At 48.2% G+C, this 72,089-nt stretch overlaps 2 long non-coding RNA genes across 2 annotated transcripts; both read left to right on the top strand.

Moving 5' to 3' along the window:
• Positions 1-3,098: 3,098 nt before the first annotated feature.
• LOC144726507 (uncharacterized) lies at positions 3,099-20,666 on the top strand. Its single transcript, XR_013587277.1, has 3 exons — positions 3,099-3,514; positions 5,399-5,489; positions 20,058-20,666. It is a non-coding gene; the product is annotated as an uncharacterized LOC144726507 (long non-coding RNA).
• An 11,882-nt stretch (positions 20,667-32,548) lies between these two features.
• LOC144726198 (uncharacterized) lies at positions 32,549-42,354 on the top strand. Its single transcript, XR_013587246.1, has 3 exons — positions 32,549-32,856; positions 34,633-34,723; positions 40,216-42,354. It is a non-coding gene; the product is annotated as an uncharacterized LOC144726198 (long non-coding RNA).
• Positions 42,355-72,089: the final 29,735 nt, after the last annotated feature.

The raw sequence follows: 72,089 nt of genomic DNA, 5'->3' as shown, positions 1-72,089 counted from the left end.
GTCATCTCCATGATCATCTCCATAATCATCTCAATGGTAATCTCCATGATCATCTCGATGGTTATCTCCATGATTATCTCGATGGTCATCTCCATGTCAATCTCCATAATCATCTCCATGATCATCTCGATGGTCATCTCCATGATCATCTTGAAGGTCATCTCCATGATCATCTCGATGGTAATCTCGATGGTCATCTCCATGATCATTTCGATGGTCATCTCCATGATCATCTTGAAGGTCATCTCCATAATCATCTCGATGGTCATCTCCATGATGATATCGATGATCATCTCCATGGTCATCTCCATGGTCATTTCCATGATTATCTCTATGGTCATCTTGATGGGCATCTCATTGGTCATCTTGATGGTCATCTCCATAATAATCTCCATAATCATCTCGATGGTCATCTCCATGATCATCTCTATGATCAGCTCGATGGTCAGCTCGATGGTCATCTCGATGGTCATCTCGATAGTCATCTCCATGATCATCTCGATGGTCATCTCCATGATCATCTCGATGGTCATCTCGATGGTAATTTCCATTGTCATCTCTATGATCATCTCGATGGTCATCTCCATGGTCATCTCGATGGTCATCTCCATGATCATCTCCATAATCATCTCGATGGTCATCTCGATGCTCATCTCCATAATCATCTCGATGATCATCTCCATGATCATCTTGAAGGTCATCGTCATGATCATCTCCATGACCATCTCGATGGTCATCTCGATGGTCATCTCCATGCTCATCTCCATGAACATCTCGATGGTTATCTCCATAATCATCTCCATTATCATCTCCATGATTATCTTGGTGGTCACGATCGTCATCTCCATGGTCATCTCCATGATGACATCGATGATGATCATCTCCATGGCCATCTCGTTGGTCATCTCCATGATCATCTCCATGACCAGCTCGATGGTCATCTCAATGGCCATCTCGATGGTCATCTCCATGGTCATCTTCATGGTCATCTCCATGGTCATTTCCATGATTATCTCTATGGTCATCTTGATGGGCATCTCGTTGGTCATCTTGATGGTCATCTCCATAATAATCTCCATAATCATCTCGATGGTCATCTCCATGATCATCTCTATGATCAGCTCGATGGTCATCTCAATGGTCATCTCGATAGTCATCTCCATGATCATCTCGATGGTCATCTCCATGATCATCTCGATGGTCATCTCCATGGTCTTCTCGATGGTCATCTCCATGATCATCTCCATAATCATCTCAATGGTAATCTCCATGATCATCTCGATGGTTATCTCCATGATTATCTCGATGGTCATCTCCATGTCAATCTCCATAATCATCTCCATGATCATCTCGATGGTCATCTCCATGATCATCTCTATGATCATCTCGATGGTCATCTCCATGATCATCTCCATAATCATCTCGATGGTCATCTCCATGATCATCTCTATGATCAGCTCGATGGTCATATCGATGGTCATCTCGATGGTCATCTCCATGGTCATCTCCATGGTCATCTTCATGATAATCTCCATAATCATCTCGATGGTCATCTCCATGGTCATCTCCCTAATCATCTTGATGGTCATCTCCATGATCATCTCGATGGTCATCTCCATGGTCATATCCCTAATAATCTCGATGGTTATCTCCATGATCATCTCGATGGTCATCTCCATGGTCATCTCCCTAATCATCTTGATGGTCATCTCCATGATCATCTCGATGGTCATCTCCATGGTCATCTCCCTAATAATCTCGATGGTATCTCGATAGTCATCTCCATGATCATCTCGATGGTCATCTCCATGGCCATTTCCATGATCATCTCGATGGTGATCTCCATGATCATCTCGATGGTGATCTCCATGATCATCTCGATGGTGATCTCCATGATCATCTCAATGATGATCTCCATGATCTCAGAATGGAATCGTAGTCACGTGCGTCTTCAAAATTTGCAGCCGGTGTACATTCCTTATGTTTTTTCTTCCAATAACTGAAAAATAAAGAGATTGTATAAATCATCATCATCATCAAAGTTACACCTTGTCTAATATACATGAGCATCCGAGCGTAATTGTGTTAAAGAGTACAAGCTTTTAAATACACGGTGCGCAGTCGAGTTGACCCCGACACTGAAGCAAAGTTGTGAACATCTAGCGGAGGCCGCGCGGCCCCTTTTAAGGACACGCACGAGTTTTGTGAACTTTAACCACAACCACAACCACCCCACCCATTCCCCGCTCCCCATGTCCCATCAAACGAACACAAAAAACCGCGTCAAAACACCCCCGAATGAACGAACGGACGGTGAAAAATCCCGCGTGTTAAGATATGTTTGTGCGCCATCGCTAAGAAAGCACTGCAGGTGAGTGTACAAGTGAGAGTGTAGGAAATTGTACATGTGAGTGAGCGTGGAGGTGAGTGTACAGGTGAGAGTGCAGTTCAGTGTACAGGTGAGCGTGCAGGTGAATGTCACATGTACACTCACCTGTACACTTGCCTGCACTCTCGCCTGTACTCACCTGCACGCTCATGCACATGCACACTCGCCTCCTCGCTCACTCACATGTATACTCACCTGCATGCTCGCCTGTACACTCACCTGCACGTTAACTGTGCGGGTGAGTACATGTGAGTGAGCGTGGAGGCGAGTCTACAGGCGGGAGTGCAGTTGAGTGTTCATGTGAGAATGCAGGTGAGTGTACATGCGTGAGTGCAGGTGAATGTACAGGCGTGAGTGCAGGTGAATGTACATGTGAGCGTGCAGACGAGTCAACGCACAGGTGAGTATACAGGTGAGTGTGCGTGCAGCTGAGTACAGGTGAGAGTGCGGGCGAGTGTACAGGTGGCAGGGCAGGATGACCACGGGCTTGGAAGACTTCTCCAGGCAGAGGGGGCACAGCAGCTGGCGCGCTGCAGCAGCCAACCACAGGCGGACAGCCTCGTCACTGCAGCTGTCACGTGCCCGGCCTCCCTCTTCTCCCCATGTCACGTGGAGAGAGAGAGAGGGAGGGGCATTCACACCACGAGGTCACGTGGCCCAGGGAATAACAAATCCCCCCCCCCCTACACCAACTGCCAACATGGACTCGTCCATCGCTGGTCCCACCTCCCCCACGGAAAATCATCGAAGTCAACGTACAGTAGGACAGTCCACACAAGCGGCATCAACAACAACAACAGCAGCAGCCGTCACCATTCGCCACTAAGTGGCGGTGACGTCCCCGCGGCGTTGGTGCCAGGCTAGGTGCACTCTTAGGCCACGGGGAGTGTCGAAGGCTCGCTGACAGGAGGTCACGGGACAGAACCCTGCAGGTGCCATGGGGTTGACCGACTCGAGATGGCTGCAGACGCCACCAGCTGTGCCAATTCGCCGCGTTTTAGCCGCCCGCCTCTCCGCTCGTTGTTGTGAGCGTCCCTCACGAGCCTCTTCCTCCACAGAGGCCGATCTTGACACTGCCGGTACCGCTCATCGGCAAGTCCACTCAGCTCCACATCCTCCAACCAGGTACCTTTGTAGGCCCGCAGTGATGCCCCATGCCGTGTTGGCAGTCCACTGCTGGATGAAGGCTTCGAGTCGCCACGGTGGCTTGGAGATGTTAACTACCTCGCCCGGTGTGCAGGAGGTCGTGGGTTCGACCCCGACGCCTGCTGCTGCTGTAGATTTGGAGTCTGCGGTGTCTCTCTCCACGTGGTCGCGTGGATTTTTCTCCCGGTGCTGCGGTGTTCCCATCCACATTTAGAATCGATGTGGTGAGAATATTTGGCTGCTCTAAATGTCCACACGAGAAGCCACTTTGTTGAGCTATCATCTGTGGCTAGGTAGCTTCTCATATAAGCGCTTTGTAGCTCAGTGGGACTTACGTGGTTAAAATGAAATGACAGTAAAAATAACAGCACCACCACTCCACGTACACAGAACATCTGCCGTGATCCTGACTGCAGTGCTCAGCTCAATATGGTCGATGAAAGTGAATTACGTGACGGCCGCTACGTTAAAAGGTTTCGTCACCTTTGGGTGGCATCAGTTGCTGCTCTGGCCCATCGGGAAATACAACAATGCCTTGATGGAGGCTCCATTGAAGATGCGTGCGACCCTCTCGACTGGCCGTCTGACCCGAATGTTCGGTCCAACCCGAGCTGAATATCGAGTGGAACTGGGTGACCCTGGGGCTATTTTCTACAACGTAACAATTTCGATTTAAAGCATTCGTGACTGCAGGGATTTATATTCTTGGTTCTTTCGGTAAAGTCACGTAGAAGGGAAATAATAAAGTAATAAAAATAAAACAATACAATTCTCACGACGTTTCGATTGCAACACAAGCAATCATCATCAGGTGTGAAAACCACAGCAAGAAAATTGTGGTGTTCACACCTGATGATGATGCTTGTGTTGCAATCAAAACGTGAGAATTTCATTGTTTTAAAATTTTCCTATTTTATTATTTCCCTTCTATGTGACTTTCCCGAAAGAAAACAAGAATATGAATGTTGGGGTCGTTGAGTAAACAGCCAAAGTGGGTGACGAGAAGTGGCACAGGTGGGTAGCGCGCCACGCTACAAACCGGCTCCACCCGAGTTCAATTCCTGTCCATGGCTAACAACGACACCACTGGGGAGCGATGTCAGGGCTGGTTGCCCGCTGCCTTCACCGACCTGCATCGACCAACCGTGGTGGGATATGGTCAAAGAACCACAATGGTGGGGAGGCCTTCATCCAGCAGTGGATTGACCATGGGCTGTAAAAACAAAGTGTTGCAATTTATTATTGGTTCTTTCGGTAAAGTCACATAGAAGGGAAATAATAAAATAATAAAAATTAAACAATACAATTCTCACGACGTTTCGATTGCAACACAAGCAATCATCATCAGGTGTGAAAACCACAGCAAGAAAATTAGAAAAAAGTGGCGGGATTTTTTTAAAGAAATTTTTTGAAATAAGTGGAGCTTTTTTTTTTACCGCCACTTTTAAAAAAAAATCTTGCTGTCGTTTTCACACCTGAAAATGATTGTGTTGCAATCGAAACGTCGTGAGAATTCTAATGTTTTATTTTTATTAGTTTATTATTTCCCTTCTTCGTGACTTCACCAAAAGAACCAAGAATATGAATCCCTGCAGTCACGAAGGCTTTAAATCTTAAAAAACCCCAACATTCGTCAATGATGACCGATTCCATTCATAAAGTGCGCTCTTGCCGCCGTGTGCGCTGAGTAGTGCTCAGTATTAAACACGCGTTGACTGCTCTATACAGGGTGGGTTTCTGACAGCAGCAGCATTGCCACGAAGCTCTCATTGGCGCTTGGTGAATATCCGTTGGGGGATTCCTTTTCGTTTTTTGTTCATTGAATGATCACCTGGCCACCCATTTGTGTGTGTGAGCCTTCAGGTGTCACAGCAGAGCTATTGCAGAGGGATGCTGCGATTGTACTGCCGTGGGCTAAGCATCGACGGCGGCCCTCTGTCAATCCACAGCGGAGGTAAGAGCCCCCCACTTTGTGTCAGTAAATGGGGGGGTGTTTGGTCATACTTCACCACGCTGGTCAATGCGAGTTAGTGTGAAGGTGAGGCAGCCCAAAGATCTGTTCAGATGTCACTCAGCACCGACGTTAGCTGTGGCCGGGAATCTAACTTTGATGGCAGCTAACGGCCGGGCCACCGCTTCACGGGTGAACGGGTTGATTAGATGAGACGATGGCGTTGCGTTTCATAGCAGTGGCTACTCCTCCACCTGGCTGGGCGATTGAGAAACCACACCCACAGCAGTGTCCCAGTGTACCGGCACCCCCCCAGTGCTGGAGTCAACATTCTCTGGGCCCCATTTTTCTTCACACGCTGCCCTGGATTTGGGCCCGGCAAGAAGCGCGTCGCCACCAAACACGTTACGGTCAAATGTTGTAAGCGGCAGGTTTATCTAATTTATATTTGACGACTTCCTCTTCCAAGACGTCCTGGCCCTTGTGGAGGAGTAGGCCAATTACCCTCACAGGGGCTCTCTGCAGCTCCCTCTCGTGGAGGCCCCATTTGCCGGCAGTGGCGTGAACAACCGCAGGGGCTGTACCTTTACCTTTTATCCACTTTTCATATTCAACATTTAATTAGGTCAGCAACGTGGTCTTGACCTCTTACCCACAAACATTTCTGACAAGTACAGCAAGTGCACGTGTACACAAGTGTACTCCTGTGCTAGTTGCACGCCACTTCTGCTTTTTGTGTTTAGTTTGTTGTCGTTCCCCCATACCTCAGATTAGCACGGTTGGCTGTATGCGGTGCTAAAGAAGTACAACATACACACACACGCATCCACACACACAAACACGTACACATCCATCAACACACAGAGATACAAAGACAAAGACTCCCCATATAGACAAACAGTCTGTTGGGGCAAGTGCTGTTAGCGAGCACACGCACATACATACACACATAAACACATACACACACACATAAACAAACACATACACACACATCCACACCCATACACACACATACACCCACACACAAAGACACATACACACACACACTGCGATGGCAAAGTAAAAAATGGAAGTGAGACCAGTGTTTGTCACGACAAGTATATATTGATGTCAAGTGCAAATACAAAACGAGGTCGACAAAATCTCTGGAAAACATTAATCTCGCTTTCCCTTCCCACACTTTGAGCTGCTTTTGTACAAACGATAAAAACCCCAAGGAGACCGAAGTGTCACCGATCTACATTCACGAGTTCAGAAACCGCTGTTTCTTGAGTCATCATGGTCCATGGAAATAAAGTGCTTGACAAAGTTAATCATTTATCCGTACATTTCACGTGTTAACGTTTTGGTGCTACGGTTTAGCGTGTCCATTGAAATGTGCACGCCCCGTACATTAAAAAACAAAGTAAGAGATATGTCTTCTTTGAGTCTTTCGGTAAAGCCACCTAGATAGAAACAATTATAAAAATAATAACAACATCACGTTTCGATCGCAACACAAGCAATCGTCTTGAGGTGAAAAAAGAGGGGGAAATCTATAAAGGTTTAGAGATATTGTTATTATTTTGATTATTTTTTCTATCTACGTGGCTTTACCGAAAGACCCAAAGAATATGAATTACTGCAGTTACGAAAGCTTTAAGTCAAGATTTAACAGATATGTAGTATAAAAAATTCCGACGTATTCACAGTTCAATAAATAAATACTTTGCAACAGTGGTGACTTTTTAAATCCCTGACACAACGCAAAATAAAGTCCCGCATTTTAAATAAACAGAGACAAGAACCGTAGGGAATACCTTGCACGACCTCACTGAGACCGCACTCCGGCCTCGCGTTGCGGAGGACACAACCTCTGTCTTCATTTGTTATGGGACAGTTCATTTTGCGGTCACCATCACAATAACGTTCCTGGGGCCAACTCTCTTGACGATTGACCTCGTAATAAACAGAAACTCCAATCCGTAATGGGTTCGTGTCGGCTGCATGGATCTTGGCTCTTGTTTCCCAGAATGCTGGCATGATTTTAAGCGCTTTCATGCTGGGTTTTTCAAGTCGTTGTGGATTGTGAGTTTAGAGTTGCTTTAAATGTTTTCCATGTCAGCATTGGACAGGTGTGCCATAAGGCCCTGAGTTAGTGATTGCAGCTCTTTATTGTTTAGAGAATGTGGTCGTCGAGTGAGAATGTAGAGTCCAAGGTGATTCCAATGATGTTCAAGTGATTTCAGGCGCTGATGGTGGAGCTGGCGATGAGTACATTTTGGGGCGCCGGCGACGCCATGGTGAGCCGCTTCCTGGTGCCTTCCTAAAATGTCTCTCAAAATTAGTTTGAATTTGAGAGGAAGCAAAGGGTGAGCCACTTGATCGTGTGGAATTCAGGCACCAACCACTATCGGTGGGGCGAGTGCCAGTTGTTACACCGGTGGTGGCTGCTGTGAGACCAGAGTGGCGGTGGCTGCTGTTGGACTGGCGTTGGAAGTGGCTGCTGTGGGACAGGCGGTGGCGGCAGCTGCTGTGGTACTGACTGCGGCTTCTTCCAGACAGGCGGGGGCTGTTGTAGATTCGGCGATGGTAGTGGTTTCTGTTGGACCGGCGACAACTGCTATGAGATTGGGGGGTGGTGGCGGCTGTTGTTAGAATGGCAGCGGCTGCTAGGAGACGGCTTCTTCAAAACAAGCTGTAGTGGTGGTGGCTGCTGCAGGACTGGCGGTGGCAGTAGCTGCTGTGGTGCTGATGGCAGCTTCTCCAAGACTGGCGACGGCTGCTGTGAGGTCAGGGTGGTTGCGGCTGCTGCGGGACTGGCGATGGCTGCTGTGGCGCTGACTTCTTCGAGACATGTAGTGGTGGTGGTATTGGCTGCTGTGGGACTGGCGATGGCTGCTGCGGAACTGGCGGTGGCGGTGGTTGCTGTAGGACTGGCACTGGCTGCTTGGAGATCGGGGTGGTGGTGGTGGTGGTGGATGCTCTGGGACTAGCGGCGGCGGCCGCGGCTGTTGCGTGCCTGGCGTTGCCGGTAGCAGCTGCTGCTGCCGCTGTTTTTGCCGTCGCCCTTGCAGTTGTTCCCGTTGGGGTGGTTCGCCATCTTGAGTTTCTGGAGATAAACAAGATGAGGGCGCTCAAGTCCAAACCGCTCGACATTGAGTGAATGAAACAAAACTGGTCTAAAGTAGACACAAGAACATTGCTGTACTTCACCATTCCTGTAATGTAAAATTATGCACTGCCAGGGTGTACATTCTCCCCGGGCAGTTCCACGCACGCGGGGTAACGTTTCAAAACCATCCTTTACCTTGCGCGCCGGTGAAGAGAGCTGCTGTTCAGTGACGAGGTCCTGGGTCTCCATCGACGAGTGGGAACGTTTCATGCACAACTTAGACGTCGCCTTGACGTGCTCCAGCGGGCGGTAGCTGTCCGCTGGTGGCGCATTCAATTCTGGGGACCTGAATGCCCGCACCACACATCGCAAACTGCGGTTAACACCACCGCTCGCTCCACCGCTTAGCTGTCTGGCCGGACACTCATCGAGCCGCTAAGCTCCAAATTAGTCGGAACAACTCAACTGCCTAGAAAGGAGACACTGCTGCTGATGCCCGCGTAAGACAATATCTGTGCAGTGAGCTTGTCTGGGGGACGGTTGTAAGTGGAGGTCAAAGTGGAGGGGAGAGAAGGCGACTTACCGAATATAGAAGAGCATGTAGGCCTGCTCACTCATCGCAGCCTTGGTGTCGACGAGCCGCATGATGGAGTCGTTCATACGGCACCATTTTCCATCGCTGATCTGTGCACAGTTAATACACAGCTACACTTGGTTACAATGTTTACAAAACCGCACCCAGTATTCTCCGTTCATGTAATAACAACACACGATACCCTCTAGGCAACAAGTTCCTCAAGAGCATCACCCCAACGTCAGAGCTGCAGAGCGTGCTACGGTTGCTATGATGGTTTTGAATTTACGGTACGGTCTGCCTGAACATATCACTGCATCAATAACCTTGGACCAATTTAATCAAAATCTAAATTTTTATTTAGACTGGAAGAATCTGATGAGCTACGAAGCTCTTTTTCACAAATGTCCAGTAGGGGCGGGTCAGAAAGTTACAACAAACAATACATAAACCGATAGGAGTTAAAAGTGTAGGAAAGCTAAGCAAATCACTAAATACAAATAAATAAACTAAATACTGTAAGTAAAAATTGCATAAATACATCAAAACGCAAGAACAGTTGCAGGACTGTTTTTATTATTATTTATTTTTTATAATTTTTCTATCTACGTGACTTTACCAGTAGCTGCTGTGGTGCTGATGGCAGCTTCTCCAAGACAAGCGGCGGCTGCTGTGGGACTGGCGATGGCTGCTGCGGAACTGGCAGTGGCGGTGGTTGCTGTAGGACTGGCACTGGCTGCTTGGAGATCGGGGTGGTGGTGGTGGATGCTCTGGGACTAGCGGCGGCGGCCGCGGCTGTTGCGTGCCTGGCGTTGCCGGTAGCAGCTGCTGCTGCCGCTGTTTCTGCCGTCGCCCTTGCAGTTGCTCCGGCAGTTGTTCCCGTTGGGGTGGCTCGCCATCTTGAGTTTCTGCAGATTAACAAGATGAGGGCGCTCAAGTCCAAACCGCTCGACATTGAGTGAATGAAACAAAACTGGTCTAAAGTAGACACAAGAACATTGCTGTACTTCACCATTCCTGTAATGTAAAATTATGCACTGCCAGGGTGTACATTCTCCCCGGGCAGTTCCACGCACGCGGGGTAACGTTTCAAAACCAGCATTTACCTTGCGCGCCGGTGAAGAGAGCTGCTGTTCAGTGACGAGTTCCTGGGTCTCCTTCGCCAAGTGGGAACGTTTGATGCACAACCTAGACGTCGCCTTGACGTGCTCTAGCGGGCGGTAGCTGTCCGTTGGTGGCGTATTCAGTTCTGGCGACCTGAATGTCCGCACCACACATCACAAACTGCGGTTAACACCACCGCTCGCTCCACCGCTGAGCTGTCTGGCCAGACACCCATGGAGCCGCTAAGCTCCAAATTAGTCGGAACAACTCAACTGCCTAGAAAGCAGACACTGCTGCTGATGTTCGCGCAAGACAATATTTGTGCAGTGAGCTGGTCTGGGGGACGGGTGTAAGTGGAGGTCAAAGTGGATGGGAGAGAAGGGCGACTTGCCGAATATAGAAGAGCATGTAGGCCTGCTCACTCATCACAGCCTTGGTGTCGACGAGCCGCACGATGGAGTCGTTCATACAGCACCATTTTCCATCGCTGATCTGTGCACAGTTAATACACAGCTACACTTGGTTACAATGTTTACAAAACCGCACCCAGTATTCTCCGTTCATGTAATAACAACACACGATACCCTCTAGGCAACAAGTTCCTCAAGAGCATCACCCCAACGTCAGAGTTGCAGAGCGTGCTACGGTTGCTATGATGGTTTTGAATTTACGGTACGGTCTGCCTGAACATATCACTGCATCAATAACCTTGGACCAATTTAATCTAAATCTAAATTTTTATTTAGACTGGAAGAATCTGATGAGCTACGAAGTTCTTTTTCACAAACGTCCAGTAGGGGCGGGTCAGAAAGTTACAACAAACAATACATAAACCGATAGGAGTTAAAAGTGTAGGAAAGCTAAGCAAGTCACTAAATACAAATAAATAAACTAAATACTGTAAGTAGAAATTGCATAAATACATCAAAACGCAAGAACAGTTGCAGGACTGTTTTTATTATTATTTATTTTTTATAATTTTTCTATTTACGTGAATTTACCAGTAGCTGCTGTGGTGCTGATGGCAGCTTCTCCAAGACAAGCGGTGGCTGCTGTGGGACTGGCGATGGCTGCTGCGGAACTGGCGGTGGCGGTGGTTGCTGTAGGACTGGCACTGGCTGCTTGGAGATCGGGGTGGTGGTGGTGGTGGCGGATGCTCTGGGACTAGCGGCGGCGGCCGCGGCTGTTGCGTGCCTGGCGTTGCCGGTAGCAGCTGCTGCTGCCGCTGTTTTTGCCGTCGCCCTTGCAGTTGCTCCCGTTGGGGTGGTTCGCCATCTTGAGTTTCTGGAGATAAACAAGATGAGGGCGCTCAAGTCCAAACCGCTCGACATTGAGTGAATGAAACAAAACTGGTCTAAAGTAGACACAAGAACATTGCTGTACTTCACCATTCCTGTAATGTAAAATTATGCACTGCCAGGGTGTACATTCTCCCCGGGCAGTTCCACGCACGCGGGGTAACGTTTCAAAACCATCCTTTACCTTGCGCGCCGGTGAAGAGAGCTGCTGTTCAGTGACGAGGTCCTGGGTCTCCATCGACGAGTGGGAACGTTTCATGCACAACTTAGACGTCGCCTTGACGTGCTCCAGCGGGCGGTAGCTGTCCGCTGGTGGCGCATTCAATTCTGGGGACCTGAATGCCCGCACCACACATCGCAAACTGCGGTTAACACCACCGCTCGCTCCACCGCTTAGCTGTCTGGCCGGACACTCATCGAGCCGCTAAGCTCCAAATTAGTCGGAACAACTCAACTGCCTAGAAAGGAGACACTGCTGCTGATGCCCGCGTAAGACAATATCTGTGCAGTGAGCTTGTCTGGGGGACGGTTGTAAGTGGAGGTCAAAGTGGAGGGGAGAGAAGGCGACTTACCGAATATAGAAGAGCAGGTAGGCCTGCTCACTCATCGCAGCCTTGGTGTCGACGAGCCGCATGATGGAGTCGTTCATACGGCACCATTTTCCATCGCTGATCTGTGCACAGTTAAAACAAAGCTACACTTGATTACAATGTTTACAAAACCAAAGAATATAAATTACTGCAGTCACGAAAGTTTTAAGTAAAAATGTAGTTGCAAGACTGTTTTATTTATTCCTCCCTATTTGACATTTGTAACATTATGGGCGCATTGCAGTTGTGCGTTGTTATTGTTTGATGGTAACAAATGGAATTACCTTATTGTAGCAATAATAATGGCCGCTGTTTGAGTTGGCTCCCTTGTGCACCAGCACCGAGTACAGGGAGTAGATCGCGGGCTCGCCCTGAGACGTTGAGGTGAAGGGTTGCATGTCCAGGTGCTCCGGGTAGGTGATGTTCTACAGGGAGCGCACAGGAGGGGGAGGCAGCGCGGCAGAGACGAACGTTAGGAGAGGAAACGGAAGGGGTTGTGGGGTGGGCAGCAGAGATGGGCACCATCTCAGTTACACGTCAAAGTGATGACGTGATGTCTCGCTAATTTGAGCGTTCAAGACGGTGCTCATCTCCTGTTTATAGCCCTGAGCAAGTGGTGGAAATTCTACATTCATATGACGGGGGTGAGTCTATCTGTTGGACCTATTTCAGCATGGAGAGGCATTTTCTCCAGCGGTGAACTGACAAAGGGCTGTCATTAAATAAATGAATGAGAACGATGTGGAGGGGCAGAATCGTTACCTGGTTGATCTTGACGCCGTAGAGGTTGTACCGCTTGATGGAGACTGTGAGGACGTTGGGCAGGCGGTGGAGAGCCATCGTCTTTGTCGCTTTCCCCTTGTGACAGCACCTGCACGACAACAACAACGCCAGACATTGCACACGTTCCCCAACCGATGAGGGAAACTTTTGAACGACATTTCTTCTCATTTTTTCTTTACTATTATTTTAGTAATTTTTATTATTATTTATGAAATACTTTTTAGTAAAACTAATATTATGTTCTAAAATATTTATCATTATTAATATTCTTCTGTTTATATTATCGTGAGATATATATTTAATCTGCAGACTTTTGAAGCGACAAATGTTTGCAGGGTGTCGAAACACGACGGCCCGCTCACCTTGCACAGGTGTATTCATCCAGAATCTCCTCGTTGAAAAACTCCCCAAACGCCTCCACCAGATGCGATGAGTTCTGTTACCCAACAGAGTGAAAGGCAAATTAAGACTCTTAAGAAGCATTCCATAAACATTGTATCGTGACGGAAACTCCGAAAACCCGCATCTTGTATTAAATCGTACGACCGCAATAAGCGAGATGACGCACGCTACTGGCAGTGTGTTTGGATGTTAAGTGGCTGATCGATGTGTCTGCGTGATGTATTTTAGGCACAGAAGGGGGCACAGGTGGTACATCAGCCAGTCATCTCATTCAGTCAATCCATGGCACCTGGGTCTGTCCCGTGACCTGCCAGCAGGCGTTCGACACTTCACGTGGCCTTAAAGTGCACTCAGCCTAGCACAAGTGCTATGGTGACATCACCGCCATTTAGTGGCGAATGGCGGTTGTTGTTGATGTGTGCATGTTGAACCTCCTTCGCACCGTATGTACATGTATAACTGTTAAGAAATGTTTTTTTCATTGCTTACATTAATATAGAGTGCGATGTCCAGGCATGTGTCGTAGGTGTTGGAGTCATTGCAGCACTGCATGCACTCCACTGCAAAGCAAACACACATTAGGGAGGGACGTCACATGTGTCTTAGACAAACTAAATGCACGCTCCCCACTGACATAAGTAATTGCTACTTTTCACCAACTGGTAAAAGGTTATTCCGTGTAGCACGTGTGTGAGTGTAAATGCTGCAACGCGGGCAGGTCTACACTGTGATGGTGCACTTACTGTTCTCGGTTAACAAGTTTCTAGAGGAGTGCGCAAAACTTACCACGTGAACGAAGGTAACCCCCGAAGATCTGGTAAATGAGGGTGGTAGCCTCCGTGTATCTGTCCAGCCTGCCAGTCACAGAGAACGACACCACACGGTGGTTACAGCAGCAGTAGCACCTTTACCGGATGCACACGCATGTGTGAAAGTTACACCATTGCCCGAGCTGTTGATTCACTCTTTCCCTTCAGCACTGCAACGCGTGCTCTGTAGCAACGAAACGTGGTAGTGTCTGCACAGGGCAGCCACCTTCACGGCACAGCCACAGAGCTGGGGGCAAGCTGGCAGCCATCACGCGGTGCTGTTGCCCGGCAGTTTTGTTGTGCTCGGCGTGCCACGTGCTACCCGTCAACACGAGGAATGATGTGAAGGGGCCACCGACCTCGAGACATTTATCCCTCGGTATTTATCGGCAACGTGAAATGCGCAAACAAAAGATGGCCCACGTCAGGGCCAAGGTCAAAGAACCGTGGTGTCAGCAGGGCCGGTCCTCTGCATCTCCCAGGTTTTCACACAAAAGTGTGAGTAGCTTTTCACAGACGTTGAAGTACAATCGTGCAGAAAACCGAGAGGAAGCCGTGAGGTACCGAACTGCAGAACGACTGCCGCATGTTGACTGGCGCGCAGTACTCACTCGCTGTGGCCATAGAGGCATGAGGCTTGCATGGCATCTACCACGTATCGCAGAAACTCGTGGGCATCTTCCTGTCTCCCAATGCGCAGGTGTTTGGCGATGCCTGCAGAGAAATGGACATGGGGACAAAGTGACAGGTACAGGATCTGATGACATCTTTCAAGAGCTCCCCAACAGTCGTTTCAAAAGGAGCGGTGCAAAGGATTTGGAACACAGACGGCGAAAGATCGCGGCGATAACTTAGTTTTGGGACTCACGCGTGATGTTGTTAGTGATGACGCTGGGTGTCAGAACTGTCTGCGAGTTGTTGAATGTGCTGACGACGTGACGCTCCATGACGCACATCAGGCAAAAGTCGCTCCGTTGGCCTGCGAACGAGGGCACAGGTGGCACAATCCGTCAGCGCACGCCACTCGCACTCAGCCCAGTTGGGGAGTAACAACAAACGCAAGGAAACCTGGCACCAGCAACAATCGCAATTAATGTTGCGTCTAAGTACCAATTGCATCACAAGATGCTTTATAAGCCCAAGTTGAATCTGTGCAGCCTATTAAACACATGTTCGCCACGTGTGCACGTGTTTATCAAAAACACAATACTGATTTATACTGGAGGAATCCGATGAGCTATGGAGCTCTTTTTTTGCAGATGTCCAATAATGGTACGGGGTGAGAAGGTTACAACAACAAACAATACAAAAACACGATAGGAGTGCAAAATATAGGAAAGGCAAACAAACCACTTAAAAAACATACAGAAATTAAACTATGTTTTTATTTTACCAGGTAAAGCCGACTGAGCTATTAGCTTCTTCAAAAGCGATCTGACCACGAATGATAGCTCAACGAAGTAGCTTATCAAGTGTGAAATTCATATCAGCCAAAATAACCGTGATAATAACGTAGCCGATGGGTAAACGAGAGTGCCAGGGGGGAAGGTACTTACAGGTGCTGCAGTGCTCTTGCAGCAGCAGGTAGTGGGCGAGCGGCGGCGTGTAGGCGAGGCACTGCAGCGTGGCGTTGAGGAAGCAGGTGTTCCCCAGGTTGCGTAGGCCGGCACCCTTGCCCACGTCGCTCTCCCACCTGAGGTTCAGGCGCTCCAGGGCAAACAGCGAGAGCCGTGCCGCTGGAATGCCGTCGTCGTCCTCTGCACAAAGGGCACGGTGGTGGCGAAAGCTGGCGTCATCGCAGAGCGCTGCACTGCCGATGGGGCTGGCGTGGATATCCAGTGGCCCCAGCCAGCACCCGTGCTGCTACTCTTAACCAGAAATATTTTTCTCCACATTTAAGTTTAAATCTCAAGTTAGCGAAAAATGTGATGCGCCTGTCACGTTGACTGATAGGTGTTTTGAGCTCCTCGTGTTACTCGTGAAGGGCAACAGCAGTGGCTCCAAAGGGGCCCATGCATTGGTGGCTGCCACCCTAACGAGAGGTCACGAGGTCGCGTGGTCGCACACTCACCTTGCGGTGCAGGCAGCACAGACACGCTGATGTTCTCTGTGGCTGGCACCGGGGAGGGTTCCGGACGGCCATGGTGAAGGCAGCTGGGTTGCGTGTAGAGCCTCTCGTCGACCGCCGCCAGCACCTCGTTGGACGAGGTGGGGGCCAAGACCGTGAGGTCGTTGCCGAACGAGGTGCCCTCCGCTCCACACGCCACAGTCGTGGTTGGGTCCTGCTACAGCAACGCAGTCAAAACATCGACAATTGCTCCCATCTTGACTTGCATCCCAACACACGTGGGACTCATATTCTTGGTTATTTCGGTAAAGTCACGTAGAAGGGAAACAATAAAATAATACAAATTTTAACGATAAAATTCTCACGACGTTTCGATTGCAACACAAGCAATCATAATCATCATTGGAACCTCATTTGCCAGAAGAAAAAATATGATAATTGTTTTTTTACCCTTTTATCTGGCAACAAAACTGACACCTTTTTTTACAAGGAGTCCTGTTTGCATAGACCACAATACCTGCAGTCGTAAAGCAAACAAAAAACATAACTCTGATAATGTATGCACTGTCCTTGAAGTCGATTGGTCCACACCTGAGACAGCTTTCCTTAGAGCCTAGTCTCACATGGTGTTGGACCAGATGACGCCAAAAGGCGCACAACTCAAAGACAATGCACCATCAGAGTATGAGAGCTCGGGGTAAGCATTTACACCATTGGAACCTTATTTGCCATAAAAATAAAAAAATGATTATAATTGGTTTTTTACCCTTTTATTTGGCAACAAAACTGACACTTTTTTTTTTACAAGGAGTCATGATTGCATAGACCACAATACCTGCAGTCGTAATGCAAACAAAAAACATAACTGATAATGTATGCACTGTCCTTGAAGTTGATTGGTCCACACCCGAGACAGCTTTCCTTAGAGCCTAGTCTCACATGGTGTTGGACCAGATGTTATGTTTCGGCTTGGGTCTAATTGTCCACGCTCAACTAACGTTGGCTGTAAATCACCACGGTCCCTTACGTTATGGCAAGCTTCGGGGCCACTTCCTGGAGTCGTGGAGTTCTGTTATTACTCGTACATTTAATGAAAGCGTGTTTAAAAAAAGTATTTTTAATGTTTAATAAACAAGGTACCGTATTTACTGTTTAATACTTCGCGCTACCTTTACCCTACCGGGTAATTCTTCCGAGCTACCTTTACCCTACCCTTGACCTTACCCCTTGGCATGTTGACACCTTTACTCTTTTACCCGGTAAAAAGGGTAAATTACCTTACCTTGCTGAGGCCTACTCCCCACCGAACACCGAGCTACGCCGCGATTGGTTGGCGATGTCGGGGAGGGTGGGGGGGAAGGGTAAACACGCCCACTCATCCAACTGCCCCCCCCCCCCTGAACGGCGCGCTGTCCAACCAAGTTCCTACCTGCCCACTCCGAAGGAACGTGTTAAGGGCACCACGGGGTGAGCAGCCCCTCCCCACCCATCCCCACCCCTCCCACCCCCCACCCTCCCCACCCAGCCCCACCCTCCCCACCCAGCTCCTCCCTGCACGACGGACGGACAAAATAATCCCCTGTGGGCTGGTGTAACCAGGAGGTTACTACCAGTAAAAATACAAATTAAATAACGACGATGTCATTATTTCAATTCCTGTGCGCATACAGCGGGAATATGAATTATAATTCACTTCTCAACATTCCTGAGAATGTATTGGTTGGACAGACGGGCGAACGGACAGACCGAATCATTATTCCTCTGTTTAAAAAAAATCCGCTTAAAACATTAAGTTATCATCATACCTAAAATCGGGGCAAAATGTTTCCCAGTTTACCAGAAATCTCAGCCTGGATCTGCCCTTGGGGTTTGGGGGTGGGGGCGCCCATTGGGTGGTTGGCCAAGGGCGTTGCCAGTTGCTGGCAGCAGCTGCTCTAGGGCCGCTCCTCTCACTGAGTGCAAATTCATTTTAATCATAGCGACTTTCTGCTCACGTTTTAAGCGAAAATTGGTGAACAAAACGACGCGTCCTTCAGGGTTATAAACAGCTCATTTTTTAGTATTCACATCAATAGGGAATCCAGTAAGTCAATACTTATAATAATAATGTAATAATTACCACAATTGCGCATTTTCAACAAACATAAGTCAAGAACCGCGTATTTACATTGTTTCATTCACTCTCACAGGTGAGAAAAAAATAAAAGTTTGCAAAACTAATTTTCGATTGAAACTTTTCGTTTACTTTCTTCCCGACAGAAAGGAAACTCCAACAGCTATTAGAATGATGAAGGTGATTTACAATTTTTCATTCTTTATTTGCAGGTTTGTTATACATTACTCTCGGAGAAAAGAAAATTACATTCGGTACGTCACATTCCGTAATTTTGAGTTCATTCAGATGAATCCAGAAGAGTCGCAGACGAAAGAAGACGTCGATTAAACGGAGGAACACGGCAGAGATGGCGTCATCGACAAAGTCACAACACAGTGGATCGTTTACGACGTGAAAATACCCGTCACGTGACGGGCAATTACGCGATGCTCCTCACCAGGACTAAAGCGGGAAGTTATTTTTCCCCAATTACATTGCTTAAATAATGATCAAATAGAGCAAGTCAAGATCTTTAAGTATCTTGGGGACATCCTTGATTCAAAACTGCATTTTGAAGATCACATTGATTATATTGGTAAAAAGACAAAAATAGGTTTTCTGTATCGACACAAGCACTGCTTCCCCCCTATGTTCCGTTTGGAATTGATAAAAGCTACCATACTGCCTCTACATGATTACTGTGATATCGTATATAAATCAGCCCCAAGTACTGCACTGAAGAAGCTTGACTCAATGTATCACCCGGCCTTAAGATTTGCACTGAACTGCCCCATATAGGACTCACCACTGTGATCTCTACATTGGGTCAAACTTAACATCTCTTAATGTTCGACGGCTTGTGCACCAGATCCTTTTTTATTCATAATGTACTCACAAAAAAATCCGCAGATTATCTGCGGGACCTCCTTTCAGTTTCAAAGAACAAATTTGACCTCAGGTCTTCGCTCATTTACCAACTTCAGATTCCCTATTGCCGTACAAATACTGGAGGAAGGGCCTTTTCTATTGATGCCCCCAGGGTCTGGAATGCTATTGCCAATAAACTGCAACTTGAATCACTACCTATGATATCTTCACTCAAAACTGCTCTAGAGGAGATGTACACCCCTAGCTGCCACTGCTATTTAGTGGCCTAAAATAAAATGTTTCGCTCCGGATGATCGCTGCAAAGTATGACCTGTGGTTTGATTTAGTGTGCTGATCTTAAAGGTGCACCAAAAATTGTTGATACTCCGACTGATGCTCCTGCTGTTGTGGAGTGGCTCATGCAGCCAGCTATGGCTGCAGGGTTTGGAAGTACATGTTGTTTGTCGTTTATTGTGAAAATTCAGTCACAGTTCTTATGATCACTGTTTCATCGCTTTTATGGCTTTGTTTTGGTAATTTCGAAAAGTTTTTTGGTTTGACCTTGTTTGTTTGTTGTAGTACGGAATTAGACTGATGGCCTTAATCTAAGTTGTCTTGTGGTTGTTGTTGTTTGACTTGCATCCCACTGGGATTTTTGCACACAGCGTTGGTGTACGGTGCTTTTTCTGCAATGTTTTGCCGTCTTTTCTTGGATTTTCTGTTTGCACATAGTCACATAGTCACTTTATGATGTTTTCTTGATCATATTTTTTTGTTTGTCGTGGTTGCACCCGATTCAAGAGCCGAATGGCTCACAGGGCTATACCTAATAAATTAACTTGAACTTGATGTTATTATTAATATCTATTTTTCTTCTTCCCTTTCAGATGACATTGAAAAAATGGACAGGAAATTGACCAGAGACGAACGAGTTTGATTGTCATTCGTATGCAAAAGAAGGCAGCTGTAATTGCTCATTCGTGCATCGTGCATCAATGTAAACAGAAGTCAGATTTAACATTTTTTTCAACAAACAACATAATGCTTTGTTACCTGTTAAAATAAAAATGATGACACTATGTGGCATGACTTTTGGGCTACCCTCTATAGGTGCCATTATGAAGGGCCAATTGTGATGTGCTTTGCAGAAAGGCCATTGCCTGAAACGTCGCTTTTTTATATCTAACCACACATTATATATTTATTACACATTATTATCGGAATCAGAATAGATATTTAGACTGGAGGAATCCGATGAGTTATAAAGCTCTTTCGTATAGGTATCCAGTTGGGGCAGGTAAGAATGTTACAACAACAAACAATATCAACACATGATAGGAGTGCAAAATACAGGTTGGCCCAAAAGTTGCATTCATCGTGCCACTGAAATTGCAACGTTTGAATCATTTAGTCTAAAAGTTAAAACATTTTTTGTTATTATTATTAATACCATAACAAAACAATCCTCTGTGATTTGTTTAAATAAATCAATAAGATCTGTGTGTCCTAACTTGTGGGCCACCCTCTATCGGCGACGATATGAAAGGGCAAACAACTGTGATGTGCTCTGCAGACGGACCATTGCCTGAAACGTCACCTATCATTATCCAATACCCACCCCAGTGTACTCCCAGCGTTGTGGTTGGTTTAGCGGCCCCGCCGCCGCCTGCGCGGCTCCCGTCAGCTCCGGCACGGCGACCCGCGCCGTGCCTCGGGCTTCATCCGGGGAGGGGGTCCCGGGCACAGCCCCGCGGGATCCCTCGGGGGTGTCGCCATCTGCAAGAAGGAGAAGAAGCACGGCGATCACATTTTGTACTTCTGGGTCTACATTTCCCATTATAGATAAAACATGGCCCCAGCCAGCACCCGTGGTGCCACCATTAACCAGAAAGATTTTGCTCCACATTGAAGTATGAAGCTCAAATTCGAGAATAATGTGATGTGCCTGTCACGTTGTCTGATAGGTGTTTTAAGCTCCCCGTGTTACTCATGATGGGCAACAGCAGTGGCTCCAAAGTGGCCCTTCTGTTGGTGGCTGCCACCCTAACGAGAGGTCACGAGGTCGCGTGGTCGCACACTCACCTTGGGGTGCAGGCAGCACAGACACGCTGATGTTCTCGCGTGCTGTGGCTGACACCAGGGAGGGTTCAGGCCGGCCATGGGGAAGGCAGCTGGGTTGCATGTAGGGCCTCTCGTCGGCCGCCACCAGCACCTCGTTGGACGAGGTGGGGGCCAAGACCGTGAGGTCTTTACCGGACGAGGTGCCCTCTGCTCCAGCTGACAAAGTCATGGTTGGGCCCTGCCACAGCAACACAGTCAACACATCCACAATTAATCCTCCCCTCCGGGCTGGCATCCCAACACACGTGGGAATGAATTATCTCCAAAATGTATCAAATGTAGTCCATGAACCGATAAGTGATCTGCATTAAATGTCTCAGAAATATATATATACGATTGATTTTTGGAGGAACCCCAAACTGACAAAATATTCAAAGAAGAGGCCATTGACTAAAGTAGAACGCGTTCAGTTCGTTGTTATACTGGTAGGAACGAAGTGAACCAGCCTACAATAGATTATATCGTCCGTCTGTCCGTCCGATGTCCGATTAGGTGTAGCAACATTGCCCCCTACTGAAAACACTTGGCAGGACCCTACAAAAACCTTTAGACTCAGTGACGCTTTCCTGGCTAAACAAGTGTAACATTCCCTTAGAATTCCCTGAGATAGCTTTTAATTAAAACATTTAAATTAAAAATTAACTCACAGCGGCCTAAAGCCTACAGCTAGGCCTAAAGCCTAGAAGTAGGCCTCAAACTCTCCCTTAGTATCGTCCGATTAGGTGTAGCAACATCGCCCCCTACTGCTAACACTTGACAGGACCCTACAAAACCTTTACACTCAGTGAGGCTTTCCTGGCTAAACAAGTGTAACAATACATTATGTTTATATTCTTTGGTTATTCGTTCCTACCAGCCAACCCCGCAGGGACCTGTTGTATGCAAAAAAGGTAGCTGTAATTTAAAAAAGGTGCTAAATGCATTTCAAAATGGTAATGGATATCAGTTTTAACATTTGTAAAAATTAAACTCAATGACCCTTTGTGATTTGTTAAGATAAATACAATAACTTTGCGTGTCCTGACTTTTGGGCCACCCTCTATAGGCCACGTTATGAAAGGGTCTAACAACTGTTGACGTGCTCTGCACAAGGACCATTGCCCGATACGGCGCCAATCATGGTCATATAATAACAATTTCCCCCACTCGTGCATTCCCAGCGTTGTGATTGGCTGAGTGGCGCCAGCGGGCCCCGCCCCGCCCGCCACCCGGGGCTCCTCCCCCTCACCTGAGGCTCCGCCCTCAGACGCGGCCCCGCCGCCGCCTGCACGGCTCCCGTCAGCTCCGGCACGGCGACCCGCGCCGTGCCTCGGGCTTCATCCGGGGAGGGGGTCCCGGGCACAGCCCCGCGGGATCCCTCGCGGGGGTCGCCAACTGCAAGAAGGAGAAGCACAGCGATCACATTTCACACTGCGGACAAACACACGGCTCTACATTTCCCACTGTAGACAGACATGGGCCTGTCGATCGCTTCTGAAGAACTAAATAGCCCAGTGGGCTTCACCTGGTTTAATAAAAGAAAGAGTGGAGCTCATTTCGTTTTCGGGATTTGCCTACCTTTATCATACTTTTCACTTGTTATTAGTGTAATTTTCTGAACCCGTTTAAAAGCTTCATAGCTCATCGGATTTATCCACGATTTTTAAAGTTCATTATTTTGCATTGGTGAGTGAAGGTTGGTAACTCATGGGGGGTCCGTTGCCCCCCCCCCCCTCCCCGTGAGTGACGGTTGATCGCTCAGGGGGGTCCATTGCCCCCCCCCATTGCCCCTTCCCCCCGTGAGTGACGGTTGGTCGCTCACGGGGGGCTCCACTACCCCGTGAGTGACGGTGGTCAACGCGACCGCTTCACCCCGACACGAATCACGGCCTACAACGACCACTTGGCAGAACAAAACCACACGCACGCAGAGCGATCTTGAGCAGTGCTCTGAGTTGTTGGCCGCTCGGCGTTTTGGGCCTCTCCACTCAGCAGCTGCGACCCAAATCGACGTGGATCGGGGGCTCAGGGGATGCGTGGCGAGGGTGGAACGAGAGGCCTCGAGAGTGAAGAAGAAGCGAGGGGGAGAGCGAGGCGAGCTTGGGGTGAGACTCTGAGCGGCAGAAGGGGAAGAAGACGTGGAGTGGGGAACACGCGCAGGGTGAGGACATCATCATCATCCACATGATCATCATCCACATAATCTTCGCCCACATCATCATCCACATCATCTTCATCCATATCATAATCTACATCATCAACTTCATCCACATCATCATCACCATCCACATGATCATCTGCATCATCTACATCATCATCCACATCATAATTATCCACATCATCCACATCATCATGGTCCACATCATCAACATCATTATGCACATCTTCATGTTCTTGGTTCTTTCGGTAATGTCACGTAGATTTAAAAAAATAAGAAAAAAATCAATAAATAAAAATGTATATTAAACATTTCATAATAAAATTATACATTGAAAATAATAATAGCAAAAAATCCCCAATAAAATTAAAAATAGTAAAATATAAAATGAATGGAAAATAATAAAAGCAAAAAACCCACGACGTTTCCATCACAACACAAGTGGTCTTCATCGCCTCATCGCTTGATGAAGACGGCTTGTTTTGCGATCGAAACGTCGTGGGTTTTTAACTTTTATTATTTTCAATTGATTTACATTTTTTTACTACAGTTTATTTTACTCTTTTTTTTCATTTTTATTGTGAGAGAGCGCCGACGGTTTCGGGGTAGGCCCTCATACAGCAGTTGATTCATCCACGCGTGGCCGGCGTGACGAGGTTTGGTCACACAGCCACACCCACACGGTGCGTGAGAGGCGTTCATCTAGCAGTGGATTGAACAAGCCGCGTAGATGTCAATGTATGGGGTGCGTAATGTAGGTGTCCCTGTGTGCATCTGTGTGTGTGCGTTGGGTGTTTGATTTACGTTTCTCTCACAGCTGATGTTGCAACAATCTTCCTGCTGAATATTTGACCATCTGTTCATACAGGATTCGGATTATCCCCATAGTGCGGTGTTGTCTGTACGATACCCGTTGAATCAAAGTAGAGTACAAAATATATGGCTGCTATAAATATCCACACGATGATAAGCCACTTGGTTGAGCTATCATTTGTGATGGCCAAAGTCGCTTCCGATAAAAGAGCTCCGCAGCTCAGTGCGCCTTACCTGGCGGAATAAAAATAGTTGACTAAGTTGAGTGCGATGACGCAGCAGCTGCAGGCGCAGCCCTGCAATTGCTTGCTCGCTCCACTGTTGACGGACCGGCCTCCACCTACAGCGAGCTCTCGAGAGTCTCTCCTCTAGAGGGATGTCTCTGTCCGGCTCTCCCACCACGGCCAGAGCGACTCGAAGAGGCGGGGGTGCCCACACTTTACCCCACCGCGCCTTGGCGCGCTGCTGGGTGGGCAGAGGCGGCCGGGGGCGGGAGGGAGAGTGAATACACGTGGCGCCATCGTCTCAACTGCCAGCGAGTACCTCTGATTATTATTCTTATTACTATTCTCACCGTGGTCAATAGTAGCTCTTTATCTTATAATGCTGCTCTCTGTTGTGTGTAACGGGCAAGGTTTGCAGAAGTGTGTAACTCTGTGCAGTGTGCTCAAATGTGCATTCACGTGTTCATTGGAGAAACTTCGCCCCTTGTTAATGTGTCAGTGTTTATGTCTCCTGGAAGTGATATATTGGATGTCATAGACGGTCCCTTTTATTTTAAACCAATGTTTACTTCAACGGCTTCAATATAATTTAATGATTATCATGATGATGATCAAAATATAAAAGTCTTCATACCCTTTCCGGCAATAACACAGGAGGTGTTAAGATGCGCAAACACCAAATAGACACCCCGACTGCAGGGCATCGAGTCTGCATTGACCACACGTCGCGCTTGTGGTCAAGCATCCAAAGCGACGTGCTCTGATGATGCACGCCTTGTCCCTGACACGACAATGGCCTCTAGCAGAGACGTCCTCCTTCATGTCCTTGACCCACCCACCAGTTGTCAGGCCAGAGAACAACGAGACGAGGAGGCGAACGGCAGCACAGAGGCAATGCAAACACCAATCCGTGAATGTGCGTCTAATGCAGACACGACGCCTCGCAATCGGTGAGTCCATTTGGTGTTTGGGCGTCTTGACACCTCCAGCGTTATTGCCGGAAAGGGTAAACGCCTCTCTTCTGCCTACATCGCCATGTCGATACCGGCAACACAACTGGTCCCGTGGATGTGTAGCTCGTGATGTATATAGTGTATGCGGAGAGACAGATAGGAAAGAGACTACGCCACTTGATCTGTTTCTATTCGATAACCTCCTACCACTGTGAGGCAGGCGAGGCGTTCACTTGTGTGGGGTACCACGGTGGCGAAATGTTAACTTCCTCGCCTGGTATACAGGAGGTCGTGGGTTCGGTTCCGATGCTGACGCCTGCTGTTGTATATTTGGAGCTTACGGTGTATCTCTCCCCGTGGTCGCGTGGATTTGTCTCCAGGTCCTCCGAGTTTTCCCTCTACATTTAACAAACACGCGTCTAGAGTATTTGTGTCTGCCATAAATGTCTCCGTGATTAGCCACTTCGTTGAGCTATCATTTGTTATAGCCAGGTCGCTGCTGAAAAAAAAGATCTACATAGCTCAGTGGGGCCTTACCTGGTAAAACATATATAATTATTTTAGTTTAGAATCTCAACCAGCACTGCTTCGTATTGAGCTGCATGCGACTGCACCGGCAGTGGTCTGTCTACAGACACAGGACTCACGAGCTGGCCTTGCAGTCACGTCAGCTCATTTTCCCTCGAGCAAGAGACGTATTGAGCTGCATGCGACTGCACCGGCAGTGGTCTGTCTACAGACACAGGACTCACGAGCTGGCCTTGCAGTCACGTCAGCTCATTTTCCCTCTTGAGTCGCACTGTGGCTGCTCTTTAATGTACCTCTCTCTCTGCGAGTCTCGTATGGGTCTCTACGAGTCTCCATGTATCACAACGTGTGTGTGGGTTTACTCTACGGTCCACAGCTTGAGTTGCATGACCACTGCTGCTGCGTGTTGTGTCTCGTCTCTAATGTTCCATTCGTTAAAACGTGAGCATCGTTCCGTTGATGTTCTGGTGCGGTTCATGGTGACAGCGGTGTATTTGCAGAGGATTGTCCATGCCAGGAGGTGTGCGGTGGTTGATGCTTGGGTCTCGACCGAGGCGTTCATTCCGGACGTCTGCGCTGTTCCACCGTTAGCCGGCGATCTTACAGATCTGTGCGAGAGCCACAGCCCCGATCGATCTGAGGTTCATCCACGTACTCGATAGCAGCGATTTCTCAACCCGTTTCGTTCCAACGGGAGACTTTCGAGCTCGCTCGATCTTCACGGCGCACCGAACCAAAGAGTCGGTCCTGCTAATTAGCACAACTTTGCGGCGGCACACTGCTCGAGATGCCACGAGGAGGTTGGGGCAGCTCAGAGGTCCTAGCGCCGAGCCGGCGCCACTGACACCCTGGGTTGGAGTGAGGGCTGCAGCCACTGCCTGTGATTGAACCGGGTTCTCGAGTTTAACGAGTGGATGGCTTTGGCCCAGCTAACAATGACTGTACCCATGAAATATTAGAATCAGGATTTTTACTTTATTTGGATGAATTTCACCGAAACATGCGATAAATGACAATGTCACAGCAGTGCGTTTAAAGGGAGGGAATGGGAGAGGAGGCCATGGGGATTACGAGGGCACATCGGCAGCATAGAGCTGTGGATGAAGAAGAGAGCTGTGGATGAAGAGGAGAGAGTTGTGTGTGAAGGAGGGAGCTGTGTGTGACGGTGAAGGTGGAAACAATTGACTGGAACCCTTCCCTGTCTCCGCGTGTTGGCGAGGGGAGCGTTGGCTACACCGTGCAGAAGTCTCCGATGTTGCCCCCCTGTAATGGGGGATTAGCCGTCAACATTCGTGTGTCCCCCTCTTGAAAGCCTTTTTGGGAACGTGTATTTCTCGTTTTATTCCATGCAAGGGAGTTGTGAGATCATATTCGTCTACGTCAGGGATCGGGCAAACCTGCGGCTCTGGAGCCGCATGCGGCTCTTTAAGCGACTGCTTCGTGCCGTTATTTATTAAGGACCCACTCTCTTGTATTAACGTGGCATGGCGGCTCTTGAAATTTAGATAGATGTTTTTTACTATAATTTACCAAATTAGAAAAAAATAACGGCCCGTCCATGCGGAAAGCGGCGTCCTGTCGCGTGTTAAAATAAATTGCCCGTGAATTCAGAATTGGTTCCACGACTCGTGACGGCCAGACAGGAGCGTGCTGCCACGCCTGGGAATGACCATCAAGGAGGATTGAGCAACAGGAACCTTGCGATGCGACTGTGTCAGCCACCACCACGACGACAGACTCTGCGGGACGCGTGTGTACTTTTTATTCTAAACAGAATATGTACAAAACACAGACGAGAGAACACGCTATTTTTGGAAGCGCCGTCTTGAAAAATGAACTATACACCCCATTTCTGGTGCTGAGCACACGCAGCCTTCGTGTAACAAAGCCCATCATCGTTACCATCGTCGTCATCATCATAATCGATTTAAAAAACCAACCCCCCATCCCACCCAAGCTCCTATAGCTAAACGATACCGCGCCCTCTGAACGTTTTGCATCGACGCTATAAAACCCACCTCCCTGCCCCGTGCGTTTCATAATTATTGAAGGCGAGAGCGATCGTGGTGTAAAAAAAGAGGCGCTTGGAGAACGCGAGAGACGCACGCACGGACGGACAACACGAGACGGCACGAGAGTGGCGACGGGCTACGGCGACGGTCACAGCGCTGAGATGACGGACGACGATGCCGCCACGAACACACATGTACAGAGCCACACAGCCACACGCGCCCGTGCGCATACACGGCCACGCGTGGCCACGTGTGGAGGGGGGCGGGGCGGAGGTGGTGGAGGGGCGATACCGAGAGCCTAAACCTCCGTGGTCATCACCTCGATAGTGATCTCATTGAAAGCCACCTCTGATCATCTGTGGTCACCTCCACGGTCATCATTTTGATAGCCATCTTGTTGATCATGTCTATGATCATCTCCATTATCTTCACGGTCATCTCGAGGGCCATCTCCATGATCTCCATGGTCATTTTCATGATCGCGATTGTCAAATCCATGAATATCCCGATGGTAATTTCCATGATCATCTCGATGATCGTCTCCATTATCATATCTATGATCATCTCCATTATCATGTCGATGATCATCTCAATTATGATTATCTCCATTATCATATCTCCATCATCATCTCCATGGTCATTTCCATTTTCATATCGATCATCTCTATGGTCATCTCGATGGGCAACTCCCTGGTCATTTTCATGATCATCTCGATGGTCATCTCCATGGTCATCTCCATGATCATCTTGATGGTCATCTCCATGATCATCTCCATGATCATATCGATGGTCATCTCCGTGATCATCTCCATGATCATCTCCATGATCATCTCGATGGTGATCTCGATCGTCATCTCCATGGTCATCTTGATGGTCATATCCATGATCATCTCCATGGTCATCTCGATGGTCATCTCCATGATCATCTACATAATCATCTCGATGGTCATCTCGATAGTCATCTCCATGGTCATCTGGATGGTCATCTCGATGGTCATCTCCATGGTCATCTCCATGGTCATTTCCATGATTATCTCTATGGTCATCTTGATGGGAATCTTATTGGTCATCTTGATGGTCATCTCCATAATAATCTCCATAATCATCTCGATAGTCATCTCCATTATCATCTCCATGATCAGCTCGATGGTCATCTCGATGGTCATCTCGATAGTCATCTCCATGATCATATCGATGGTCATCTCGATAGTCATCTCCATGATCATCTCGATGGTCATCTCCATGATCATCTCGATGGTCATCTCGAAGGTCATTTCCATTGTCATCTCTATGCTCATCTCGATGGTCATCTCCATGGTCATCTCGATGGTCATCTCCATGATCATCTCCATAATCAGCTCGATGGTCATCTCGATGGTCATCTCCATAATCATCGCGATGTTCATCTCCATGATCATCTTGAAGGTCATCTTCAAGATCATCTCCATGATCTTCTCGATGGTCATCTCGATGGTCATCTTCATGATCATATCGATGGTCATCTCGATGGTCATCTCCATGCTCATCTCCATGAACATCTCGATGGTTATCCATGATCATCTCTATGATCAGCTCGATGGCCATCTCGATGGTCATCTCCATGCTCATCTCCATGAACATCTCGATGGTTATCTCCATGATCATCTCTATGATCATATCGATGGTCATCTCCATGCTCATCTCCATGAACATCTCGATGGTCATCTCCATGATCATCTCTATGATCAGCTCGATGGTCATCTCCATGCTCATCTCCATGAACATCTCGATGGTCGTCTCCATGATCATCTCTATGATCAGCTCGATGGTCATCTCGATGGTCATCTCGATAGTCATCTCCATGATCATCTCGATGGTCATCTCCAAGATCATCTCGATGGTCATTTCCATTGTCATCTCTATGATCATCTCGATGGTCATCTCCATGGTCATCTCGATGGTCATCTCCATGATCATCTCCATAATCATCTCGATGGTCATCTCGATGGTCATCTCCATAATCATCTCGATGGTCACCTCGATAGTCATCTCCATGCTCATCTCCATGAATATCTCGATGGTTATCTCCATGATTATCTCCATGATCATATCGATGGTCATCTCGATGGTCATCTCTATGCTCATCTCCATGAACATCTCCATGATCATCTGCATGATCATCTCCATGATCATCTCGATGGTGATCTCGATCGTCATCTCCATGGTCATCTCCACGATGATATTGATGATCATCTCCATGGTCATCTCGATGGTCATATCCATGATCATCTCCATGGTCATCTCGATGGTCATTTTCATGATCATCTACATAATCATCTCGATGGTCATCTCCATGGTCATCTCCATGGTCATTTCCATGATTATCTCTATGGTCATCTTGATGGGCATCTCATTGGTCATCTTGATGGTCATCTCCATAATAATCTCCATAATCATCTCGATGGTCATCTCCATGATCATTTCCATGATCAGCTCGATGGCCATCTCGATGGTAATCTCGATAGTCATCTCCATGATCATTTCGATGGTCATCTCGATAGTCATCTCCATGATCATCTCGATGGTCATCTCCATGATCATCTCGATGGTCATCTCCATGATCATCTCGATGGTCATCTCGAAGGTTATTTCCATGATCATCTCGAAGGTCATTTCCATTGTCATCTCCATAATCATCTCGATGGTCATCTCCATGATCATCTCCATGATCAGCTCGATGGTCATCTCCATGATCATATCGATGGTCATCTCCATGATCATCTCCATGATCAGCTCGATGGTCATCTCTATGATCATATCGATGGTCATCTCGATGGTCATCTCAATGCTCATCTCCATGAACATCTCGATGGTTATTACCATGATCATCTCCATTATCATCTCCATGATCATCTCGATGGTCATCTCGATGGTCATCTCCATAATCACCTCGATGGTCACCTCGATAGTCATCTCCATGCTCATCTCCATGAACATTTCGATGGTTATCTCCATTATCATCTCCATGATCATATCGATGCTCATCTCGATGGTCATCTCCATGGTCATTTCCATGATTATCTCTAGGGTCATCTTGATGGGCATATCATTGGTCATCTTGATGGTCATTTCCATAATAATCTCTATAATCATCTCGATGGTCATCTCCATGATCATCTCCATGATCAGCTCGATGGCCATCTCGATGGTCATCTCGATAGTCATCTCCAATATCATTTCGATGGTCATCTCGATAGTCATCTCCATGATCATCTCGATGGTGATCTCCATGATCATCTCAATGATGATCTCCATGATCTCAGAATGGAATCGTAGTCACGTGCGTCTTCAAAATTAGCAGCCGGTGTACATCCCTTATGTTTTTTCTTCCAATAACTGAAAAATAAAGAGATTGTTTAAATAATCATCATCATCATCATCAAAGTTACGCCTTGTCCAATATACAGTAGCATCCGAGCGTAATTGTGTTAAAGAGTACAAGCTTTTAAATACACGGTGCGCAGTCGAGTTGACCCCGACACTGAAGCAAAGTTGTGAAGAACATGCACGAGTTTTGTGAACTTTAACCACAACCACCCCACCCCACCTATCCCCCCCTCCCCATGTCCCGTCAAACGAACACAAAAAACTGCGTCAAAATACCCCCGAACAGACGGACGGTGAAAAGTCCCGCGTGTTAAGATATGTTTGTGCGCCATCGCTAAGAAAATATTGCAGGTGAGTGTACAAGTGAGAGTGTAGGTGAGTGTACATGTGAGTGAGCGTGGAGGTGAGTGTACAGGTGAGAGTGCAGTTCAGTGTACAGGTGAGCGTGCAGGTGAATGTCACATGTACACTCACCTGTACACTCGCCTGCACTCTCGCCTGGACACTCACCTGCACGCTCATGCACATATACACTCGCCTCCTCGCTCACTCACATGTACACTTACCTGCACGCTCACTCACATGTATACTCACCTGCATGCTCGCCTGTACTCTCACCTGCACGTTAACTGTGCAGGTGAGTGTACATGTGAGTGAGCGTGGAGGCGAGTCTACAGGCGAGAGTGCAGTTGAGTGTCCATGTGAGAATGCAGGTGAGTGTACAGGCGTGAGTGCAGGTGAATGTACAGGCGTGAGTGCAGGTGAATGTACATGTGAGCGTGCAGGCGAGTCAACGCACAGGTGAGTATACAGGTGAGTGTGCGTGCAGCTGAGTACAGGTGAGAGTGCGGGCGAGTATACAGGTGGCAGGGCAGGATGACCACGGGCTTAGAGGACTTCTCCAGGCAGAGGGGGCACAGCAGCTGGCGCGCTGCAACAGCCACCCACAGGCGGACAGCCTCGTCGCTGCAGCTGTCACGTGCCCTGCCTCCCTCTCCTCCTCCGCCCCATGCCACGTGGAGACAGAGAAAGAGAGGGAGGGGCATTCACACCACGAGGTCACGTGGGCAAGGGAACAACAAATCCCCCCCCCCCCCTACACCAACTCCCAACATGGACTCGTCCATCGCTGGTCCCACCTCCCCCACGGAAAATCATCGAAGTCAACGTACAGTAGGACAGTCCACACAAGCGGCATCAACAACAACAGCTGCAGCCGTCACCATTCGCCACTAAGTGGCGGTGACGTCCCCGCGGCGTTGGTGCCAGGCTAGGTGCACTCTTAGGCCACGCGAAGTGTCGAAGGCTCGCTGACAGGAGGTCACGGGACAGAACCTTGCAGGTGCCATGGGGTTGACCGACTCGAGATGGCTGCAGACGCCACCAGCTGTGCCAACTCGCCGCGTTTTAGCCGCCCGCCTCTCCGCTCGTTGTTGTGAGCGTCCCTCACGAGCCTCCTCCACAGAGGCCGATCTTGACACCGCCGGAACCGCTCATCGGCAAGTCCACTCAGCTCCACATCCTCCAACCAGGTACCTTTGTAGACCCGCAGTGATGCCCCATGCCGTGTTGGCAGTCCACTGCTGGATGAAGGCTTCGGGTCGCCACGGTGGCTAGGAGATGTTAACTACCTCGCCCGGTGTGCAGGAGGTCGTGGGTTTGACCCCGACGCCTGCTGCTGCTGTAGATTTGGAGTCTGCGGTGTCTCTCTCCACGTGGTCGCGTGGATTTCTCTCCCAGTGCTGCGGTGTTCCCATCCACATTTAGAATCGACGTGTTGAGAATATGTGGCTGCTCTAAATGTCCACACGAGAAGCCACTTTGTTGAGCTATCATCTGTGGCTAGGTCGCTTCTTATAAAAGCGCTTTGTAGCTCAGTGGGACTTACGTGGTTGAAATAAAATAACAGTAAAAATAACAGCACCACCACTCCACGTACACAGAACATCTGCCGTGATCCTGACTGCAGTGCTCATCTCGATATGGTCGATGAAAGTGAATTACGTGACGGCCGCTACGTTAAAAGGTTTCGTTACCTTTGGGTGGCATCAGTTGCTGCTCTGGCCCATCGGGAAATACAACAATGCCTTGATGGAGGCTCCATTGAAGATGCGTGCGACCCTCTCGACTGGCCGTCTGACCCGAATGTTCGGTCCAACTCGAGCTGAATATCGAGTGGAACTGGGTGACCCTGGGGCTATTTGCTAAAACGCAACAATTTCGATTTAAAGCATTTGTGACTGCAGGGATTCATATTATTGGTTCTTTCGGTAAAGTCACGTAGAAGGAAAATAATAAAGTAATAATTCTAGATTTGAAGCTTTCGTGACTGCAAGGAATCATATTCTTAGGTTTTTTCGGTACCGAAAAAACCTAAGAATAATAAAGTAATAAAAATAAAACAATTAAATTCTCACGACGTTTCGATTGCAACACAAGCAATCATCATCAGGTGTTAAAACCTCAATTTTCTTGCTGTGGGTTTCACACCTGATGATGATTGCTTGTGTTGCAATCGAAACGTCGTGAGAATTGTATTGTTTGTTTTTATTATTTCCCTTCTACGTGACTTTACCGAAATAACCAAGAATATGAATCCCTGCAGTCACGAAAGCTTTAAATCGAAAAAGACCCCAACATTCGTCAATGATGACCGATTCCATTCATAAAGTGCGCTCTTGCCGCCGTGTGCGCTGAGTAGTTCTCAGTATTAAACACTCGTTGACTGCTCTATACAGGGTGGGATAGAGATCTCTACTTAACCCTGCAGGGTCACCCCTCTAATAGTGAAGGCGTTCACACTTGAGCTGCGGTTGCCCTGAGCCAGTAGTTGCATCATTAACTGTGCGAAATCCTTTTCAAACCATTACTATAAAAATGCAGAATTTTCCATTAAGTTACTTTTCTTGGATTTAGCAGAATTCCACAGTAGCTCTCTCAATAGCTGTAGCGTTTGAGTAACGATCTTTTAAATGTTTGCGTTGTTAAATCGTATGACTCGTAAAACGATAATTAAATGACCACTTAGTGTAGGACGATCATTGAATGTTTGAACTATAAAATTCTGCAATGTTAATTTAATGCTGAGGGTGTTGACAAGGAAAGTAGTGGATTTGTGGGGTTTAAATTGTCAACTCGTGCCCGCACTGCATCGTGTGGCGGGTTTCTGACAGCTGCAGCATCACCACGACGCTCTCATTGCCGCTTGGTGAATATCCGTGGCGGGTTCCCTTTCGTTTTTTATTCATTGAATGAGACGTCACCCTCCCTGCACCTGGCCACCCACTTGTGTGTTTGTGTGCCTTCAGGTGTCACAGCAGAGCAATTGCAGAGGGATGCTGCGATTATACTGGCGTGGGCTCAGCATAGATGGCGGCCCTCTGTCAATCCACAGCGGAGGTAAGAGCCCCCCACTCTGTGTCAGTAAATGGGGGGGGGTGTTTGGTCATACTTCACCACGCTGGTCAGTATGAGTTGGTGTGAAGGTGAGGCAGCCCAAAGATCTGTTCAGATGTCACTCAGCACTGACGTTAGCCGTGGCCGGGAATCGAACTTAGCTGGCAGTGGTCAGTGTGCGCTAACGGCCGGGCCACCGCTTCACGGGTGAACGGGTTGATTAGATGAGACGATGACGTTGCGTTTCATATCAGTGGCGACTCCTCCACGTGGCTGGGCGATTGAGAAACCGCACCCACAGCAGTTGTCCCAGTGTACCGGCACCCCCCCAGTGCTGGAGTCAACATTCTCTGGGCCCCGTTTTTCTTCACACGCCGCCCTGGATTTGGGCCCAGCAAGAAACGCATCGCCACCGAACGCGTTACGGTCAAATGTTGTAAGCGGCAGGTATATCTAACTTTATATTTGACGACCTCATCTTCCAAGACGTCCTGACCAGTGTGGAGTAGTACCAATTACCCTCACAGGGGCTCTCTGCAGCTCCCTCTCGTGGAGGCCCCATTTGCCGGCAGTGGCGTGAACAACCGCAGGGGCTGTACCTTTACCTTTTATCCACTTTTTATATTCAACATTTAATTAGGTCAGCAACGCGGTTTTGACCTCTTACCCACAAACATTTCTGACAAGTACAGCAAGTGCACGTGTACACAAGTGTACTCCTGTGCTAGTTGCACGCCACTTCTGCCTTTTGTGTTTAGTTTGTTGTCGTTCCCCCATACCTCAGATTAGCACTGTTGGCTGTGTACGGTGCTAAAGAAGGTAAACATAAACACACACACAAACACGTGCACACAGACATACAAAGACAAAGATCCCCCGTATAGACAATCAGGCTGTTGGGGCAAGTGCTGTTAGCGAGCACACGCACATATACACACATAAATACACACATAAACACATACACACACACATAACCAGACACATACACACACATCCACACCCATACACACACATACACCCACACACAAAGACACATACACACACACACTGCGATGGCAAAGTAAGAAATGGGAACGAGACCAGTTTTGTCACGACAAGTATATATTGATGTCAAGTGCAAATACAAAACGAGGTAGACAAAATCTCTGGAAAACATTAATCTCTGGAAAACATTCCCACACTTTGAGCTGCTTTTGTACAAACGATAAAAACCCCGAGGAGACCGAAGTGTCACCGATCTACATTCACGATTTCAGAAACTGCTGTTTCTGGAGGTATCATGGACGATGGAAATAAAGTGCTTGGCGAAGTTCATCATTTATCGGTATATTTCACGTGGTAACGGCTTGGCGCTACGGTTAGCGTGTCCATTGAAATGTGCACGCCCCGTACGTAAAAAAAGAGTAACAGATATGTAGTTTAAAAAATGCCGACGTATTCACAGTTCAATAAATAAATAAATACTTTGCAACAGCGGTGACTTTTTAAATCCCCGAGAGAACACGAAATAAAAGCCCCGCATTTTAAATGAACAGAGACAAGAACCGTACGGGAATACCTTGCACGACCTCACTGAGACCGCACTCCGGCCTCGCGTTGCGGAGGATGCAACCTCTGTCTTCATTTGTTATGGGACAGTTCATTTTGCGGTCACCATCACAATAACGTTCCTGGTGCCAACTCGCTTGACGATTGGCCAGGGAATAAACAGCAACCCCAAGACATAATGGGTTGGTGCCGCCTGCATGGATCTCGGCTCCTGTTTCCCAGAATGGGTGGCGTGATTTTAAGCACTTTCGTGCTGGGTTTTTCAAGTCTTCTTGGATTAAAACTTGATTTGAAGCTTTCATGACTTCAGGAATTACTCTTTGGTTATAGTAGTAGGTTTTTACCCTTTAAACTGGTACAAAACTGACACCTTTATACAAGGCATCATGTTTGCAATAACCATAACACAAGCAGTCAAAATGCAAACAAAAAGAAACAACTCTGATAATGATATGCACTGTCCTTGAAGTTGATTGGTCCACACCCGAGACAGCTTTTCTTAGAGCCTAGTCTCCATTGGTGTTGGACCAGAAGACGCCAAAAGGCGTACAACTCAAAAACAGCGCACTATCAGAGTATTGAGAGCTCAGGGTAAGCATTTACACTATGAGACCTCCTTTACCAGTGGCAAAATATAGTAGTAGGATTTTACCCTTTAAACTGGTACAAAACTGACACCTTTATACAAGGCATCATGTTTGCAATAACCACAACACAAGCAGTCAAAATGCAAACAAAAAGAAACAACTCTGATAATGATGTGCACTGTCCTTGAAGCTGATTGGTCCACACCCGAGACAGCTTTTCTTAGAGCCTAGTCTCCATTGGTGTTGGACCAGAAGACGCCAAAAGGCGTACAACTCAAAAACAGCGCACTATCAGAGTATTGAGAGCTCGGGGTAAGCATTTCCACTATGAGACCACCTTTACCAGTGGCAAAATATTGTAGTAGGTTTTTACCCTTTAAACTGGTACAAAACTGACACCTTTATACAAGGCATCATGTTTGCAATAACCATAACACAAGCAGTCAAAATGCAAACAAAAAGAAACAACTCTGATAATGATATGCACTGTCCTTGAAGTTGATTGGTCCACACCCGAGATAGCTTTTCTTAGAGCCTAGTCTCCATTGGTGGACCAGAAGACGCCAAAAGGCGTACAACTCAAAAACAGCGCACTATCAGAGTATTGAGAGCTCGGGGTAAGCATTTACACTATGAGACCTCCTTTACCAGTGGCAAAATATAGTAGTAGGATTTTACCCTTTAAACTGGTACAAAACTGACACCTTTATACAAGGCATCATGTTTGCAATAACCATAACACAAGCAGTCAAAATGCAAACAAAAAGAAACAACTCTGATAATGATATGCACTGTCCTTGAAGTTGATTGGTCCACACCCGAGACAGCTTTTCTTAGAGCCTAGTCTCCATTGGTGTTGGACCAGAAGACGCCAAAAGGCGTACAACTCAAAAACAGCGCACTATCAGAGTATTGAGAGCTCGGGGTAAGCATTTCCACTATGAGACCACCTTTACCAGTGGCAAAATATTGTAGTAGGTTTTTACCCTTTAAACTGGTACAAAACTGACACCTTTATACAAGGCATCATGTTTGCAATAACCATAACACAAGCAGTCAAAATGCAAACAAAAAGAAACAACTCTGATAATGATATGCACTGTCCTTGAAGTTGATTGGTCCACACCCGAGATAGCTTTTCTTAGAGCCTAGTCTCCATTGGTGTTGGACCAGAAGACGCCAAAAGGCGTACAACTCAAAAACCGCGCACTATCAAAGTATTGAGAGTTCGGGGGAAGCATTTACACTATGAGACCTCCTTTACCAGTGGCAAAATATAGTAGTAGGATTTTACCCTTTAAACTGGTACAAAACTGACACCTTTATACAAGGCATCATGTTTGCAATAACCATAACACAAGCAGTCAAAATGCAAACAAAAAGAAACAACTCTGATAATGATATGCACTGTCCTTGAAGTTGATTGGTCCACACCCGAGACAGCTTTTCTTAGAGCCTAGTCTCCATTGGTGTTGGACCAGAAGATGCCAAAAGGCGTACAACTCAAAAACAGCGCACTATCAGAGTATTGAGAGCTCGGGGTAAGCATTTACACTATGAGACCTCCTTTACCAGTGGCAAAATATAGTAGTAGGTTTTTACCCTTTAAACTGGTACAAAACTGACACCTTTATACAAGGCATCATGTTTGCAATAACCACAACACAAGCAGTCAACATGCAAACAAAAAGAAACAACTCTGATAATGATGTGCACTGTCCTTGAAGTTGATTGGTCCACACCCGAGATAGCTTTTCTTAGAGCCTAGTCTCCATTGGTGTTGGACCAGAAGACGCCAAAAGGCGTACAACTCAAAAACAGCGCACTATCAGAGTATTGAGAGTTCGGGGGAAGCATTTACACTATGAGACCTCCTTTACCAGTGGCAAAATATAGTAGTAGGATTTTACCCTTTAAACTGGTACAAAACTGACACCTTTATACAAGGCATCATGTTTGCAATAACCACAACACAAGCAGTCAACATGCAAACAAAAAGAAACAACTCTGATAATGATGTGCACTGTCCTTGAAGTTGATTGGTCCACACCCGAGACAGCTTTTCTTAGAGCCTAGTCTCCATTGGTGGACCAGAAGACGCCAAAAGGCGTACAACTCAAAAACAGCGCACTATCAGAGTATTGAGAGCTCGGGGTAAGCATTTACACTATGAGACCTCCTTTACCAGTGGCAAAATATAGTAGTAGGATTTTACCCTTTAAACTGGTACAAAACTGACACCTTTATACAAGGCATCATGTTTGCAATAACCATAACACGCAGTCAAAATGCAAACAAAAAGAAACAACTCTGATAATGATATGCACTGTCCTTGAAGTTGATTGGTCCACACCCGAGACAGCTTTTCTTAGAGCCTAGTCTCCATTGGTGCTGGACCAGAAGATGCCAAAAGGCGTACAACTCAAAAACAGCGCACTATCAGAGTATTGAGAGCTCGGGGTAAGCATTTACACTATGAGACCTCCTTTACCAGTGGCAAAATATAGTAGTAGGTTTTTACCCTTTAAACTGGTACAAAACTGACACCTTTATATAAGGCATCATGTTTGCAATAACCACAACACAAGCAGTCAAAATGCAAACAAAAGAAACCACTCTGATAATGATATGCACTGTCCTTGAAGTTGATTGGTCCACACCCGAGACAGCTTTTCTTCGAGCCTAGTCTCCATTGGTGTTGGACCAGAAGATGCCAAAAGGCGTACAGTTCAAAAACAGCGCACTATCAGAGTTTGAGTGCTCGGGGTAAGCATTTACACTATGACACCTCCTTTGCCACTGGTAAAGGAGGTCTCATAGTGTAAATACTCTTTGGTTCTTTTGGTAAAGTCACTTAGAAAATAAATAAATTAAATAATAGAATACGACATTTCGATTGCAACACAAGCATTCGTCATCAGGTAGAAAACTAACCTAGTGAACTTCAAAATATTTTCTTTCTTCGTGGATTGTGAGGTCAGAGTTGCTTTAAATGTTTTCTATCTCGTCGGACGGCGGTCATCATTGGACGGGCGTGCCATGAGGCCCTGAGCTAGTGATTGCAGCTCTTTATTGTGTTGAGAATGTGGTCGTGGAGTGAGAATGTCGAGTCCAAGGTGATTCCAATGATGTTCAAGTGATTTCAGAGGCTGGTGGTGGAGCCGGCGATGAGTACATTTTGGGGGGCGGGCGACGCCATGGTGAGCCTCTGCCTGGTGCCTTCGTAAAATGTCTCTCAAAATTAGTTTGATCTTGAGAGGAAGCAAGAGGTTAGACACGTGATCATGGATTTTAACCAGCGACTTCTCTTGGTGGGGCGAGTGCCAGTTGTTACACCGGTGGTGGCTGCTGTGCGACCAGAGTGGCGGTGGCTGTGGTGGGACTGGTGGCGGTGGCTGCTGTTGGACTGGCTGCTGTTGGACTGGCTGCTGTGGGACACGCGGTGGCAGCAGCTGCTGTGGTGCTGACGGCAGCTTCTATGAGACCGGCGGCGGTGGTGGTGGTGGCTGCTGCAGGACTGGCGGTGGTTGCTGGTGGAATGGCAGCGGCTGCTGTGAGATCGGGGTGGTGGTGGTGGCTGCTCTGGGACTAGCGGCAACGGCTGTTGCGTTTCTGGTGTTCCCGGTAGCTGCTGCTGTTCCTGCTGTCGCACTTGCAGTGGCTCCGGCAGTTGTTCCCGTTGGGGCGGTCCGACATCTTGGGTTTCTGGAGATAAAGAAGATGATGGCGCTAAAGTCCAAACCGCTCGACATTGGGAGAATGAAACAAAACCGGTCTAAAGTATAAACAAGAAGATCGTTGTACTTCACCATTCCCTTAACATAAAATGATGCGCTGTCAGGGTGTACATTCTCCCTGGGCATTTCCACGCACACTGGGCGACGTTTAAAATCCATCCTTTACCTTGCGCGCCGGTGAGGAGAGCTGCTGTCCGGAGACTGGGTCCGGGGTCTACCTTCGCCGAGTGGCACCGTTTGAGGCACGACCGGGACGTCGCCTTGACGTGCTCCAGCGGGCAGTAGCTGTCCGCTGGCGGCGCGTTCAATTCTGGGGACCTGCATGCACGCACCAACGCGTCGCAAACCGTTAACACCTGCCTTTAAAGGAGACACTGCTGCTCGCACAAGGCAATATCTTTCCAGTGAGCTGGTCTGGGGGACGGTTGTAAGTGCAGGTTAAAGTGAAGGGGAGAGAAGGTGACTTACCGAATATAGAAGAGCATGTAGGCCTGCTCGTTCATAACTGCCTTGGTGTCGACGTGCCGCACGATGGAGTCGTTCATGCAGCACCATTGTCCATCGCTGATCTGCGCACAGTCAAAGCACAGCTACACTTGGTTACAATGTTTACACAACTGCACCCAGATTCCTCCGTACATGTAATAACAACACACAATACACACTCTAGACAACAAGTTCGTAAAGAGCATCACCCCATCGTCAGAGCTGCAGAGCGTGCGTGTTACGGTTGCTGTGATGGTGCTGAAGTTACGAAACGATCTGCCTGAACATATTTCTGCATGGATGACCTTGGACCAATTTCATCAGAATCAGAATCTTTATTTGTACTGAAAGAATTCGATGGTCTACGAAGCTCTTTTAAACAGATGTCCAGTAGGGGCGGGTCAGAAAGTTACAACAACAACACTACAATACAACACCGATTGGAGTACATCAAGACGCAAGAACAGACGCAAGACTTTTAATTATTCTTCTCTATTGGACATTGGTAAGATTATGGGCTCATTGCAGATGTGCGATGTTTTTGTTTGATGGTAACAAATGGAATTACCTTATTGTAGCAATAATAATGACCCCTGTTGGAGTCAGCTCCCTTGTGCACCAGCACCGAGTACAGGGAGTAGATCACGGGCTCGCCCTGAGACGTTGAGGTGAAGCGTTGCATGTCCAGGTGCTCCGGGTAGGTGATGTTCTACAGGCAGCACACAGGAGGGGGAGGCAGCGCGGCAGAGACGAACGTTAGGAGAGGAAACGGCAGGGGTGGTGGGGTGGGCAGCAGAGATAGGCACCATCTCAGTTACACGTCAAAGTGATGACGTGATGTCTCGCTCATTTGAGCGTTGAAGACGGTGCTCATCTCCTGTTTATAGCCCTGAGCAAGTGGTGGAAATTCTACAGTCACATGACGGGGGGCGAGTCTATCTGTCGGACCTATTCCAACATGGAGAGGCATTTTCTCCAGCATTGACCTGACAAAGGGCTGTCAAATAATTTAATTAGAATGATGTGGGGGGGCAGAATCGTTACCCGGTTGATCTTGACGCCGTAGAGGTTGTACCGCTTGATGGAGACGGTGAGGACGTTGGGCAGGCGGTGGAGAGCCATCGTCTTCGTCGCTTCCCCTTTGCAGCAGCACCTGCACGACAACAACAACGCCAGCCATTGCACGTGTTCCCAAACTTTTAAACAATAAGTCTACTCAATTTTTGTTGTTCGTTATTTTTTATTCATTTCTTAAAATAAAAAATTGTTACTTTTATTATATATTGTAAGTTATTTTCAATGTATATATATAATATTTTTATTGATATATTTTATTATAATTTGATTTTATCTGTAGACTTTTGAAGCTACAAATGATTCCAGGGTGTCAACACACGATGCCCACTCACATTCCGCAGGTGTATTCGTCCAACGTCTCCTTGTTAAAAAACTCCTCAAACGCCTCTACAAGATCTGATGAGTTCTGTTGGCCGACAGAGTGAAACGCAAATGAGGACTCTAAGAAGCATTCCATGAACATCTGCAGAATGTTATTGTGACGGAAACTCTGAAAACCCGCATCTTGTATGAAATCGTACGACAAAAAAAAGAGATCACGTACGCTACCGGCAGTGTGTTTGGATGTTAAGTGGCTGATTCATGTATGCGTGTGTGTGGTGGATGTTGGCACAGCAGGGAGCACAGGTGGTGCATCGGCCAGTCATCTCGGTCAACCCATGGCACTTGGGTCTGTCCCGTGACCTGCCAGCGGGCGTTCGACACTTCATGTGGCCTTAAAGTGCACTCAGGTTGGCACAAGCACCGTGGTGACATCACCGCCACTTAGTGGAGAATGGGGGTTGTTCACGTATGTGATGTATGCACATTTAACTTATTTCGCACCGTACATAGATCTATAACTGTTAAGCGATGGCTTCGTCATTGCTTACATTAATATGGAGTGCAATGTCCAGGCACGTGTCAAAGGTGTCGGAGTGGTTGCAGCACTGCATGCACTCCACTGCAATACACAAGCACACACGCATTAGGAAGGGACGTCACATGTTACTTAGTAAAACTAAATGCACGCTCCCCACTGACATTGGTAATTGGTAGTTTTTACCAACTGGTAAAAGGTTATTCTATGTAGCACGTGCGTGAGAGTGTGCAAACGCTGCGACGCGAGCGCGTCTACACTGTGATGGTGCGCTTGCTGCTCGCGGTTAACAAGTTTCTAGAGGAGTGCGCACAACTCACCACGTGATCGAAGGTAACCCCCGAAGATCTGGTAAATGAGGGTGGTAGCCTCCGTGTATCTGTCCAGCCTGCCACGTCACAGAGAACGACACCACACGGTGGTTACAGCAGCAGTAGTAGCACCTTTACCGTATGCACACGAATGTGTGAAAGTTACACCATTGCCCGAGCTGTTGATTCACTCTTTCCCTTTAGCACTGCAACGCGTGCTCTGTAGCAACCAAACGTGGTAGTGTCTGCACAGGGCAGCCACCTTCACGGCACAGCCACAGAGCTGGGGGCACGCTGGCAGCCATCACCCGGTGCTGTTGCCCGGTAGTTTTGTTGTGCTCGGCGTGCCACGTGCCGCTCGTCAACACGAGGAATGTCGTCACGGGGACACCGCACATTGAGACATCGATTTTCCGATATTTATCGGCAACGTGAAATGCGCAAACAAAAGATGGCCCACGTCAGGGCCAAGGTGAAAGAACCGTGGTGCCAGCAGGGTCGGTCCTCTGCATCTCCCAGGTTTTCACACAAAAGTGTGAGTAGCTTTTCGCAGACGTTGAAGTACAATCGTGCAGAAAACCAAGAGGAAGCCGTGAGGTACCAAACTGCAGAACGACTGCCGCATGTTGACTGGCGCGCAGTACTCACTCGCTGTGGCCATAGAGGCATGAGGCTTGCATGCCATCTACCACGTATCGCAGAAACTCGTGGGCATCTTCCTGTCTCCCAATGCGCAGGTGTTTGGCGATGCCTGCAGAGAAATGGACATGGGGACAAAGTGACAGGTAAAGGATCTGATGACATCCTTAAAGAGCTCCCCAACAGATATGGCAAAAGGAGTGGTGCAAACGACTTGGAACACAGATGGAGAAAGATCACGGGGGATAACTTCTCCGAGTGCAAGTGTGAACGTAGTTGTGGGACTCACGCGTGATGTTCTTAGTGATGACCTTGGGTGTCAGCACTCTCTGCGAGTTGTTGAACGTGCTGACAACGTGATGCTCCATGACACACATCAGGCAAAAGTCGCTCTGTTGACCTGCGAACGAGGGCACAGGTGGCACAATCCGTCAGCGCACGCCACTCGCACTCAGCCCAGCTGGGGAGTAACAAGAAACGCTAGAATCCTGGCACCAGCAACAATCGCAATGAATGTTGCGTCTAAGTACCAATTGCATCACAAGATGATTTACAAGCCAAAGCAACATTTGTCCGACCTATTAAAAATTATCGCCACATGTGCTCGTGTTTATCAAAATCTGAATATTTATACTGGAGGAATCCGATAAGCTAAGAGGTTTTGTTTAAAAAATGTCGAGTAGGGGCACTGGGTCAGAACATTACAACACCAAACAATACAAAAAACGATAAGAGTACAAATTATTGGTAAGGTAAACAAATCACCTATTAAAAATCTACAAATAAAACTAAACTTATTTTTTCATCTTACCAGATAAAGCCCACTGATCTATTAGCTTCTTCAGAAGCGACCTGGACCACAAATGATGGCTTAACGAAGTGGCTTATCACGTGGGAAATGTATCGCAGCAAAATAACTGACACAATAACGTAGCCCATGGGTAACGAGAGTGCCAGGGGGGAGGGTACTTACAGGTGCTGCAGTGCTCTTGCAGCAGCAGGTAGTTGGCGAGCGGCGGCGTGTAGGCGAGGCACTGCAGCGTGGCGTTGAGGAAGCAGGTGTTCCCCAGGTTGCGCAGGCCGGCACCCTTGCAGACGTCGCTCTCCCACCTGAGGTTCAGCCGCTCGGGTGCAAACAGCGAGAGCCGTGCCACCGGAATGCCATCGTCCTCCTCTGCACAAAGGGTACGGTGGTGGCGGAAGCCGGTGTCATCGCAGGGCGCTGCTCTGCCGATGGGGCTGGCGTGGATATTCAGTGGCCCCAGCCATCACCCTTGCTGCTACTCTTAACCACGAAGATTTTGCTCCACATTTAATTTTCAGGTTCAAGTTCGCGGGAAATAGGATTTGCCTGTCGCGTTGGCTGCTGGGTGTTTTCAGCTCCCTGTGTTACTCATGAACGGCAACAGCAGTGACTCCAAAGCGGCCCTTGCGTTGGTGGCTGCCACCCTAATGAGATGCCACGACGTCGCGTGATTGCACACTCACCTTGGGGTGCAGGCACAGACACGCTGATGTTCTCTGTGGCTGGTACAGGGGAGGGTTCCGGCCGGCCATGGGGAAGGCAGCAGGGTTGCGTGCAGAGCCACTCGTCGGCCGCCGCCAGCACCTCGTTGGACGAGGTGGGGGCCAAGACCGTGAGGTCGTTGCCGGATGAGGTGCCCTCTGCTCCACACGCCACAGTCGTGGTTGGGTCCTGCCACAGCAACGCAGTCAACACATCCACAATTACTCCTCCCATCTCGACTGGGATCCCAACACACGTGGGACTGTTTTATCACCAAAAGAAATACAATTTTAGTCCATGAACCTATGGGCGATCTGCATAATCTCAGAAGTAAATTTATATTTACATTATATTTTTAAAGTAACCCCAAACTCACTTTAACTCGTAAAATATTATATGAAGAACGGCCATTGACTAAAGATGAACTAATTCAATTTGTTATGCATGCGAGAGAGAAGGCAGCTGTAGTTTAAAAGAGGTCATAAATGCATTTCAGAAGATAAATCTAACATTAATGTTAATCAAATTCATTTTTAACATTTGTTAAAATTAAATTAAATAATCCTCCGTGATTTGTTCAAATAAATACAATAACCCAATGTATCCTGATTTTTCGGCCACCCTCTTACAAACGACGTCATGAAGGGCCAACTGTGATGTGCTCTGAAAAAGGGGCATTGACTGAAATGTCGCTTTTATATATTTCAGAATACTTTATATATGTAATACACGTTATTATCAAAGTCAGAATATTTATACGGGAGGAATCCGATGAGCTATAAAGCTCTTTTTCACATGTCCAGTCGGGGCGGGTAAGAATGTTACAACAACGAACAACACACACATAATAGGAGTGCAAAATACAGGTTGGCCCCAAAGTTAAGACACGGTTACTTAATTTATCTTAACACTGACATTACACCGTTCTAATAATTTATTTTTAAAGTAAACAATTTAACTATCATTAATATTGATAACATCCTCTGTGACTGGTTCAAATACATACGGTAATTCATCTTCTTGTTTTTTTCGGTAAAGTCACGTAGAAGGGAAGTGACTTTACCGAAAAAACCAAGAAGATGAATTCCTGCAGTCACGAAAGCTTTAAATCGAAATTTACATACGGTAACTCTGTGTCCTGACTTTTGGGGCAACGTTCTATAGGCGACGTTATGTAAATGAAAAAAAAAGATTGTGATGTGCTCTGCAGAAGGGCCATTGTCTGAAACGTCGCCTATCATTTTACTGTAACAATTCCCCCACCCCCCGTGCACTCCCAGCGTTGTGATTGGCTGAGTGGCGCCAGCGGGCCCCGCCCCACCCGCCACCCGGGGCTCCTCCCCCTCACCTGAGGCTCTGCCCTCAGATGCGGCCCCGCCGCCGCCTGCGCGGCTCCCGTCAGCTCCGGCACGGCGACCCGCGCCGTGCCTCGGGCTTCATCCGGGGAGGGGGTCCCGGGCACAGCCCCGCGGGATCCCTCGCGGGGGTCGTCAACTGCAAAAAAAAGAAGCACAGTGATCACATTTCGTACTACGGATAAACACACGGCTCTACATTTCACACTGTAGATCAAGGGTGGCACAGTCGAGTTTTTTACAATCGGGTTTAATTGTCTTTTTTTATTAAACCCGATCATCTGAGATTGGGAGAAATCCGGTTTCATTGGTTTTAATTGCAGAACCGCACTTATCAACGATGGGCTTCATCCATTCCAAGCTAAGGAACTCACTGGCGTCCACGATTGTGGAGAAGCTCGTGTTCATCAAGACCAACCTGCCCGCCGCATTCTACGGCTACCCCGTGCCTGACGGCCCCGAGTACGATAGCAGCACCAATGAGGAAGCAGCCTAAGCCTATCAGAGTTTCGTATTCATTAAACCAGGTTTTAATTCCCCGAAATCGGGTTTAATTGTATTAAAGAAAAAACCCGATGCCTGCCGCTGGAAAAATCGGGGTTTTTCCACCCATGCTGTAGATAAACATGGCACTGGATTCAATGGCCCCATCCAGCACCCGTGCTGCTACTCTTAACCAGAAATATTTTACCCCACATTGAAGTGTAAGGCTCAAGTTGGCGACAAATGTGATGTGCCTGTCACGTTGGCGCTGGGTATTTTTAGCTCCCCCTGTTGCTCATGAAGGGCAACAGCAGTGGCTCCAAAGCGGCCCTTCTGTTGGTGGCTGCCACCCTAACGAGAGGTCACGAGGTCGCACGCTCACCTTGGGGTGCAGGCAGCACAGACACGCTGATGTTTTTGCGTGCTGTGGCTGACACCAGGGAGTGTTCTGGCCGGACATGGTGAAGGCAGCTGGGTTGCATGCAGAGCCTCTCGTCGGCCGCCACCAGCACCTCGTTGGACGAGGTGGGGGCCAAGACCGTGAGGTCGTTACCGAACGAGGTGCCCTCTGCTCCAGCTGCCACAGTCATGGTTGGGCCCTGCCACAGCAACACAGTCAACACATCCACAATTAATCCTCCCATCCGGACTGGCATCCCAACACACATGGGAATGAATTATCTCCAAAATTTATCAAATGTAGTCCATGAACCGATAAGTGATCTACATAAAATGTCTCAGAAATATATATAGACAATTGATTTTTAGAGGAACCCCAAACTGACAAAATATTCAAAGAAGAGGCCAATGACTAAAGTAGAATTCGTTCAGTTCGTTGTTATGCATGCAAAAACGGTAGCTTTAATTAAAAAAAGGTGCTAAATGCATTTCAAAATGGTAATGGATATCAGTTTTAACATTTGTTAAAATTAAACTCAATGACCCTTTGTGATTTGTTAAGATAAATACAATAACTTTGCGTGTCCTGAATTTTGGGCCACCCTCTACAGGCCACGTTATGAAAGGGTCTAACAACTGTTGACGTGCTCTGCACAAGGACCATTGCCCGAAACGGCGCCGATCATGATCCAATAACAATTTCCCCCCACTCGTGCACTCCCAGCGTTGTGATTGTCTGAGTGGCGCCAGCGGGCCCCGCCCCGCCCGCCACCCGGGGCTCCTCCCCCTCACCTGAGGCTCCGCCCTCAGACGCTGCCCCGCCGCCGCGGCTCCCGTCAGCTCCGGCACGGCGACCCGCGCCGTGCCTCGGGCTTCATCCGGGGAGGGGGTCCCGGGCACAGCCCCGCGGGATCCCTCGCGGGGGTCGTCAACTGCAAAAAAAAGAAGCACAGTGATCACATTTCGTACTACGGATAAACACACGGCTCTACATTTCACACTGTAGATCAAGGGTGGCACAGTCGAGTTTTTTACAATCGGGTTTAATTGTCTTTTTTTATTAAACCCGATCATCTGAGATTGGGAGAAATCCGGTTTCATTGGTTTTAATTGCAGAACCGCACTTATCAACGATGGGCTTCATCCATTCCAAGCTAAGGAACTCACTGGCGTCCACGATTGTGGAGAAGCTCGTGTTCATCAAGACCAACCTGCCCGCCGCATTCTACGGCTACCCCGTGCCTGACGGCCCCGAGTACGATAGCAGCACCAATGAGGAAGCAGCCTAAGCCTATCAGAGTTTCGTATTCATTAAACCAGGTTTTAATTCCCCGAAATCGGGTTTAATTGTATTAAAGAAAAAACCCGATGCCTGCCGCTGGAAAAATCGGGGTTTTTCCACCCATGCTGTAGATAAACATGGCACTGGATTCAATGGCCCCATCCAGCACCCGTGCTGCTACTCTTAACCAGAAATATTTTACCCCACATTGAAGTGTAAGGCTCAAGTTGGCGACAAATGTGATGTGCCTGTCACGTTGGCGCTGGGTATTTTTAGCTCCCCCTGTTGCTCATGAAGGGCAACAGCAGTGGCTCCAAAGCGGCCCTTCTGTTGGTGGCTGCCACCCTAACGAGAGGTCACGAGGTCGCACGCTCACCTTGGGGTGCAGGCAGCACAGACACGCTGATGTTTTTGCGTGCTGTGGCTGACACCAGGGAGTGTTCTGGCCGGACATGGTGAAGGCAGCTGGGTTGCATGCAGAGCCTCTCGTCGGCCGCCACCAGCACCTCGTTGGACGAGGTGGGGGCCAAGACCGTGAGGTCGTTACCGAACGAGGTGCCCTCTGCTCCAGCTGCCACAGTCATGGTTGGGCCCTGCCACAGCAACACAGTCAACACATCCACAATTAATCCTCCCATCCGGACTGGCATCCCAACACACATGGGAATGAATTATCTCCAAAATTTATCAAATGTAGTCCATGAACCGATAAGTGATCTACATAAAATGTCTCAGAAATATATATAGACAATTGATTTTTAGAGGAACCCCAAACTGACAAAATATTCAAAGAAGAGGCCAATGACTAAAGTAGAACTCGTTCAGTTCGTTGTTATGCATGCAAAAACGGTAGCTTTAATTAAAAAAAGGTGCTAAATGCATTTCAAAATGGTAATGGATATCAGTTTTAACATTTGTTAAAATTAAACTCAATGACCCTTTGTGATTTGTTAAGATAAATACAATAACTTTGCGTGTCCTGAATTTTGGGCCACCCTCTACAGGCCACGTTATGAAAGGGTCTAACAACTGTTGACGTGCTCTGCACAAGGACCATTGCCCGAAACGGCGCCGATCATGATCCAATAACAATTTCCCCCCACTCGTGCACTCCCAGCGTTGTGATTGTCTGAGTGGCGCCAGCGGGCCCCGCCCCGCCCGCCACCCGGGGCTCCTCCCCCTCACCTGAGGCTCCGCCCTCAGACGCTGCCCCGCCGCCGCGGCTCCCGTCAGCTCCGGCACGGCGACCCGCGCCGTGCCTCGGGCTTCATCCGGGGAGGGGGTCCCGGGCACAGCCCCGCGGGATCCCTCGCGGGGGTCGTCAACTGCAAAAAAAAGAAGCACAGTGATCACATTTCGTACTACGGATAAACACACGGCTCTACATTTCACACTGTAGATCAAGGGTGGCACAGTCGAGTTTTTTACAATCGGGTTTAATTGTCTTTTTTTATTAAACCCGATCATCTGAGATTGGGAGAAATCCGGTTTCATTGGTTTTAATTGCAGAACCGCACTTATCAACGATGGGCTTCATCCATTCCAAGCTAAGGAACTCACTGGCGTCCACGATTGTGGAGAAGCTCGTGTTCATCAAGACCAACCTGCCCGCCGCATTCTACGGCTACCCCGTGCCTGACGGCCCCGAGTACGATAGCAGCACCAATGAGGAAGCAGCCTAAGCCTATCAGAGTTTCGTATTCATTAAACCAGGTTTTAATTCCCCGAAATCGGGTTTAATTGTATTAAAGAAAAAACCCGATGCCTGCCGCTGGAAAAATCGGGTTTTTTCCACCCATGCTGTAGATAAACATGGCACTGGATTCAATGGCCCCATCCAGCACCCGTGCTGCTACTCTTAACCAGAAATATTTTACCCCACATTGAAGTGTAAGGCTCAAGTTAGCGACAAATGTGATGTGCCTGTCACGTTGGCGCTAGGTATTTTGAGCTCCCCCTGTTGCTCATGAAGGGCAACAGCAGTGGCTCCAAAGCGGCCCTTCTGTTGGTGGCTGCCACCCTAACGAGAGGTCACGAGGTCGCACGCTCACCTTGGGGTGCAGGCAGCACAGACACGCTGATGTTTTTGCGTGCTTTTGCTGACACCAGGGAGTGTTCTGGCCGGACATGGTGAAGGCAGCTGGGTTGCATGCAGAGCCTCTCGTCGGCCGCCACCAGCACCTCGTTGGACGAGGTGGGGGCCAAGACCGTGAGGTCGTTACCGAACGAGGTGCCCTCTGCTCCAGCTGCCACAGTCATGGTTGGGCCCTGCCACAGCAACACAGTCAACACATCCACAATTAATCCTCCCATCCGGACTGGCATCCCAACACACATGGGAATGAATTATCTCCAAAATTTATCAAATGTAGTCCATGAACCGATAAGTGATCTACATAAAATGTCTCAGAAATATATATAGACAATTGATTTTTAGAGGAACCCCAAACTGACAAAATATTCAAAGAAGAGGCCAATGACTAAAGTAGAACTCGTTCAGTTCGTTGTTATGCATGCAAAAACGGTAGCTTTAATTAAAAAAAGGTGCTAAATGCATTTCAAAATGGTAATGGATATCAGTTTTAACATTTGTTAAAATTAAACTCAATGACCCTTTGTGATTTGTTAAGATAAATACAATAACTTTGCGTGTCCTGAATTTTGGGCCACCCTCTACAGGCCACGTTATGAAAGGGTCTAACAACTGTTGACGTGCTCTGCACAAGGACCATTGCCCGAAACGGCGCCGATCATGATCCAATAACAATTTCCCCCCACTCGTGCACTCCCAGCGTTGTGATTGTCTGAGTGGCGCCAGCGGGCCCCGCCCCGCCCGCCACCCGGTGCTCCTCCCCCTCACCTGAGGCTCCGCCCTCAGATGCGGCCCCGCCGCCGCGGCTCCCGTCAGCTCCGGCACGGCGACCCGCGCCGTGCCTCGGGCTTCATCCGGGGAGGGGGTCCCGGGCACAGCCCCGCGGGATCCCTCGCGGGGGTCGTCAACTGCAAAAAAAAGAAGCACAGTGATCACATTTCGTACTACGGATAAACACACGGCTCTACATTTCACACTGTAGATCAAGGGTGGCACAGTCGAGTTTTTTACAATCGGGTTTAATTGTCTTTTTTTATTAAACCCGATCATCTGAGATTGGGAGAAATCCGGTTTCATTGGTTTTAATTGCAGAACCGCACTTATCAACGATGGGCTTCATCCATTCCAAGCTAAGGAACTCACTGGCGTCCACGATTGTGGAGAAGCTCGTGTTCATCAAGACCAACCTGCCCGCCGCATTCTACGGCTACCCCGTGCCTGACGGCCCCGAGTACGATAGCAGCACCAATGAGGAAGCAGCCTAAGCCTATCAGAGTTTCGTATTCATTAAACCAGGTTTTAATTCCCCGAAATCGGGTTTAATTGTATTAAAGAAAAAACCCGATGCCTGCCGCTGGAAAAATCGGGTTTTTTCCACCCATGCTGTAGATAAACGTGGCACTGGATTCAATGGCCCCATCCAGCACCCGTGCTGCTACTCTTAACCAGAAATATTTTACCCCACATTGAAGTGTAAGGCTCAAGTTAGCGACAAATGTGATGTGCCTGTCACGTTGGCGCTAGGTATTTTGAGCTCCCCCTGTTGCTCATGAAGGGCAACAGCAGTGGCTCCAAAGCGGCCCTTCTGTTGGTGGCTGCCACCCTAACGAGAGGTCACGAGGTCGCACGCTCACCTTGGGGTGCAGGCAGCACAGACACGCTGATGTTTTTGCGTGCTTTTGCTGACACCAGGGAGTGTTCTGGCCGGACATGGTGAAGGCAGCTGGGTTGCATGCAGAGCCTCTCGTCGGCCGCCACCAGCACCTCGTTGGACGAGGTGGGGGCCAAGACCGTGAGGTCGTTACCGAACGAGGTGCCCTCTGCTCCAGCTGCCACAGTCATGGTTGGGCCCTGCCACAGCAACACAGTCAACACATCCACAATTAATCCTCCCATCCGGACTGGCATCCCAACACACATGGGAATGAATTATCTCCAAAATTTATCAAATGTAGTCCATGAACCGATAAGTGATCTACATAAAATGTCTCAGAAATATATATAGACAATTGATTTTTAGAGGAACCCCAAACTGACAAAATATTCAAAGAAGAGGCCAATGACTAAAGTAGAACTCGTTCAGTTCGTTGTTATGCATGCAAAAACGGTAGCTTTAATTTAAAAAAAGGTGCTAAATGCATTTCAAAATGGTAATGGATATCAGTTTTAACATTTGTTAAAATTAAACTCAATGACCCTTTGTGATTTGTTAAGATAAATACAATAACTTTGCGTGTCCTGAATTTTGGGCCACCCTCTACAGGCCACGTTTTGAAAGGGTCTAACAACTGTTGACGTGCTCTGCACAAGGACCATTGCCCGAAACGGCGCCGATCATGATCCAATAACAATTTCCCCGCCACTCGTGCACTCCCAGCGTTGTGATTGGCTGAGTGGCGCCAGCGGGCCCCGCCCCGCCCGCCACCCGGGGCTCCTCCCCCTCACCTGAGGCTCCGCCCTCAGACGCGGCCCCGCCGCCGCCTGCGCGGCTCCCGTCAGCTCCGGCACGGCGACCCGCGCCGTGCCTCGGGCTTCATCCGGGGAGGGGGTCCCGGGCACAGCCCCGCGGGATCCCTCGCGGGGGTCGTCAACTGCAAGAAGGAGGAGAAGCACAGCGATCACATTTCACACTGCGGACAAACACACGGCTCTACATTTCCCACTGTAGACAGACATGGGCCTGTCGATCGCTTCTGAAGAACTAAATAGCCCAGTGGGCTTCACCTGGTTTAATAGAAAAGAGTGGAGCTCATTTCGTTTTCGGGATTAGCTTACTTTTCTCATACTTTTAACTTGTTGTTATTGGTGTAATTTTCTGAACCCGTTTAAAAGCTTCATAGCTCATCGGATTTATCCACGATTTTTTGTGAGTGAAGGTTGGTAACTCATGGGGGGTCCGTTGCCCCCCCCCCCCCCTCAACCGTCACCCCCCCCCCCTCAACCGTCACTCACGGGGGGCTCCACGACCCCGTGAGCGACGGGGGTCAACGCGACCGCTTGAACCCCGACACGAATCACGGCCTACAACGACCACTTGGCCCAACCCCAAACCTCCACACGCAGAGCGATCTTTAGAAGTTGCTGCTGGTTGCTGGCCGCTCGACGTTTCGGGCCTTTTGAGTGACTATTTATCGCGAGATTGGTTATTTAAAGCGACCAATCACGCAATTAAACCGTACGGGTGGTGGTGCTGCTGCTGCGTCGGCAGTGGTGAACAGGTTGGACCAGAACACAACCACTCAGCACGATCCGTGTCGATAGCGACACTGCGGCCTCCATAGGTGCAGGTGGACGTGGGTCATGGCCCGACTTCAACAGCCCCATCTAATGTATCTGTTTCCCTTCCCAGCAGTGCTGTTGACGTGGTGTCGATTTATTTTCACGTCGTCTTCTGACCAAATATGGACGAATAAATACTTTAACGATCGTTTTACCTCAAAGGGACATTTGTGAATGTGTGTCTGTTCGAAATGTTTAACATACTTACCGGCATGCAGCAAACTTGAAATTTGGCATGTGGGTAAGTTCCAGACAGTACGCAATGGAAAAAATATGAAAATAGACTTTTGTATTTGGGGGGGGGGGCACAATAATGGATACATTTTGCACGGCCAGTGAGCGGTGATGTCACGCAGTGTGCCTAGTGACGTCACGCAGTGTGCATACTGACGTCACGCACCCCCCCCCCCACCCTCCGTGTATTAATCGAAGATAATAATCCAAGTCCCGGGCGAAGCCGGGTAGTAAAGCTAGTACAATATTAATTCTAGATCTAGTACAATATAATTAAAGTCACGTAGGTATACATTTTAATAAATTAAATCACGACGTTTCGGGCGCAACACAAGTGTCCGTCATCAGGTGGGACAACCACAGCAAGAAACAATTGCTGAAGTCCGTGACTTTACCGAAAGAACCAAAGAGTATGGATCCCTGCAGTCACGAAAATTTCAAATCTAGAATATAATTAAGCATTGAGCTTATTCTACTGTGCTGCCTGTCTCGTATGTGTCGTGCGTGTGCAGGGGAGAAATTGACATTTTTGGGGTAAAAATGTTGATAATTTCCCTTTAAAAGTCCGATGCTCACCTTGGGAAAGCTCTCGTGGCATTATCGGTCGATGGAATTCTCAGGTTGTTGAAAGTGTCGCCGCTGTTCACGTTCAAGAGAGCAGGGACGACGCAGAATCACACAAACACGTCTGGTCTTCTCGCCGTGCTGGAGTTCTGTGACCGTTACGGGCCTCACGTGACCGTCGTGTCCCTTGGCAACGACCACGATCATCAACATGACGACATTCAAACTCGGCACGTGGTCCCTCGTCATCGTTACAACGTTGGAGACGCGAAAGGCACGTGGGGGGCACGGGGAGGGGAGGGGCCCGTGGGGAGCACGAGGGGGGGGGGGGGGCTCGTGCCATCTCCCCCCCCCCCCCCCCGTGAGTGACCAACCGTCACTCACGGGGGGTCCACTACCCCGTGAGTGACGGTGGTCAACGCGACCGCTTCACCCCGACACGAATCACGGCCTACAACGACCACTTGGCAGAACAAAACCACACGCACGCAGAGGGATCTTGAGCAGTGCTCTGAGTTGTTGGCCGCTCGGCGTTTTGGGCCTCTCCACTCAGCAGCTGCGACCCAAATCGACGTGGATCGGGGGCTCGGGGGACGCGTGGCGAGGGTGGAACGAGAGGCCTCGAGAATGAAGAAGAAGCGAGGGGGAGAGCGAGGCGAGCTTGGGGAGAGACTCTGAGCGGCAGAAGGCGAAGAAGACGTGGAGTGGGGAACACGCTCAGGGTGAGGACATCATCATCATCCACATGATCATCATCCACATCATCATCCACATAATCTTCGTCCACATCATCATCCACATCAACTTCATCCACATCATCATCACCATCCACATTATCATCTGCATGATCGACATCATCATCCACATCATGATGGTCCACATCATCAACATTATTTTCCACATCTTCATGTTCGTGGTTCTTACGGTAATGTCACGTAGATAAAAAAAAATAAGAAAAAAAATACGAATAAAAATGTAATTAAACATTTCATAATAAAATTATACATTGAAAATAATAGCGAAAAATCAAAAATAAAAATGTTAAATAGTAAAATTAAAAATGAATGGAAAATAATAAAAGCAAAAAACCCACGACGGTTCCATCGAAACACAAGTGGTCTTCATCGCTTGATGAAGACGGCTTGTGTTGCGATCGAAACGTCGTGGGTTTTTTGCTTTTATTATTTTAAATTAAATTACATTATATAAAATAAAAAAAATATTTTACTCTTTTTTTTCCATTTTTATTGTGAGTGAGCGCCGACGGTTTAGGGGTAGGCCCTCATCCAGCAGTTGATTCATCCACGCGTGGCCGGCGTGACGAGGTTTGGTCACACAGCCACACCCACACGGTGCGTGAGAGGCGTTCATCCAGCAGTGGATTGAACAAGCCGCATAGATGTCAATGTATGGGGTGCGTAATGCAGGTGTCCGTGTGTGCATCTGAGTGTGTGCGTTGGAGTTTGATTGACGTTTCTCTCACAGCTGATATTGCAACAATCTTCCTGATGAAAATTTGACCATGTGGTCATACGGGATTCGGATTATCCCGATCGTACGGTGTTGTCTGTACGATACCTGTTGAATCAAAGTAAAGTACAAAGTATTTGGCTGCTATAAATGTCCACACGATGATAAGCCACTTGGTTGAGCTATCATTTGTGATGGCCAAAGTCGCTTCCGATAAACGAGCTCCACAGCTCAGTGCGCCTTACCTGGCGGAATAAAAATAGTTGACTAAGTTGAGTGCGATGACGCAGCAACTGCAGGCGCAGCCCTGCAATTGCTTGCTCGCTCCACTGTTGACGGACCGGCCTCCACCTACAGCGAGCTCTCGAGAGTCTCTCCTCTAGAGGGATGTCTCTGTCCGGCTCTCCCACCACGGCCAGAGCGACTCGAAGAGGCGGGGGTGCCCACACTTTACCCCACCGCGCCTTGGCGCGCTGCTGGGTGGGCAGAGGTGGCCGGGGGCGGGAGGGAGAGTGAATACACGTGGCCCCATCGTCTCGACTGTCAGCGAGTACCTCTGATTATTATTCTTATTACTATTCTATCCGTGGTCAATAGTAGCTCTGTATCCTATAATGCTGATCTCTATTGTGTGTAACGTGCAAGGTTTGCAGAAGTGTGTAACTCTGTGCAGTGTTCTCAAATGTGCATTCACGTGTTCATTGGAGAAACTTCGCCCCTTGTTAATGTGTCAGTGTTTATGTCTCCTGGAAGTGATATTTTGGATGTCATAGACGGTCCCTTTTATTTTAAACCAATGTTTACTTCAACGGCTTCAATATAATGTAATGATTATCATGATGATGATTAAAATATAAAAGTCTTCATACCCTTTCCGGCAATAACGTAGGAGGTGTTACAATGCGCAAACACCAAATAGACACCCCGACTGCAGGGCATCGAGTCTGCATTGACCACACGTCGCGCTTGTGGTCAAGCATCCAAAGCGACGTGCTCTGATGATGCACGCCTTGTCCCTGACACGACAATGACCTCCAGCAGAGACGTCTTCCTACATGGCCTTGACCCACCCACCAGTTGTCAGGACAGAGAACAACGACACGAGGAGGCGAACGGCAGCACAGAGGCGATGCAAACACCAATCCGTGAATATGCGGCTAATGCAGACACGACGCCTTGCAATCGGTGAGTCCATTTGGTGTTTGGGCGTCTTGACACCTCCTGCGTTGTTGCCGAAAAAGGGTAAAACTCCTCTCTTCTGCCGACATCGCCATGTCGATACCGGCAACACAGCTGGTCCCGTAGATGTGTAGCTCGTGATGTATGTAGTGTATGCGGAGAGACAGATATGAAAGAGACTACGCCACTTGATCTGTTTCTATTCGATAAGCTCCTACCACTGTGAGGCAGTCGAGGCGTTCACTTCTGTGGGGTGCCACGGTGGCGAGATGTTAACTTCCTCGCCTGGTATACAGGAGGTCGTGGGTTCGGTTCCGATTCTAACGCCTGCTGCTGTATATTTGGAGTTTACGGTGTCTTTCTCCCCGTGGTCGCGTGGATTTGTCTCCAGGTCCTCCGCGTTTTCCCTCTACATTTAACAAACACAAGTGATGAGCCACTTCGTTGAACTATCATTTGTGATAGCCAGGTCGCTGCTGAAAAAAAAATCTACATAGCTCAGTGGGGCCTTACCTGGTAATTTTAAATATAAATATTTTAGTTTAGTTTGTAATCTCAACCAGCACTGCTTCGCATTGAGCTGCATGCGACTGCACAGGCAGTGGTCTGTCTACAGACACAGGACTCACGAGGTGGCCTTGCAGTCACGTCAGCTCATTTTCCCTCGAGCAAGAGACGACGGTGGTTGACTGTACGGTCCACAGCTTGAGTTGCACTGTGGCTGGTCTCTAATGTACCTCTCTCTCTGCGAGTCTCGTATGGGTCTCTACGAGTCTCCATGTATCACAACGTGTGTGTGGGTTTGCTCTACGGTCCACAGCTTGAGTCGCACTGTGGCTGGTCTCTAATGTACCTCTCTCTCTGCGAGTCTCGTATGGGTCTCTACGAGTCTCCATGTATCACAACGTGTGTGTGGGTTTGCTCTACGGTCCACAGCTTGAGTCGCACTGTGGCTGGTCTTTAATGTACCTCTCTCTCTGCGAGTCTCTTATGGGTGTCTACGAGTCTCCATGTATCACAATGTGTGTGTCGGTTTGCTCTACGGTCCACAGCTTGAGTTGCATGACCACAGTCGCATTACTGCTGCTGCGTGTTGCGTCTCGTTTCTAATGTTCCATTCGTTAAAACGTGCGCATCGTTCCGTTGATGTTCTGGTGCGGTTCATGCTGACAGCGGTGTATTTGCAGAGGATTGTCCATGCCAGGAGGTGTGCGGTGGTTGATGCTTGGGTCTCGAACGAGGCGTTCATTCCGGACGTCCGCACTGTTCCACCGTTCGCTGGCGATCTTCCAGATCTGTGCGAGAGCCACAGCCCCGATCGATCCGAGGTTTATCCACGTACTCGATAGCAGCGATTACTCAACCCCTTTCGTTCGAACGGGACACTTTCGAGCTCGCTCGATCTTCACGGCGCACCGAACCAAAGAGTCGGTCCTGCTAATTAGCACAACTTTGCGGCGGCACACCGCTCGAGATGCCACGAGGAGGTTGGGGCAGCTCAGAGGTCCTAGCGCCGAGTCGGCGCCACTGACACCCTGGGTTGGAGTGAGGGCTGCAGCCACTGCCTGTGATTGAACCGGGTTCTCGAGTTTAACGAGTGGATGGCTTTGGCCCAGCTAACAATGACTGCACCCATCAAATGTGTGTATACATATTAGAATCAGGATTTTTACTTCATTTGGATACATTTCACCGAAACATGCGATAAACGCCAATGTCGCAGCAGTGCGTTTGAAGGGAGGGAATGGGAGAGGAGGCCATGGGGATTACGAGGGCACATCGGCAGCATAGAGCTGTGGATGAAGAAGAGAACTGTGGATGAAAAGGAGAGAGTTGTGTGTGAAGGAGGGAGCTGTGTGTGACGGTGAAGGTGGAAACAATTGACTGGAACCCTTCCCTGTCTCCGCATGTTGGCGAGGGGAGCGTTGACTACACCGTGCAGAAGTCTCCGATGTTGCCCCCCTGTAATGGGGGATTAGCCGTCAACATTCGTGTGTCCCCCTCTTGAAAGCCTTTTTGGGAACGTGTATTTCTCGTTTTATTCCATGCAAGGGAGTTGTGAGGTCATATTCGTCTACGTCAGGGATCGGGCAAACCTGCGCCTCTGGAGCCGCATGCGGCTCTTTAAGCGACCGCTTCGTGCCGTTATTTATTAAGGTCCCACTGTCTTGTATTAACGTGGCATGGCGGCTGTTGAAATTTAGATAGATATTTCTTACTATAATTTACCAAATTAGAAAAAAATAACGGCCCGTCCGTGCGGAAAGTGGCGTCCTGTCGCGTGTTAAAATAAATTGCCCGTGAATTCAGAATTGGTTCCACGACTCGTGACGGCCAGACAGCAGCGTGCTGCCACGCCTGGGAATGACCATCAAGGAGGATTGAGCAACAGGAACCTTGCGATGCGACTGTGTCAGCCACCACCACGACGACAGACTCTACGGGACGCGTGTGTACTTTTTATTCTAAACAGAATATGTACAAAACACAGACGAGAGAACACGCTATTTTTGGAAGCGCCGTCTTTAAAAATGAACTATACACCCCAATTCTGGTGCTGAGCGCACGCAGACTTCGTGTAACAAAGCCCATCATCGTTACCATCGTCGTCATCATCATAATCGATTTAAAAAACCAACCCCCCATCCCACCCAAGCTCCTATAGCTAAACGATACCGCGCCCTCTAAACGTTTTGCATCGACGCTATAAAACCCACCTCCCCACCCCGTGCGTTTCGTAATTTTTGAAGGCGAGAGCGATCGTGGTGTAAAAAAAGAGGCGCTTGGAGAACGTGAGAGACGCACGCATGGACGGACAACACGAGACGGCACGAGAGCGGCGACGGGCTACGGCGACGGTCACAGCGCTGAGATGACGGACGACGATGCCGCTACGAACACACGTGTACAGAGTCACACAGCCACACGCGCCCGTGCGCATACACGGCCACGCGTGGCCACGTGTGGAGGGGGGCGGGGCGGAGGTGGTGGAGGGGCGATACCGAGAGCCTAAACCTCCGTGGTCATCACCTCGATAGTCATCTCATTGAAGGCCACCTCTGATCATCTGTGGTCACCTCCACGGTCATCATTTTGATAGCCATCTTGTTGATCATGTCTATGATCATCTCCATTATCTTCACGGTCATCTCGAGGGCCATCTCCATGATCTCCATGGTCATTTTCATGATCGCGATTGTCAAATCCATGAATATCCCGATGGTAATTTCCATGATCATCTCGATGATCATCTCCATGATCATATCTATGATCATCTCCATTATCATGTCGATGATCATCTCATTTATGATTATCTCCATTATCATATCTCCATCATCATCTCCATGGTCATTTCCATTTTCATATCGATCATCTCGATAGTCATCTCGATGGGCATCTCCATGGTCATTTTCATGATCATCTCGATGGTCATCTCCATGGTCATCTCCATGATCATCTTGATGGTCATCTCCATGATCATCTCCATGATCATATCGATGGTCATCTCCATGATCATCTCCATGATCATCTCCATGATCATCTCCATGATCATCTCGATGGTGATCTCGATCGTCATCTCCATGGTCATCTTGATGGTCATATCCATGATCATCTCCATGATCATATCGATGGTCATCTCCATGATCATCTCCATGATCATCTCCATGATCATCTCGATGGTGATCTCGATCGTCATCTCCATGGTCATCTTGATGGTCATATCCATGATCATCTCCATGGTCATCTCGATGGTCATCTCCATGATCATCTACATAATCATCTCGATGGTCATCTCGATAGTCATCTCCATGGTCATCTCCATGGTCATTTCCATGATTATCTCTATGGTCATCTTGATGGGAATCTCATTGGTCATCTTGATGGTCATCTCCATAATAATCTCCATAATCATCTCGATAGTCATCTCCATTATCATCTCCATGATCAGCTCGATGGTCATCTCGATGGTCATCTCGATAGTCATCACCATGATCATATCGATGGTCATCTCGATAGTCATCTCCATGATCATCTCGATGGTCATCTCGAAGGTCATTTCCATTGTCATCTCTATGATCATCTCGATGGTCATCTCCATGGTCATCTCGATGGTCATCTCCATGATCATCTCCATAATCAGCTCGATGGTCATCTCGATGGTCATCTCCATAATCATCTCGATGTTCATCTCCATGATCATCTTGAAGGTCATCTTCAAGATCATCTCCATGATCTTCTCGATGGTCATCTCGATGGTCATCTTCATGATCATATCGATGGTCATCTCGATGGTCATCTCCATGCTCATCTCCATGAACATCTCGATGGTCATCTCCATGATCATCTCTATGATCAGCTCGATGGTCATCTCGATGGTCATCTCCATGCTCATCTCCATGAACATCTCGATGGTTATCTCCATGATCATCTCTATGATCATATCGATGGTCATCTCGATGGTCATCTCCATGCTCATCTCCATGAACATCTCGATGGTCATCTCCATGATCATCTCTATGATCAGCTCGATGGTCATCTCGATGGTCATCTCCATGCTCATCTCCATGAACATCTCGATGGTCGTCTCCATGATCATCTCTATGATCAGCTCGATGGTCATCTCGATGGTCATCTCGATAGTCATCTCCATGATCATCTCGATGGTCATCTCAAAGATCATTTCGATGGTCATTTCCATTGTCATCTCTATGATCATCTCGATGGTCATCTCCATGGTCATCTCGATGGTCATCTCCAAGATCATCTCCATGATCATCTCCATAATCATCTCGATGGTCATCTCGATGGTCATCTCCATAATCATCTCGATGGTCACCTCGATAGTCATCTCCATGCTCATCTCCATGAATATCTCGATGGTTATCTCCATGATCATCTCCATGATCATATCGATGGTCATCTCGATGGTCATCTCTATGCTCATCTCCATGAACATCTCCATGATCATCTGCATGATCATCTCCATGATCATCTCGATGGTGATCTCGATCGTCATCTCCATGTTCATCTCCACGATGATATTGATGATCATCTCCATGGTCATCTCGATGGTCATATCCATGATCATCTCCATGGTCATCTCGATGGTCATTTTCATGATCATCTACATAATCATCTCGATGGTCATCTCCATGGTCATCTCCATTGTCATTTCCATGATTATTTCTATGGTCATCTTGATGGGCATCTCATTGGTCATCTTGATGGTCATCTCCATAATAATCTCCATAATCATCTCGATAGTCATCTCCATGATCATTTCGATGGTCATCTCGATAGTCATCTCCATGATCATCTCGATGGTCATCTCCATGATCATCTCGATGGTCATCTCGATGGTCATCTCCATGATCATCTCGATGGTCATCTCGAAGGTTATTTCCATGATCATCTCGATGGTCATCTCCATGATCATCTCGATGGTCATCTCGATAGTCATCTCCATGAGCATCTCGATGGTCATTTCTATGATCTTCTCGATGGTCATCTCGAATGTCATTTCCATTGTCATCTCCATAATCATCTCGATGGTCATCTCCATGATCATCTCCATGATCAGCTTGATGGTCATCTCCATGATCATATCGATGGTCATCTCCATGATCATCTCCATGATCAGCTCGATGGTCATCTCTATGATCATATCGATGGTCATCTCGATGGTCATCTCAATGCTCATCTCCATGAACATCTCGATGGTTATTACCATGATCATCTCCATTATCATCTCCATGATCATCTCGATGGTCATCTCGATGGTCATCTCCATAATCATCTCGATGGTCACCTCGATAGTCATCTCCATGCTCATCTCCATGAACATCTCGATGGTTATCTCCATTATCATCTCCATGATCATATCGATGCTCATCTCGATGGTCATCTCCATGGTCATTTCCATGATTATCTCTATGGTCATCTTGATGGGCATATCATTGGTCATCTTGATGGTCATCTCCATAATAATCTCTATAATCATCTCGATGGTCATCTCCATGATCATCTCCATGATCAGCTCGATGGCCATCTCGCTGGTCATCTCGATAGTCATCTCCAATATCATTTCGATGGTCATCTCGATAGTCATCTCCATGATCATCTCGATGGTGATCTCCATGATCATCTCAATGATGATCTCCATGATCTCAGAATGGAATCGTAGTCACGTGCGTCTTCAAAATTAGCAGCCGGTGTACATCCCTTATGTTTTTTCTTCCAATAACTGAAAAATAAAGAGATTGTTTAAATAATCATCATCATCATCAAAGTTACGCCTTGTCCAATATACAGTAGTATCCGAGCGTAATTGTGTTAAAGAGTACAAGCTTTTAAATACACGGTGCGCAGTCGAGTTGACCCCGACACTGAAGCAAAGTTGTGAAGAACATGCACGAGTTTTGTGAACTTTAACCACAACCACCCTACCCCACCTATCCCCCCCTCCCCATGTCCCGTCAAACGAACACAAAAAACTGCGTCAAAATACCCCAGAACAGACGGACGGTGAAAAGTCCCGCGTGTTAAGATATGTTTGTGCGCTATCGCTAAGAAAATATTGCAGGTGAGTGTACAAGTGAGAGTGTAGGTGAGTGTACATGTGAGTGAGCGTGGAGGTGAGTGTACAGGTGAGAGTGCAGTTCAGTGTACAGGTGAGCGTGCAGGTGAATGTCACATGTACACTCACCTGTACACTCGCCTGCACTCTCGCCTGGACACTCACCTGCACGCTCATGCACATATACACTCGCCTCCTTGCTCACTCACATGTACACTTACCTGCACGCTCACTCACATGTATACTCACCTGCATGCTCGCCTGTACTCTCACCTGCACGTTAACTGTGCAGGTGAGTGTACATGTGAGTGAGCGTGGAGGCGAGTCTACAGGCGAGAGTGCAGTTGAGTGTCCATGTGAGAATGCATGTGAGTGTACAGGCGTGAGTGCAGGTGAATGTACATGTGAGCGTGCAGGCGAGTCAACGCACAGGTGAGTATACAGGTGAGTGTGCGTGCAGCTGAGTACAGGTGAGAGTGCGGGCGAGTATACAGGTGGCAGGGCAGGATGACCACGGGCTTAGAGGACTTCTCCAGGCAGAGGGGGCACAGCAGCTGGCGCGCTGCAGCAGCCACCCACAGGCGGACAGCCTCGTCGCTGCAGCTGTCACGTGCCCGGCCTCCCTCTCCTCCTCCGCCCCATGCCACGTGGAGACAGAGAAAGAGAGGGAGAGGCATTCACACCACGAGGTCACGTGGGCAAGGGAACAACAAATCCCCCCCCCTACACCAACTCCCAACATGGACTCGTCCATCGCTGGTCCCACCTCCCCCACGGAAAATCATCGAAGTCAACGTACAGTAGGACAGTCCACACAAGCGGCATCAACAACAACAGCAGCAGCCGTCACCATTCGCCACTAAGTGGCGGTGACGTCCCCGCGGCGTTGGTGCCAGGCTAGGTGCACTCTTAGGCCACGCGAAGTGTCGAAGGCTCGCTGACAGGAGGTCACGGGACAGAACCCTGCAGGTGCCATGGGGTTGACCGACTCGAGATGGCTGCAGACGCCACCAGCTGTGCCAACTCGCCGCGTTTTAGCCGCCCGCCTCTCCGCTCGTTGTTGTGAGCGTCCCTCACGAGCCTCCTCCACATAGGCCGATCTTGACACCGCCGGAACCGCTCATCGGCAAGTCCACTCAGCTCCAAATCCTCCAACCAGGTACCTTTGTAGACCCGCAGTGATGCCCCATGCCGTGTTGGCAGTCCACTGCTGGATGAAGGCTTCGGGTCGCCACGGTGGCTAGGAGATGTTAACTACCTCGCCCGGTGTGCAGGAGGTCGTGGGTTCGACCCCGACGCCTGCTGCTGCTGCTGCTGTAGATTTGGAGTCTGCGGTGTCTCTCTCCACGTGGTCGCGTGGATTTTTCTCCCGGTGCTGCGGTGTTCCCATCCACATTTAGAATCGATGTGTTGAGAATATTTGGCTGCTCTAAATGTCCACACGAGAAGCCACTTTGTTGAGCTATCATCTGTGGCTAGGTAGCTTCTCATATAAGCGCTTTGTAGCTCAGTGGGACTTACGTGGTTAAAATGAAATAACAGTAAAAATATCAGCACCACCACTCCACGTACACAGAACATCTGCCGTGATCCTGACTGCAGTGCTCAGCTCAATATGGTCGATGAAAGTGAATTACGTGACGGCCGCTACGTTAAAGGTTTCGTCACCTTTGGGTGGCATCAGTTGCTGCTCTGGCCCATCCGGAAATACAACAATGCCTTGATGGAGGCTCCATTGAAGATGCGTGCGACCCTCTCGACTGGCCGTCTGACCCGAATGTTCGGTCCAACCCGAGCTGAATATTGAGTGGAACTGGGTGACCCTGGGGCTATTTTCTACAACGTAACAATTTCGATTTAAAGCATTCGTGACTGCAGGGATTTATATTCTTGGTTCTTTCGGTAAAGTCACGTAGAAGGGAAATAATAAAGTAATAAAAATAAAACAATACAATTCTCACGACGTTTCGATTGCAACACAAGCAATCATCATCAGGTGTGAAAACCACAGCAAGAAAATTGTGTTCACACCTGATGATGATTGCTTGTGTTGCAATCAAAACGTCGTGAGAATTTCATTGTTTTAAATTTTTCCTATTTTATTATTTCCCTTCTATGTGACTTTCCCGAAAGAAAACAAGAATATGAATGTTGGGGTCGTTGAGTAAACAGCCAAAGTGGGTGACGAGAAGTGGCACAGGTGGGTAGCGCGCCACGCTACGAACCGGCTCCACCCGAGTTCAATACCTGTCCAGGGCTAACAACGACACCACTGGGGAGCGATGTCAGGGCTGGTTGCCTGCTGCCTTCACCGACCAGCATCGACCACCCGTGGTGGGATATGGTCAAAGAACCACAATGGTGGGGAGGCCTTCATCCAGCAGTGGATTGACCATGGGCTGTAAAAACAAAGTGTTGCAATTTATTATTGGTTCTTTCGGTAAAGTCACATAGAAGGGAAATAATAAAATAATAAAAATAAAACAATACAATTCTCACGACGTTTCGATTGCAACACAAGCAATCATCATCAGGTGTGAAAACCACAGCAAGAAAATTTGAAAAAAGTGGCGGGATTCTTTTAAAGAAATTTTTTGAAATAAGTGGAGCTTTTTTTTTACCGCCACTTTTTAAAAAAAATCTTGCTGTCGTTTTCACACCTGAAAATGATTGATTGTGTTGCAATCGAAACGTCGTGAGAATTCTAATGTTTTATTTTTATTAGTTTATTATTTCCCTTCTTCGTGACTTTACCGAAAGAACCAAGAATATGAATCCCTGCAGTCACGAAGGCTTTAAATCTTAAAAAACCCCAACATTCGTCAATGATGACCGATTCCATTCATAAAGTGCGCTCTTGCCGCCGTGTGCGCTTAGTACTGCTCAGTATTAAAAACACGCGTTGACTGCTCTATACAGGGTGGGATAGAGATCTCTACTCAACCCTGCAGGGTCACCCCTCTCATAGTGAAGGCGTTCACACTTGAGCTGCAGTTGCCCTGTGCCAGTAGTTGCATCATTAACTGTGCGAAATCCTTTTCAAACCATTACTATAAAAATGCAGAATTTGCCATTAAGTTACTTTTCTTGGATTTAGCAGAATTCCACAATAGCTCTCTCAATAGCTGTAGCGTTTGAGTTACGATCTTTCACATGTTTGCGTTGTTAAATCTAATGACTCATTAAACGATAATTAAATGACCACTTAGTGTAGGACAATCATTGAATGTTGAACTAAACTTTGTAGTTTCATTTAATGCTGAGGGTATTGACAAGAAAAGTAGTGGGTGTGTGGGGTTGAAATTGTCAACTGGTGCCCGCACTGCATCGTGTGGCGGGTTTCTGACAGCAGCAGCATTGCCACGAAGCTCTCATTGGCGCTTGGTGAATATCCGTTGGGGGATTCCTTTTCGTTTTTTGTTCATTGAATGATCACCCTCCCTGCACCTGGCCACCCATTTGTGTGTGTGAGCCTTCAGGTGTCACGGCAGAGCTATTGCAGAGGGATGCTGCGATTGTACTGCCGTGGGCTAAGCATCGACGGCGGCCCTCTGTCAATCCACAGCGGAGGTAAGAGCCCCCCACTCTGTGTCAGTAAATGGGGGGGGGGTGTTTGGTCATACTTCACCACGCTGGTCAGTGCGAGTTAGTGTGAAGGTGAGGCAGCCCAAAGATCTGTTCAGATGTCACTCAGCACCGACGTTAGCTGTGGCCGGGAATCTAACTTTGATGGCAGCTAACGGCCGGGCCACCGCTTCACGGGTGAACGGGTTGATTAGATGAGACGATGGCGTTGCGTTTCATAGCAGTGGCTACTCCTCCACCTGGCTGGGCGATTGAGAAACCACACCCACAGCAGTGTCCCAGTGTACCGGCACCCCCCCAGTGCTGGAGTCAACATTCTCTGGGCCCCATTTTTCTTCAAACGCCGCTCTGGATTTGGGCCGGGCAAGAAGCGCGTCGCCACCGAACACGTTACGGTCAAATGTTGTAAGCGGCAGGTTTATCTAATTCATATTTGACGACTTCCTCTTCCAAGACGTCCTGCCCCGTGTGGAGGAGTAGGCCAGTTACCCTCACAGGGGCTCTCTGGAGCTCCCGCTCGTGGAGGCCCCATTTGCCGGCAGTGGCGTGAACAACCGCAGGGGCTCTACCTTTACCTTTTATCCACTTTTCATATTCAACATTTAATTAGGTCAGCAACGTGGTCTTGACCTCTTACCCACAAACATTTCTGACAAGTACAGCAAGTGCACGTGTACACAAGTGTACTCCTGTGCTAGTTGCACTACACTTCTGCTTTTTGTGTTTAGTTTGTTGTCGTTCCCCCATACCTCAGATTAGCACGGTTGGCTGTATGCGGTGCTAAAGAAGTTCAACATACACACACACGCATCCACACACACAAACACGTACACATCCATCAACACACAGAGATACAAAGACAAAGACTCCCCATATAGACAAACAGTCTGTTGGGGCAAGTGCTGTTAGTGAGCACACGCACATACATACACACATAAACACATACACACACACATAAACAAACACATACACACACATCCACACCCATACACACACATACACCCACACACAAAGACACATACACACTGCGATGGCAAAGTAAAAAATGGAAGCGAGACCAGTGTTTGTCACGACAAGTATATATTGATGTCAAGTGCAAATACAAAACGAGGTCGACAAAATCTCTGGAAAACATTAATCTCGCTTTCCCTTCCCACACTTTGAGCTGCTTTTGTACAAACGATAAAAACCCCGAGGAGACCGAAGTGTCACCGATCTACATTCACGAGTTCAGAAACCGCTGTTTCTTGAGTCATCATGGTCCATGGAAATAAAGTGCTTGACAAAGTTAATCATTTATCCGTACATTTCACGTGTTAACGTTTTGGCGCTACGGTTTAGCGTGTCCATTGAAATGTGCACTCCCCGTACATTAAAAAACAAAGTAAGAGATATGTCTTCTTTGAGTCTTTCGGTAAAGCCACCTAGATAGAAACAATTATAAAAATAATAACAATATCACGTTTCGATCGCAACACAAGCAATCGTCTTGAGGTGAAAAAAGAGGGGGAAATCTGCCGAGGCAGGCTGTATATAAAGGTTTAGAGATATTGTTATTATTTTGATTATTTTTTCTATCTACGTGGCTTTACCGAAAGACCCAAAGAATATGAATTACTGCAGTTACGAAAGCTTTAAGTCAAGATTTAACAGATATGTAGTTAAAATAATGCCGACGTATTCACAGTTCAATAAATAAATACTTTGCAACAGCGGTGACTTTTTAAATCCCCGACACAACGCAAAATAAAGTCCCGCATGTTAAATAAACAGTAACAAGAACCGTAGGGAATACCTTGCACGACCTCACTGAGACCGCACTCCGGCCTCGCGTTGCAGAGGACACAACCTCTGTCTTCATTTGTTATGGGACAGTTCATTTTGCGGTCACCATCACAATAACGTTCCTGGTGCCAACTCTCTTGACGATTGACCTCGTAATAAACAGAAACTCCAAGCCGTAATGGGTTCGTGTCGGCTGCATGGATCTTGGCTCTTGTTTCCCAGAATGCTGGCATGATTTTAAGCTCTTTCATGCTGGGTTTTTCAAGTCATGGTGGATTGTGAGTTTAGAGTTGCTTTAAATGTTTCCCATGTCAGCATTGGACAGGTGTGCCATAAGGCCCTGACGTAATAATTGCAGCTCTTTATTGTTTAGAGAATGTGGTCGTCGAGTGAGAATGTAGAGTCCAAGGTGATTCCAATGATGTTCAAGTGATTTCAGGCGCTGATGGTGGAGCTGGCGATGAGTACATTTTGGGGCGCCGGCGACGCCATGGTGAGCCGCTTCCTGGTGCCTTCCTAAAATGTCTCTCAGAATTAGATTGAATTTGAGAGGAAGCAAAGGGTTAGCCACTTGATCGTGTGGAATTCAGGCACCAACCACTATCGGTGGGGCGAGTGCCAGTTGTTACACCGGTGGTGGCTGCTGTGAGACCAGAGTGGCGGTGGCTGCTGTTGGACTGGCGGTGGAAGTGGCTGCTGTGGGACAGGCGGTGGCGGCAGCTGCTGTGGTACTGACTGCGGCTTCTCCCAGACAGGCGGTGGTGGCTGTTGTAGATTTGGCAACAGCAGTGGTTTCTGCTGGACCGGCAACAACTGCTATGAGATTGGGGGGTGGTGGCGGCTGTTGTTAGAATGGCAGCGGCTGCTAGGAGACGGCTTCTTCAAAACAAGCTGTAGTGGTGGTGGCTGCTGCAGGACTGGCGGTGGCAGTAGCTGCTGTGGTGCTGATGGCAGCTTCTCCAAGACTGGCGACGGCTGCTGTGAGGTCAGGGTGGTGGCGGCTGCTGCGGGACTTGCGATGGCTGCTGTGGCGCTGACTTCTTCGAGACATGTAGTGGTGGTGGTATTGGCTGCTGCGGAACTGGCAGTGGCGATGGTTGCTGTAGGACTGGCAGTGGCTGCTTGGAGATCGGGGTGGTGGTGGTGGTGGATGCTCTGGGACTAGCGGCGGCGGCCGCGGCTGTTGCGTGCCTGGCGTTGCCGGTAGTAGCTGCTGCTGCCGCTGTTTCTGCCGTCGCCCTTGCAGTTGCTCCGGCAGTTGTTCCCGTTGGGGTGGTTCGCCATCTTGAGTTTCTGCAGATTAACAAGATGAGGGCGCTCAAGTCCAAACCGCTCGACATTGAGTGAATGAAACAAAACTGGTCTAAAGTAGACACAAGAACATTGCTGTACTTCACCATTCCTGTAATGTAAAATTATGCACTGCCAGGGTGTACATTCTCCCCGGGCAGTTCCACGCACGCGGGGTAACGTTTCAAAACCAGCATTTACCGGTGAAGAGAGCTGCTGTTCAGTGACGAGGTCCTGGGTCTCCATCGCCAAGTGGGAACGTTTGATGCACAACCTAGACGTCGCCTTGACGTGCTCTAGCGGGCGGTAGCTGTCCGCTGGTGGCGTATTCAGTTCTGGCGACCTGAATGTCCGCACCACACATCACAAACTGCGGTTAACACCACCGCTCGCTCCACCGCTGAGCTGTCTGGCCGGACACCCATGGAGCCGCTAAGCTCCAAATTAGTCGGAACAACTCAACTGCCTAGAAAGCAGACACTGCTGCTGATGTTCGCGCAAGACAATATTTGTGCAGTGAGCTGGTCTGGGGGACGGGTGTAAGTGGAGGTCAAAGTGGATGGGAGAGAAGGGCGACTTGCCGAATATAGAAGAGCATGTAGGCCTGCTCACTCATCACAGCCTTGGTGTCGACGAGCCGCACGATGGAGTCGTTCATACAGCACCATTTTCCATCGCTGATCTGTGCACAGTTAATACACAGCTACACTTGGTTACAATGTTTACAAAACCGCACCCAGTATTCTCCGTTCATGTAATAACAACACACGATACCCTCTAGGCAACAAGTTCCTCAAGAGCATCACCCCAACGTCAGAGCTGCAGAGCGTGCTACGGTTGCTATGATGGTTTTGAATTTACGGTACGGTCTGCCTGAACATATCACTGCATCAATAACCTTGGACCAATTTAATCAAAATCTAAATTTTTATTTAGACTGGAAGAATCTGATGAGCCACGAAGCTCTTTTTCACAAATGTCCAGTAGGGGCGGGTCAGAAAGTTACAACAAACAATACATAAACCGATAGGAGTTAAAAGTGTA

The sequence above is a fragment of the Lampetra planeri genome, chromosome 23 (assembly GCF_965212315.1).
Source record: "Lampetra planeri chromosome 23, kcLamPlan1.2.h2, whole genome shotgun sequence".
In the NCBI taxonomy this organism is placed as follows: domain Eukaryota; kingdom Metazoa; phylum Chordata; class Hyperoartia; order Petromyzontiformes; family Petromyzontidae; genus Lampetra; species Lampetra planeri.
The sequence above is the reverse complement of the archived record's forward strand: the minus strand, read 5'-3'. Positions and strand labels throughout refer to the sequence as shown.